General features: G+C 34.7%; 2 protein-coding genes and 1 non-coding gene across 5 annotated transcripts; all 3 read right to left on the reverse strand.

Annotated features, from left to right (window-relative positions):
• Positions 1-5,817: 5,817 nt before the first annotated feature.
• On the reverse strand, positions 5,818-8,852 carry LOC120092709 (Nuclear transport factor 2 (NTF2) family protein). 3 transcript variants are annotated; one of them, XM_039050861.2, is made up of 5 exons: positions 8,354-8,852; positions 7,430-7,584; positions 7,287-7,353; positions 6,261-6,312; positions 5,818-6,157 (listed from the first exon to the last, which is right to left on the reverse strand). In XM_039050861.2, the coding sequence occupies exons 1-5, from the start codon at positions 8,697-8,699 to the stop codon at positions 6,058-6,060; spliced, it is 720 nt and encodes a 239-aa protein (XP_038906789.1). In that variant the 5' UTR covers positions 8,700-8,852; the 3' UTR covers positions 5,818-6,057. The 3 variants fall into 3 exon arrangements, with proteins under 3 accessions (XP_038906789.1, XP_038906790.1, XP_090164810.1); XM_039050862.2 differs by having other exon boundaries at positions 7,287-7,372; positions 8,354-8,839; XM_090308684.1 differs by lacking the exon at positions 7,287-7,353 and having other exon boundaries at positions 8,354-8,839.
• A 15,601-nt stretch (positions 8,853-24,453) lies between these two features.
• On the reverse strand, positions 24,454-29,651 carry LCBK2 (Diacylglycerol kinase family protein). The gene is made up of 12 exons (XM_039020252.2): positions 29,191-29,651; positions 28,873-28,949; positions 27,473-27,526; positions 27,339-27,398; positions 26,651-26,728; positions 26,462-26,508; positions 26,319-26,359; positions 26,099-26,183; positions 25,892-26,006; positions 25,605-25,727; positions 25,410-25,510; positions 24,454-24,861 (listed from the first exon to the last, which is right to left on the reverse strand). Exons 1-12 carry the CDS (start codon positions 29,375-29,377, stop codon positions 24,732-24,734), a joined length of 1,098 nt encoding a protein of 365 aa, XP_038876180.1. The 5' UTR covers positions 29,378-29,651; the 3' UTR covers positions 24,454-24,731.
• Positions 29,652-40,537: 10,886 nt separating this feature from the next.
• LOC150032139 (small nucleolar RNA R71) lies at positions 40,538-40,641 on the reverse strand. Its single transcript, XR_016525649.1, has one exon. It is a non-coding gene; the product is annotated as a small nucleolar RNA R71 (small nucleolar RNA).
• Between the last annotated feature and the right edge of the window lie 31,448 nt (positions 40,642-72,089).

A 72,089-nucleotide genomic window follows, 5' to 3' on the forward strand; every position in this document is an offset into this window, starting at 1 on the left:
AGCCCACCCATGACCTAACCCAACCCAACCCAACAAAAATAGAAAAAATTTAATTCAACCCAACCTAAAAACAAAACTAATTGGGTTGGGTAGTTCAAGTAGTTCGGGTTGTCGGGTTATTTGAACACCCCTAATCTAGATTTTGTTTCTGAAAACTATTTTTGGATTATGTGATCCAAACATTATAAATTCTAAAGATAATATTTTTATGTTTTCATCGTATTCAGATTTTGAATTTTAAATTTTAAAATGCAGAATTATACTAAATAAAGATAAAAATATTTAAAAATACAATATGTCATGTCATAAACTGAATTCATTTTTTTAAAAAATATAATATATATTATGTAATATATTATAAATTAGGGTTGTTTTCAAATATTAGAAAAATGAACAAAAATATATACAAATATAATAAAATGTCATTGTTTATCAATGATAGACACTAATAGACTATTATCATCTATTACTGATATACAACTATCATCTATCACTGATTGACATTGATAGAAACTAATAAATGCCTATCAGTGTGTAAACCCCTAAACTTGTTTTACTAGCTAATTATGTTTAAGTCTTCTTAATTATGTAATTAAGCTATTGTCAGTAAGTACTTATGATGTTTGTGTTAGTAGAAGCATATGGAAAGCTAAATGTATGCATATGTATGATTGAATGAAGGAAAATATTCTAGTATTAGGAAGTCATACTCTCGGGTACTTAATGGATAGAAAAATATGCTACATGTCGAATGTCAAGATCTCGGATGAAGTAGAGAGAAGTTAACACTTAGGGGAAAGTAGAGGATTTTATGCGTTGGAGTTATGACACGCCATGCGGCCAGTTTTGTTGAACCATGCGGCCAGAAGTCCAAGAAAGGGACATTATGACTAAGTATAGCTATGTGGTATGTGGAAGGCTATGGAAGAAGTAAGATGGCTCTTGAATGAGGAGGAATTGCCAAGGTTGGTATAGGGGAAGTATGCAACCAACCTCATATGCAAATGGTGAGGGCTAAGTTAGCAAACGAGGTGGCTATGGACCAATGCGTGGAAGGTGTCGTTCAGAAGGTGTGACATTGAGTAGAAGTATGCAATGACCAGGAAAAGGCTTAAGTGGCCACAAGCCCATGCGACGAAGTTAAGCTAGAGAGTCCAGCTTAATTAATTAATAAGTGGGTTAGGTGGCAATCTTAGAAACGCTAATTAAAGGATCAGCATGCCAGGTGGCATTTAATTAAGTTGGATCCTCATGAAAGCCTAGGTATAAATAGGCCTTGTAAAGAAGGGAATCAGTTTGCCAAATTTCCTTGCATCTAAGGAAAGGAAGTATTGCTGTTATTTGAAGCTCAAAAGGTGTTGAAGACTCTCGGGCAAGAGTGAGAGGTTTAAGGATCACCAAACAATCCAAAAGAATTTGTTATTCAAATTCTAAGGTATGTGAGAGTTAAGATGTTTATGAGCAAATTCATTAAGGAAATCTCGTTAGCTAATGGCTGGAATTAGAACTATGGAATCTGGAAGATTAAAATCTGAAATGATATTGTGAATGAATAAGCAGGCAGCTGCATACGGAGAACAAGCAAGCAGCTGACTAGCCGATGATATGTGTTGATGCGTGTGAGCATTGACACAGTATTCACAGTCGAGGCACATTGGGTATGTCGTATAATGGATGCTCATCGCATAGGCTAAGAAGGTGTTCCAGTGCCTATCTGAGCACCATGAGAAAGGATTTCCATTTTTCAACCAAGTTATAAGGTAAAATGGCTAAGTATAGTTAAGGCGATGAGAGGGTTAGAATGCAATGAACTTAGTCATGATACGATAAATGCGATGAAAAATTTATGTGTTAAGCTCAAAAGGGAGCTAATTATATTGACCAAGGGACATTTTCTTATTTCAAGGCAGACGGAAATAGGAGAGGCTTACATACCTTTGAATAAGTAGTTTAAGACAATGAGTGACAAGTTTTAATAAATGTTTTCTAATGATCAGTTTTTCTATGATTTCCAACGCATAATTAATTCAACATGCAGTTTTATAAACATAATTTCTACAACGCATGCTTTACTCATCTGTAGGCTCATGTTTCTAAATAAATGAGATTTCATACGTGAATTTAGAATGCGATTTCAGTAAGTTTATACCTATGGTTTATACTTGATATTTACAAGGCACTATTCGATAATATGAAATTTATGAAGTATGGTTAACTCACATGAGTATTCTGTTATTATATTTATAATAATAAATGTTTTAATGCCTTGTATAAACCCTACTACAATATTGGTACCAAAGACATGGTAAGGTATCCAGATTTCAGTTACACTAGGGATCTTTGACACCGAAGGTATGGTAAGGTGGTCAAAACCTAATCCAACTCTATGTGCACGTATGACCTGTATTATCGATGTTGATGAGATTGAGCAACAGGGTTCTTTCTCAACTAAAGCTATTAGGGATTGAGCAAAAGAGCTCTCCTATATGTTCAGGCAGAGGAAAAGAGGTACTTTACAGGATAATAATGAGCTCACTTCAGAGTTTTCACATATGATAGGATTTCATGTTTTCAATTTTATCTTCCAACCCTGAAAATGATTATGTAAATGTTTTATGAGGAACCACATCTATATTATTTATCTTAAGGCATATTTTATTTTAAATAGTCACTCACTAGGTATTTTAAGCTCATTCTTTTAAATATTTTTTCTTCCAGGTAACGATCGACGTCCTGAACTCGAGTAGATCTGTAAGTCAGTCACTATCAAAATTCTCCAGTAACTTGAAGTTTAGGTGGTCCACTTGTCATGTTTTGAACCCTAATTTTGTTTGTTCTTATTCTAGGATTCCTGGGTGTAAATGTTTGTTATCTGAATATGACTGTAATATAATGGATGTGATTTTTTTTTTTTTTTTAACGGTAGCACCTGTGTAGTTAAGTGAAAGATGAGACGATGTATGTGATTACTGTAAGGTTCTTAACTGTTATCAGGTCAATAGGTGCTAAGGATACAAGTTCATTAGTACAGGTTGGACAATAGTTGTCATAAGAGGATTTTCAATTATTGTCTTCACATCCGTTCTCAGGTTAAGAGGGTAATCTGGGAGGGGGTGTAACACAGTATCTATCAATGTCTATCACTAATAGATTGTGACCTTTTGCTATATTTGAAAATATCTTCAGTAGTTTGACATTTATATACTATTACAAAATAATAATTATATAAATATTTTTAACACAAATCATATTCATAAATAAATTCATAATAGTTTATTGTCAACTAAATATTAGTGGGTAACTACAACTAGTTTTATGATTTACAAACATATAGAAACACATTTTAAATAATTATTTAAATTAAAAACTACTTTCTGAATCTACTACCAAATACATATATGAAAAAAATGAAATATAACTATGTTTTCATTGAATCCATTGTTTTCAAATTTATAGTTTCAAATTCTCTACCAAACAGACACTAAGGGCCAATTTGATGACGTTCCCGTTTCTTGTTTCCTACTTCTTAAGAACTAAAAACAGGAATATGTTTGATAACTATTCGTATTTTCTGTTTCTCGAAAAAAAAAAAAAGAAGAAATGGGAATAGAAACTTGTTTAATAACTATTTCTTGTTTCTTGTTTTTTTTTTTTTTTGTTTTGTAATAAAATAATATAAAAAAGATATGTCATATATTAAACATCGAAAAATAAATTATCAAAATTTTATATCATCTAATAGAAACAAGTCTCGATGCACTATATCCTTCAAATGTTGACTAAATTTGATTAAGAATGTTATTTTTCACTTCAGTTATTTGTAAATTATTTCGTTACAAATTGTCTAGCAAAGTCTGCATATCTTCATCGAACATTGATTCATTGCTAAAGTAATTGAAAAGATTATCTTGATGATCATACAATCTATTGTAATTGTGAATCGTGCAACATGCTATTAGTATAATGTTTGTGTGTTGAATGAGTAAAGATGCATTTGTTGATAATATTTGATCGAGTATGTGATAGAAAAATAAAAGTGAAGTTAAATGAATGTCTTAGTGAACAAAATTTATACATTATAAAATTTTAATCGGTTTCAACTTACTAAAAATAAAATTTATAATTTATAATAATATATAAACATGAATATTGAAAAATTCAAAATTCAGTATTAAACAAATATTTAAATATACATATTCAAAATTTTAAAATTGAAAATTAAAATAACATAAGTCTAAGTAATGAAAAAATCCAAAATTCAAAATTAAACTAACATATAGATGTAGAAAATTTAATAAAGAAAATAAAGAACTATAAAAGAAATAAAGAAAAATTAATATAGAAAAGAAATGAAAATAAAAGGAAATTAAAAAAAAAAAAACAAATTATTTGACTTACTCGTTACGAACTCATAACCAATCACGAAATTGAAGAAAGGAAAGCCGCCTTCGACCATTGGAGAAAGCTGCATTTTGAGATTTTTTTAATGAAATTGTTTTATATAAAATTGAAATAAAATAGGGAGAAACTTTTTTAGTTGTTTCTTAAATTTGACCCAATTTTTAGAAATGTTTCTTATAATCTAAAAACAAGAAAAAGGAACGATTATCAAACAAGTAAGGTTTTTAAAAAATAAGAAACGAAAACAGAAAACAGAAAACAGGAAACGGAAACGTTATCAATAGGATCCTAAGTTTCTCATTCTCATTCTTCAAATCATTCAATTTAATTTTCATTTCACATGATAAAGTCTCATTTTCAGAAAACTTAAATCGATCATTCAAAATATTTTTCTCATTTCAACAATCATCAACTTTATTATGCAACAATCATTATTAATATACTTTAAATATATAAAGTTACGGAGTGTAGGGTAGGTGCAATGCTCCCTAAAGGTTGAAACATTTTGAATCTCTTTTTCCTCTGTTATCTTTTTACAACATTTATTTCTCTTGGTGTGTTTTCCCCTTTTCGGTATACTTTACTTTTCTTTTTTTCTTTTTTTCAAATCGCACATCAAATCAAATAATTTTATATTGGTTACTTTTTAGTCACAGACTTTGAAGAGGTCTTCATTTCTTTAATTGAATTAGTATACTCTTATTCCACTGGATTCGATACTTGGACTCATCCCTCTTAAACTAGTTGGCAGTATATACTTGCACCTAGGGATAGTTTGTTCCAACCCCATTAGTTACCTCATCCTAAACAAATCCAAGACGAGCACTGTTGGAGAGTGGGTGAGACAATTAGATCATTCAACTCAAAAGACTCTCCTCGACCTTAGAGACCGAGACTAAGGCTAACCAACTCGACCCTTTTCTAGGGCTTGCCTTTTGAAAGCCTACAACTGGAGATAGTTGGGGCATATGGTCCAAAAGGTCTGCCTCAATCTCGAAGGTTAAGGGCAACCTACCATAGCTGGTTCCCTTTGCTTAAGCTTGATCTAGCCTTCCTAAATTATTTTCATAAAGGGATGAAACCCTAGGTTTAATCCTACTAGACACCTTTATATGTAAATTCATCTTCTTCTCTAAAATGTGTTTGTGCAAGCACTACATCGTGTTATCCTAATTGTTTTGCGTGACCTAATTCCTAAAATACAAAGTTACCATTGGTATCAGGTGAATTTCCTCACTCAAATTTTGCCATCAACAATCATCAATAAGAAGATGAGTACATTACTATGGATGACATTATGATCCAATGGATTTACGAGATTATATATATATATATTATTCACAGAAATTTATCGTTGGTTAAAAATCACTTTCCATTATTTACTTTTATAGAAGTAACGATTTAGCTTCTAGATTCTTAATTTAAAATCCTATTGAACTCAAGGCAGCTGTATAATATCTAATTCTTTCATGTTCTGTACAAATTTCTCTCTATTATAATACTCCCAAAAAAACAAACTATATTACCTATAATTTCCTCATATTACCCACACAAAATTATTTTCCAAATCAAACTATAAAATTTTAATGAAGCTGATTTCAGTCCATACTCCAAAAAGGGTTTTGTTCTAAGCTGTGTTCTTATCAGAATGAAATATCAGCCACCACCTGCTTTCTTAAACCACAACCACTCTCGAGTGGGTCTCAAGATTTGCTTCAATAAAGCCATTTTAGGAACATTCCAGTGTTCTACATGCCTGAAATTTTCCATCAAGAGTTGGAATGAAATGGAGATTTTAGCAAAGAAGATTAAGAAAGACAAAGGATTTACAGGTTCGCCTTTAAAGTGGGCATGTTTACCTGCATACTTTTCCAGATCTTGCATCAAAATAATACTCTGTATATCCAGTTGCTGCAATATTTTTGCCAGATTGTTTAGAATGCAAGCAAGAAGATGTTTGAACTTCACAATAGCTCTATAGAAACTTAACAAACTTATCTCAAACTCAAGTTTTCATGGCACTGATGAGTGGTGAGTATAGTATGATTTTTTAGAAGTGAAAAGTGCTTTGATCCATCAAACGCAATCTTAAATTTTCATATTAAAAAGTGATATTGAAATTTTTTTAAATACTTTAAAGTACTTGCACTTAAAAGTTAAAAATGAACATGAGATGGCTTTTGAATCAGTGTTTCTGATCGGTACTTATAGAATAAGTCACAGTTGGATGCTTCCTCTCTAAAAAGTTTTCATATTTGTTCTTAAAATTTTCTGAATTACTTTCAACAATGTAACTACGAGGATATTTTGAATAATTTTGAAATGGTTAAAATTATTTTTGTCATGTTCAGAATCAATCCAAAATATGTTTTTAATCATTCAAAATCAATGCATTTAAAAGTGTAAAATCAAACATTAAATTGATCATTGAGTGATTAAAGAGATGACATGCCTGGAGATAAATTTTGAAATTGTTAAAATCATTCCAAAACTTGTATTTACTTATTCAAAATCAATTCTAATGATATGAAAATGACACTTAATAGTGTCTAATCAAACATTAAATTGGTTTTGAAGTATTAAAAACATGTTCCAGAGTCATTTTAAATATGACAAAAGTAATTTTAATAATTTCAAAATCACTCTCAAACATAATCTTAAACAACATGAAAGTCTTGAAATGACCCTTTAACAAGTTCAAAGTAATTTTTACGACCATTTCAAAGCACTAAAACTTCGTAGAGGAAAAACTTAATTAGCGCTTTCATTCTTTTTTGAAATCCGTAAATGTCTGAACAACCCACCCGATTAAGTTTCACTTAAAAAAACACCATCAAAGAAATTATCCCAAACTCTCTCTAATGCATAATATAGATTACATGTACCAGATAGAATTGGTCTCCAAGGAAACGACAAGATACAACTGAACCTCCAATGTCCAATGCCCTTGTCCTGTACTCAGTCCAAACAACTAACAATTCAACACTAAGCACAGTAAACAAAAAACAGCACTCTAGAGTGAACTTACCTCAAAATCCTCCCATTTGGTAAGCTTCATGTTTGACTTATCCACAAGGGATCCAAAATTTGTACAGTTTCTTTTAAATCGACGAAGCCCTTTGAAAGAACCAGCTGGATCAGCAAATTCACACTGCTCTTCATAAGCTTCAAGAGTAAGGTTCCCTAATCATCACCAAATACACAAATAAACAAAAGTTTAAAAAATTATCACAAGTTCTACGATAAGACAGAAAAATAGACGTCTATTAGATACTTTTCAAAGTTAGGGACCAAATAGACACAATCATGAATGTCATTAGTCTTTAAACTTCCATAATGCCACCTAATGTCTACCTACTTTATTATTGACCAACTACATTGTTCCTTATATGCCTATATTAACATAAATATTTGAATTTAGGTGAAAGAGTACACATCAATTACCACGAAGCTATATTGCACTTAGGCAAAATATTTGAATTTGGTGTCTATTGTTTTAGAAGCTTCGACAGAGTTCCTATAATTTGAGTCCTAATGGCTTAGATTTAGTTTCAATTTAGTCCTTATGGTTTCAAAGTTTTTATTTGGTCTCTATAGTTTAGTAAAACATCAAAAATGGTTTCTATCATTATCAAATACCATATTGACAATATGACAACTTTTGAGATTTAATCCGACCAAAATGAAATTATAGCAACATTGTTAAGTGAAAATTAAAGAAGTTTAACGGTCACTCCAAATCTACATTAATGGTTTTCTCATTCCCAAACTTCAACAACTTCTCCATAGGAACAAACTCTTGAGTAATAATTGACTAAAAACAACTTGAATTGAACAAAACAATCTTCATCTCAAAAGAACCACAGAACCCAACAATTTCCAAACTTCCAGATTCCCAAAGAGAGAAAAAAAAAAAAAGGCAGAACAGCAAATAAACAAAAATTTCCCAAACCTGTGACGAAGTACGACCGCCCAAAATCCTCCTTAATCGTTTCCACGATAAGCGGGCGATGAATTGCACCGGACACATCTCTGGCGAGCTCCTGAGCCCTAAGGGGAGTTTCGACATCCGACGGCGGGCGGAGAAATGAAGCAGCGATCCCCAAGAGTTCGGAGCCATACCAAGCGACCTTCAGCACCGCATTCTCAGGCTTGGATTCTTGATTCTTCGGCGAATCGGTAGCTGGATTGTTCCCCTGGCACCGGATTCTGGAGATTCTGAGAGGGAGATTAGGACGAATGGGGTTGAGAGAGGTGCGGAGGGATGAATGTGATTGGATAGAGAAGATGGTCGCCATTGCAATTAAGAAACATGGAGTCGCCGAGAGAGATGGTTTGGCAGGTGATTGAATCAGAATGTTTTTGGAGCCTTGCCGCGCCAAAACGAGTGGCAGCCACGAGAACCAAAACAATATCTGATTCAGGCCCGTTTGTGGCGGAGTTATTAAGTCGGGGTTATTATTCCAAGGTTAAATTATAATATTTATATTTTTGAAATATGGCTTATGGTTAATAATTAAAATTTGGTATTTATGATTTGAAAAAAATATCATAATTAAAATTTAGGACTATCTAAAGTGAGTTTAGATCAACGGTAATGAACATGGCTTTCCTCCTTTGAAGTCGAAGGTTTGATCCCACACCTGTAGTTGATGTACTAAATAAATAAATGTTAGAACTCTTTACGAATGTTTTATCAATCCATAGAAACTCAATTCAAACTTTATCCAAACTATAGGGATCAAATTTATAATTTAACCTTATTTAAAAAATATTTTATATATTTTGAGTTCAATCAATCTTTGTGTAGCTCAATCGAGTATTCAATTACAAGTTCTCACATGAAAATTTTTCTTTTATAAAAAGGATTATATATATATATATATATATTTTCCTTTGTAGTTGGAGGAGATGTATGGAGATGGATGTAGTCTAGGTTGCACAAGTATTACTGATTTTCCTATAAAATTATCAAAAATATATATTTTTTTTTCATTTTATTTATTTAATTTAGATAACTAGAGGCATCTTTATTAAAGACATTTGTTCTAATAACCTAAAAAGTAAAAAATTAATTGCATACCAATGTCTCATGTTTAAAGTAAAAAATTACTGAGGAAAATTGTGTGTTCAAAATTCTAACTTCAACTTCATTGCATATCTATTGCCTAATTTATTGAAATTTAGCATTTTATGGTTAAACTTAGTATCATATTGCAAATGTAAACTCATCTTTTATGCATAGTTTGTTTATCTATAAAAAAATTCAAGTAAATTTTTTTAGGGCTATTTTTAAATATAACAAAACGAACCAAAATATTTGCATGATATATTAAAATTTTACTGTCTATCTGTGATATACTACAATAGATCACGATAGACAATTATATTTTTATATTTTTATACAAGAAAAATTAGGATATGGACAATTATATTTTTCCATTTTTTCTAATTTCTAAATTATTACTAAACTGTTATAAAATTGAGGAGCACAATAGGAACTCGGATACGGAGAAAATTAAAATAATAAAATATAATAGTTGTCTACAAATGTAAATTAAAAATATGGAAAATGGAAATTTGAAATGGATTTTCTCACAAATGTGTGTCTACAAAATCCACAAATGACCACTTTATTTATAGGGAGTTTAGCAAGTAAGATGTTGGATTTAGTATCCTAAATCTTGTGCATCTTGTAATTTGTAATTTATATAAATTATTTATTTAATAAAATAAGCGATATTTTATTTGACATTTAGAACGCATTAACTCAATCCAATACTAAGATTCATGGTTATTTTATGTAGCTTTAACAGTATGTGATAGACATACAAGTGGATCATATTCAAGTAATAACCTAAAAAGTCTGCAGTATATGTGGATAAGGTTGGTTGTCTTATCATTGTGACATTACAGGTATGACTCAATTTATAAATGTTACAAGAGTCGTAAGTGTTACAAACGATTTGATCTAAATCGTTCATGTGGAGACATGTGAGTGGAGGCATCCTGTACAAAGAGTTTGTATAAGACCGGACCATGAAATGTTTTGTTCTCTCTTTATAACACCATTAATTGAAGAGACTATTTCATAAGATGACCATAGGTAACTCGATCTCAATCTTGAATTGATTATGGACTCCTATTTATGAAGACAGTCCTTTGATTTGTATGGGTGAGAGTGATCCATGTCATCGACTTAATAAACCTATCATTGTGGGGATTTGTCGAAGTAGGGAGTTGGGAACATAACTCCAAAAGATGGAATTCACTTCTTGCTCTTTTAAGTATTGACTCCAGATCTTGAACAAGGGACCCCTCCCTCTCATTGGCCCAAAAGAGATCTGTTTATGATAGAACCATAAACAGAATTCATCAGAGGGTCAATAGGACTAAAGGAGAGATGTAATTACGTGGGTAAAATGGTAATTTGACCCAGTTGTAATTACGAGCAATTTGTGAAAGATCGACTTATTGATGATTGGTTATATCCATGGCACAAAAATATATCTACAATGCAAAGAGTGCAGCTATTGATCCCCGTTAATGAATGTTAATTAAGTTAATTAATACGTTTAATTGATTTAGTTTTGAATAATTGGAACTTCTAATTTGTAAGTCCATTAGGTTCCGCTGCTAGCACTATGGGTAAACACAAGGATCGATTTATTTTAGAATAATTTGAACTGTTCAAATTATTTTAGGAAATTTCATATTAATAAGGATTAATATAAAATATAACGTATAACATTATACATGATAGTATATAGTTAATTATAAATATGATTTATAATTATTATATAATATGAAAGAATGATATTTAAATAGGATTCAAATATTAAATTAATATGAATTGGATTCATATTAAAACTATAAAGTAAAATTTAATATGAATTGGATTTAGATTAAAACTATAGATTAAGAGAGATATATGCATTTTATATATTTAAATGTATGTTTAAACAAATATGTTATATTTATATTAAGTAATTAATAGTTAATTAATTAATTAGTTAATATTTATTTATTTAATTATTTATTATATATTAAATACGATTTAGTATATATATTTATTAATTAAAAAATTAATTGATTTTAAAATAAAAATAACTCCCCTATAGTTGTGCAGGGGAGTGGAAACTGAGGTGTGAGAGGGTTACTTCTCTTCACGTTAGTTTCTGTAAAAAGATAGAAACTAAAAAAAGAAAAAAAAGCACTCTCTTCTCTCTCAATTCCTCAAAGAAAAAGTTTTTCGTTCAAGATTTCTTTAGTTCCCTGCCAATTTGGATCCACCATCTGTGATCCTTCCAAAGGCATGGGGGGAAGCCCTTTTGGCACCATCGCTTAAGTTCTTAGATGTTTTAAGGTTTTTTTTTTTTTTTTTTTTTTTTTTGAAGAATTGGTCTTGAAAGGTAATTTTTCTTTCCGGTAGTTTTCTGAATGCTTAGCCTTTACTTTGCTGTAAATCAATTCAGTGATTTACCCAATCCCAAGTCAAAGACAAAAGTATTAAAACACTTCCACATTGGGGTTCAATCCCCACAATTGTGGTACACTTGGACACTAAACATGAGTTGTATGACACATCAACACATGGGGTAATGGAGAAGTGACACTTGGTATTTGAACACTAAACATGAACATCTAATTACACATATTTTATGATATTAGTTTGATACTACGTGCATCACACGTAATTTAAAAAGAGAACTTAATTATAAAATTTTTACAATACAACCTTAATTTATGAATAAGAGAGTTCTATTTTTTAAAATAAATCATGAAAAAATATTTATAAAAAATTTAGAAGTTGGGTGAGGAAAAGTAACATTTATTTTACTTGAATATAAAATGTATGACACATGATCAACACATGGGGTAATGGAGAAACGACACTTGATATTTGGCTACTAAACATGGACATCTAATTTACACATATTTTATGATACTAGTTTGATGCTGCGCGCATGCATAATTTAAAAAGATAATTTAATTATAAAATTTTTATAATACAAACTTAATTTATGAATAAGAGAGTTTTATTTTTTAAAATAAGTCATGAAAAAACATTTATAAAAATTCTAAAAGTTGGGTGAGGAAAAGTAACAATTATTTTAATTGAGTTTAAAATGTATTATGAAAGAATAAATAAATTAAACTTGTATAAAATAATATATAAATTAAAATCTTTTTACTATTTTTTTTAAAAAAAAATTGTAATAATTATCATTTTGGTGAAAAAATCTGTTTTATTTTAATCGGGATGATTTGATTATCTTCCTAATTTCGAACTTTAATATAAGCAAAATTACTACTATTATTATTTTTGGTCAGTTGGTTAAAAAATGTTATTTGATATTTGGATTTAAATTATTTGATTGTCCTCTTAATTTTCGTACTACTTTTTCTCAAGTTTTGTGATAATTATCTCTAAGCTAACTTTTTTATTTTAATTTTGATGATTTGATTATCTTCATAATTTCAAACTTTGATTTAAAGCAAGCTTTTTTAATTTCGTCATAATAATCTCTTTATTATTTCTTTTTTCAAAGGTTTATTTTTTGATGATTCGATTATCTTGTTAATTTCAATTTTTGGTTTAAACCAAGATTTTTTTTTTTTTAAAAAAACATCGTAATAATTTTTCTTATTTAATAAAAAACTTTTTTATTAGATGATTTGAATAGCCTCATAATTCTTAACTTTTAAATCAAACCAAAACGTTTTTCTATTTTTTAATTGATTTGGATGATGTGATTATTCTATTAGTTTCAAACTTCAATTAAAATAAAATATTATTATTTTCTATTTTTGTATAAAATTTTATAATATTTTTTCTTAGTTGAAAAAAAGATTATTTGATTTTCCTCCTAATTTAATTTTTTTTCATATTTTAATGTCAACAAAATTATAATTTTCTTCTTGATTTTTTTTAATGAATTGGAGTGTACTTACAACAAATTTGAAAAGAGAAAAAAACAAAAAAAAAAAAAGTAAAAAAATATTATAAATTCCCTAAATTCATTGGTGTGCATTTACAAAAATTAAAACATGAAAAAAAAAACTACAAAAGCATTAGAGGATATTAGAGGATAAAATGTGATTTTTTTAAAAAAAATCCCTTTATTTAAAGCGAAGTAGATATTATTAAAGATATCTTTAATAATATGATTTAAAAAGAAGTAGATAAAATGTGATTTTTTTACCTTAATTTAACTTGAAGTAGATATTAGAGATAAAATGCGATTTGAAAAAAAAATGTGAATAAGAGATTCGAGGATAAAATGTGATTTTTTTAAAAAAAAAATCCTTAATTAAAGAGAAGTGGATATTATTAAAGATAAAATGTGATCTTGTTTAAATATTTTTTGTCAATTAGAGATTAGAGAATAAATGTGATTTTTAATATATATTTTCTTTTTATTTAATCTTAAGTAGATATTAGAGATAAAATAAGATTTTTTAATGATTTAAATGAGAAATTATATAACATATCCCAATAGCCATCAATTAAAAGGGGCAAAAGGGAAAATCAAATGTTTCTCCCCCATAACCCTAGATTTGTAATATTTCCCCTCAGATGCTCATTATATATATGAAATATGCCTCACTAAAATCTTACTAAAAAAACCCGATGGGAAAAAACCTAGTGAAGAAAAAAAAAAGTACATATTTCATGTAATTTATACTCCAATATTTCATGTAATTTATACTTCTAAAAGAATACAATATATTTGTTCCATCTATCACTTAAGAACTCTGAGTCATCACATTATAATGTTGTGTACCAATTTTTCAAATTTTACGGTTGATAATGATTTTGTAAATAAGTCTCTCAGGTTATCCTTCGAAAAACTTGTTGTACAGTGATGTTGTCATTTCCTTCAAGATCATGATTGCAGAAAAGCTTGGCTAAAATATGTTTTGTTCTATCTCCTTTAATATATCTTCCTTTGATTTTGGTTATGCATGCTGTGTTGTCTTCGTATAGTATCATTGGAAGATTTTTACTAGAAGACAAGCCACATGTTCCACGAATGTGCAGAGTCATTTATCTTAGCCGTACACATTCTCTACTAGCTTCGTGAATTGCAAAAATTTCAACATGATTTGAGGAAGTGGCCTTTATGGTTTTTTTTTTTTAATTGCCATGATATAACAAATTCTCTACATGTGAACAGATAACCTGTTTGAGTCTAGCCTGATGTGGATAAGATAAATATCCATAATTTTCATAACCATCTAGATCGATTTATTTGAATAAAACAAACTCATATCCATCGTTTCTTGTAGATAACGGAGTATATGCTTAACAATGTATTTTTGTTAGAGAAAAACTATATCTAGCTAATAAATTTACTGAAATTGCAATATCTGGTCTTGTATTATTAGCAATATACGTAAGTGGATTAATTATACTAAGATATGATTCTTCAGAATTGATAGTTTTTTTCATTATTGTCTTAAGGTCGAAATATATCTTTTTTACGTTCAGTGAACGAACTTCCATTGGAATGTTTAATGGATATGCTTTGTTTATATAGTATTGGGATTGATGCCCTAGATCTCGTCGTCTTGTAGTTTATAATTGTATTGTACAAACTTTTTATTTATCTAATAAAATATGAGGTATTTTATGCGACATTTAGTTGCATTAACTCACAAAAATAAATAAACTAACAGCTAGGGTTATCTTTTGTAACTTAAACATGTATGTGGAGATCATATAGGTGTATTAAGTTTAAGTGATAACCTAAACGGTTTGTAGTGAATGGATAAGGTTGGGTACCTTATCTTGATGACACTATGAATACAGTATGTTTTGTAGTAATTGCAATTGTTGTAAAGTGCTACAAATGATCTGATCTTGATCATTCATGTGAAGACATGTGAGTAGGGGTATTCTATACAAATAATTTGTATAAGACCAGACCACAAAATGAATAGTCTATCTGTATATGTTGCTGGAAGAAACGTACATTTCATCAGGATGATCATAGGTGACCTGACCTGAATCTTGAATGAGTTGTGAACTCCTGCCTATGAAGGCGATCCTTTGATTTGTGTGGATGAGAGTGGTCAGTTTCGTCGACTTAATATGCCTACCATTTTGGGGATTCGTCTAATTGGAGATATGGGAATGCAGCTACACAAAAGAATTCACTCCTTCCCTACTGTTAGGATAAGTAGAGAAATTGCTCTCTTAAGGGTTGATTCTAGGGCTTGAACAATGTAGCATCATACTCTCTCCTGCCCAGAGAAGAGTTTGTTTATAGTTGGACTATAACTTGTTGTTCATTAGATGGATCAGTGGTACTTAATGAGCTAGACGTAACTACAGAGACAAACTGGTAAGTTTGGCCAAGCTGTACTTACGAGTAATTTGTGAAGGATCAACATACTGTTGAGTGGTTATATCTAATGGACATAGAAGTTTATCTATAGTGCGTAGAGTACAATTGTCGGTCTTTAGTGGAGTGACCGACCGTTAATGAAAGTTGATTAATTCAATGAAAGAGTTTAATTAATTTATCAAATATCATTGGAGCTTCAATCTATAGGTCCATAAGGTTCCCTCATTAACTCAATTGGGATTGAAGAGAATCGAATTAATTTGAATTAATTTGAATTGTTCAAATTAATAAATGGAATTAATTATATAAGTTATAATTAATATAAAATTATTTATATGAGATAAAATAATATAAAATTTTATTTGAGAGAAAATGAATATTTAAATATGGTTTAAATATTAAAATTAATATAAATTTGATTCATATTAAATATTATAAACTAAATGAGAGAATATTAAACTATAGGTTATGTGTTATATTAGATATAACATATGTTTCTTTTAATATATGATATTAAATTAGTTTATATATATATATATATATATTAACTAAAGGAAAGTTAGTTTTTGTTTAATTAAATAACTTAGTTATTAGGGAATGGAGTTATTTGATATCTTTTCCCCTTCCCCATTATTTTCTCATTAACTAACATACAGAAGTGGGATTGGTTGAATCTTTCATCTTTCCCTTCCATTCTAGCATAAATATAGGTGTGCATTGCTCTCGCAAGATATAGAATTTTATCTCATATAAATTGATCTTGAAGCCCACAAACTCTCATCGATTCTCTACCTTTCTCGGAACTTAGAGATACATTTTTGTATTTTTCTGGTTGTTCAAAGATCGAAGGGAATTCAAAGAGTATGGCACTTCAAGAAGAACATAAAGAGTTTGAGTCTTCAAAGGTGAGTGATCTTCCGATATCATCTTCCTTTTCATTTTTTAGGTGATGACATGCTGAATTATATCAAATGTTTATGTTTCCGTTTTTTTGTCTGATTATATGTTATGTAGAATAATTTTGGGATACTGATCCTTTCCGCATAGAGTGTCCTCCACTCTTTCATATAGAACCTTTTTAAAACTTTTCCTGTGTAAGTTGACTGATGAACAAATATCTCATCTGCTAAATGCTCAATTTGCAAGCGAAGGTAATTTTTTTTTTTCCTGAGATCTTTCATCTCAAATTATTTCTTAATATATTCTATTGCTTTTGAAAGCTCTTTAGGAGTTCCAATTATATTAAAGTCATCAACATATATAGTTATAATAGCAAATCCCGACTGTGATTTCTTTATTAAAACGCACGGACATATTGGATATTTTGATATCCTTCTTTCAACAGATATCTACCCAAGCGATTGTACCACATTCGTTTTGATTGTTTCAATCCAAATAGTGATCTTTGCAACTTTATTGAATACAATTCCTGGGAACTTGATTTATATGTTTCAGGTATCTTAAATCCTTCTGAGATTCTCATATAAATATCATTATTAAGAGATTCATATAAATATGTTGTGACAATATCTATAAGATATATGTCTAAACTTTTATACACAGTCAAACCAATTAAAAATCTTAGTGTAATTGCATTCACCGCTAGAGAATACGTCTCCTCATAATCAATACCATGTTTTTGTGGAAAAACTTTGTGAAACTAATATTGCTTCGTATCTTGTGGCCTCATTATTTTCATTTCTTTTTCTCACAAATACTCATTTGTATCACATAGGTTTGACACCTAGTGTTTGAACTACTGATCCAAAAACCTAACGTCTTGAAAGTAAGTTTAATCATGTCTTGATTGTTTCTTTCCACTTAAGTCAATCTTTTTTATGTCAACATTCTTCAACAAATTTTGATTCAGGAACCTCATTTTCAGATATAATATCAAGAGCAACATTATACACAAAAATGTTATCAATAACTATATTAGTTCGCTTCCTTCTTTTCGCTATCATGACATAGTTGATTGAATTTTCATTATTATTTTTAGGTATTTTACCTTCTTTAATAGTCATATCAAGGATTTCTTCCTAAGTATTTATATCCTCAACCAAGTCTTTTTTATTGTTGACTAATTTTCTTTTGCGAGGATTTTTATCTTTGGAATCTAATGGTCTACCACGCTTTTGGTGTGTTCCAGACTCGTTAGTGACAATTTGCTGTGTTGGGTTATCAATTTTTTATGGAACATTTGCAGTTGTGATATGTGATTTAGTTACTTTCTTTGCATCTATAATGCATATGGTAACTGATTTGCTACATTTTGCAAATGAATTATCTTTTGAACGTCAAGTTCACCCTGATCAGTACGAGGATCTAAATGAGACAATAATGTTGCATTCCATGTAATTTCTTTTTCCAACTTCTTAATTTCTCCCCCTAATATGGAAAATTTGTCTCATTAAAATGACAATCAATAAATTGTTCAGTAAATACATCATGCATCAAGGGTTCAAGATATTTAATAATTGATAGGGAATCATATCCAACATATATTCTTAACCTCCTTTGAGGACCCATCTTAGTATGTTGTGGTGGAGTATTTGGAACATAGACTTGTTGGGATCGGTATCCTAAATCTCTCTTGTATTTTCGTAGTTTGTAAACTTTTGTATAAACAAATTGTTATTAATAAAATAATTGTTATTGTATGAGCATACACTCAATCCAATAAACTAAAATCTTAGGTTATTTTATGTAATTTAAACATGTATGAAGAAACATACAGGTGGATCATATTTAAATGATAACTTAAACGGTCTGTAATTGATGGATAAGGCTGGGTACCTTATCTTGGTAACACTACGGATATGAGCCACTTTGTGGATGTTACAAGTTGTAAAAGTGTTATAAATGATCTGATCCTGATCATTCATTTGGAGACATGTGAGTAGGGGTATCCTATACATATAATAAGTTAGTTATTATATATATATAATTATTAATTAAATAAAATTAATTTTAATTTTAATTTAATCTTAAAATTAAAGGAAGAAGTGCTTAATTTTCTCTCCATCAATCGTGTGGAAGAAGTGAACGAAGAGTTCAATTTTTGGGGTTATCCATCGTCTTCTTCACGGTTGAGACTTTCTCTGTGATTTTCTCTGAAAAACCTCCCAAGAACACAAAGAAGAAAAAAAAGGGGTTTTCTTCTTTCTCCTTTCAATCTTCCCAAAATTCAGAGCTCATAACTCTTGGATTCTCATTCCCAAGAGAATACAGAGGTTGACTTCTTGGTGGTGGCCATTTGGGTTTTCATTTTTGGAGATCAACTTGTAAAAAATACAAGTTATCTTTGCTCTTAAGTTAGAACAATTAGGATTTTTAATGATAAATTCTCCTCATTTTTAATAGAAACGCATGGATTTACTTGAACAATAGCAAATTCATGTAAAAGAAGTTTTATCACTGATTATCACGGCGCTAATGCACTACTTTGCAGGATTTCAACGCAAGAACTAACAAAAATGCATTAGACAAGTACCAACGCATGAACCATGCGTCGGAGGGAATTCAACGCATAGAAGATTCGTTACTCTGGGCTGATTGTGTTACATTACCACTTGCAAGCATGGATACCTGCAACAGGCGGCATCTGAAAAGCTTCCAAAAAGTTAGGCGGCCAACCAGGACATGGAATTTAATGCTGTCCAGGGCATGGATTTAAATGCAGCACATCCTCCAAGTGGACGAGACCAACGCCTATAAATACTTGAAGACCCTCCAGAATTAAAAAAAGAAGAAAACAATTAGAAACTCTATACTCTCTGTAAATTTTTAGACTTAATTTTAGCTGTACAAGTTGTGCCGAGGTGTAAGACGATCGAAGGAACTGAGAACCATCACCACCGCCGGCCAAGGAGTGAAGAAAGTTATTCTTGAGAAAGATACTATGTCCTCGGCTCTTTAAAGTGATTGTACACAACAAGATTGAGCCAAAGAACTATAAGAGATTGTATTCTTTGGCTTGACTCATTCTCTCTCTTAATATCATTTTCATATCATTTTGATTGAATATAGTTCTTTGTAAAGACTCATTGATCCTTTGTTAAGTTCATATATTTGATCATCACTTTTGCTACTGTTTGTCTTCTATTTATGTTGAAAGCATTAGTACTTCATGCATAATTCTGTTTCAACGCCTAACCTAACTTGACAACTTGGTGAAAGCATCTTTAACTTAATTATTTGAAAGAATAGCTAAGTCGCATGAAGCAGAACACCTAGTACAGCTAGAGATAGACTTACTGGTGTTTCTTGCATTCTAAGTTAGACGCATATAACCTAGAGATAGACTTGTATGTCATTTGCATTGAGAAATGTTGAATGGAGTCTAACGCATGAACAGAAAGATGAGCAAACCATCCCATTTCATCTACACTACGTAAGTTGTGTACAAGTATCTTTAACCGGCGCGTCCACTTACAAAAAAAATCCATTCTCACATGAACCATCATTTTCCACTCAGCTCTTTTGTATCACACTGCACAGGCATAGCATGTTAGTATAAACAACACATCTTTTGTATTTATTTAGGAAAACCCCTATTGCGAGTACAACGCATTCTCTGTGTTTAGTGAACTGAATCACCGTGTTCGACCCTGGACTTGCCAGGAACTTGGATTAGATTTATACTTGGGTTTAATCTAGGAAAACTTGAACGCCATTTTAAGGAGTTGTGTGCCCTCTGTGTATAACTCTAACGCACCGACGCATTGCACATATTTGGACGCATCAAGGCACAATACAACACTCATACTTAGAATTTATTTTTTCAATCTGTTTTACTCTAAGCACTTCTAATGCACCACACGATAGAAAAGTGGAACAATCAAAGTGTTCGTGATCGGATCAAGAGATTACATGAAGAATTTTGGCATCAAGAATAAGTTGTTCTTCTCCCTAATTCCCTCCTGTAACTGTCTTATTATTATGCATAATTTGATTGTTCTATAATTTGGGATTCTGTAAAAAAAAAAAAAAAAAAAAAAAACTAATAATAATAAAATAAAAAATAAATAAAATTGGGAATGATCCCGCTTCCGCTGCGGAACTTCACCATTCCTTCAATACTACACATCAAAAAATTCTCAAATGGAAAATATTTGACTCATGACCATAGGTTAATTGTAATGGCGAATACTTATGAAAAGCTACTGGCCTAATACGTACATGTGACGCAACATGCATAACATGACCCCATATAGATGTAGGAAGCTTAGCTCTCATAAGTAATGGTCTAGCAATTAATTGCAAATATTTTAAGAATGATTATGCTAAACCATTTTGTATATGAACATGAGCTACAAGATGTTCAACACTTATCCCAATTGACATACAATAATTATCAAAAGCTTGAAATGTAAATTCACCAACATTATCAAGACGAATTATTTTAATTGTATAATCAGGAAATTGTATTCTTAACTTAATTATTTGAGCAAGTAATCTTACACATGCAAAAATTTGACTTGATAATAGGCACACATGTGACCATTTACTAGATGCATCTATTAATACTATAAAATATTTAAATGGTCTAGTTGGTGGGTTAATAGATCCACATATGTCACCATGAATTCGTTCTAAAAATGTAGGTGATGCAATTTTCACTTTAGTTGGTGATGGTCTAATTATTAATTTGTTTTGAGAGCAAGCATCACATGATAATTTATTAGATTGAAGAATCTTTTGGCTCTTCAATGGATGTCCATGTGAATTCTCAATAATTCTTCTCATCATTATAGACCCTAGATGACTTGATTGGTCATACTAAATTGTAGATATGTTTGGATTCATGAACTTTAGGTTCATTGTTGTATATGTTTCAATTACTCGTATATGAGTATAATATAATCCAAAAGATAAGGTAGACAACTTCTTCATTATACATTTTTCAAGTGAAACAATAAATATGATATAAAGATATTTTGTCTCATTTTTATATCAGTCTCAATATGATAACCAATGCAATGTAAATATTTTAAACTTAGTAGATTTCTCTTTGATTGACTAGAGAACAATGCATTGTTAATTGTAAATTTTGTTCCTCTAGGCAAAATAATATTTTCTTTTTCGAATGTTTAAATCAGGTTTGCAGAACTTGATATTGTATTAACTTTTGCTTCTAGCATTGTTAGTTTGGAGAAAAAATTTCTACCTGTAAGTATTATATGTGTAGTTGCACAATTTGCCAGACATAGATCTTCATTCTTTATTTTTGAATCACTCAATATATGAAAATAGTCCACGATTCTTCATTAAACAAGAGAATTACAATAAGTTATACAAAACTTGAAATACAAAAATTTAACCTAAAGATATGAAAGATAATAATAATAATAATAAACATTAATTCTAGATATTCTCAAAATCTAAAGAAGATCTTGTTGTTCCATCGATGACGTTAATTTTCTCTTCAAGAGATTCAAATAAGTTGGCCACGTCTAAATTTTTCATATGAGATGGGTCAAATATATCATTATCCTGGTATGCGAATTTGCTTCCACATTTTTCCTTTCTTCCTTCAGGGAAGCTTCATATAGAACAACTAGATCTTTTGATGTACAAAAATACTTGACCAATGCCCACTCATACCACATCAAAATCATTTTTGTTCATCACCTTTTGAATTCTTATGGAGTTTTTCTTTTATGATCATCATTTCAAACGGTTCTTTTGAAATTTGGATGATTAGAACAACCACTAGAAAAACAACAATTATTTCTTCCTCTACCACGGTCACAACCTTAACCACGACCCCGACCCCAACCCCGACCACGATTATTAAAATTTATAGCATTCACTCCAGAGAATGGTGTTGTTCCAGTTGGTCGAGATTTGTGGTTCTTCATCAATAACTCATTATTTTGTTTGGCCACAAGAAGACATGAGATGAGTTCATAATATTTTTTTAAAACTTTCTCTCGATATTGTTGTTGAAGGAGCATATTCGAGATATGAAAAGTAGAAAATGTCTTTTCTAACATATCCACATCAGTAATTTTTCTCCGCATAACAACAATTTTGAATTGATTATGCGGAGTTGTAGTCACTTACTGATTTTAAATCTTGAGACCTTAAATGCATCCATTCATAACAAGTTTTAGGAAGAGTAACTGACTTCTAGTGATCATATCTTTCTTTCAAATTATTCCACAAGAGACGAGGATCTTTTACTGTTAGATATTTCATTTTCAATCTCTCGTGGAGAAGACGACAAAGGAAGATCATGACTTTTGTCTTTTCTTGACTAGATGCCGTATTATCTTGTTTAATTGTTTCCCTAAAGTTCATTACATCCAGGTGTATTTCGACATCAAGCACTCACAACAAATAACTATTACCATGAATGTCAAGAGCGACAATTTCTAGTTTTGTAAAATTTGGTATGGTAACACTGTCACAAAACATTGTATTTATATTAGAAATTGAAAACATACAAAATATTTAATTTATTAATTGTAGTAAAGAGAGGGAAAACAACATATCTTTAAGGTCTACCTTTAGCAAGAGAAATGATAGGAAATTGTGAAACACAATGGAAACTCGAATATAGAAAAATATAATGTATAATAATAAATAAATAAAATATCAAAATATAAGAAATTATGTAAATAAAAAATATGGAAAATGAAAATTTGAAGTATGTGTCTACAAAATCCACATATGATCATTTATTTATAGGGATTTTGACAAGTAGGATGTAGCACACTATGAGTTGTTATATGACACATAGAGTAATGGATAAGTGACACTTGGTATTTGGATACTAAGCATGAACATCTAATTTACATATATTTCGTGATATTTGTAATATAAACACAAATTATAACAACTTTTTTTAATAAAGGAAAACAAGAACGATTATATATGTAAAAATAAACATTTGAAACAAAGTGGAGAATTTTTCTAAAATGTTCAGGTTGGATGAAAATTTGAGAGTCAGATCCAGCAATTAGAGGGGAACTGGAAATCTCCAATAGCTTCCAAACCAATCTTAATCGCCATTATTTTCAGAAAAAGGACTGGCTATTGAGATCCAACACATCAATGCTCTCCACGATGTACCAACTCGTTCGAAGCGATCTTTAAGCTTCCACACATTTTTATGTTTGAGAGTAATTTTGAAATATTTAAAATCATTTGTCATTTTTAAAACCACTTCGAAAACACTAACCATTCAAAATAAATTTTAATAGTATAAAAATTGTATTCAAAAGTGTAAAATTAAACAACAAATTGATTATAAGTGAGTACATGTGTGTTTCGAAACATGGTCAAAATTATTTTAACAATTTCAAAATCACTACTAAACATGTATGAAATTGAAAGCTTAAGATACCTAGTATCAAACCCCAAGTTGACACGATTCTCTAGCTCAATCACAAGTTTTAACCTAATTGACAAATATCCATCCTGAAACAGTCAATAATGAAACACACCGTTATCATTTTTATAGTTAAACTTCATCCGTGTATATTGTAGCCTCATCTGTTTTTGGTCCAATTGTGTAACAATGTTGAGTGATTTCAAATTCTAATAACAAGATGATGTTTTGAAAGTTTAGATTCTCAAGCCCAATATTATTTAGGATATAATTACAAAAAAAAAAAAAAATTTGAAACCTCACTAAAGACCAAACCTCAAAAAGAGAGGATATGAGGTTTTGAAAGGTAACAAAATTATATGAATCCAATTGAAACTTGTACAGAAGGTTTTTCATTAGATGTAAAATCTTTTTTAAAAAAGTGGAATGAAATGCAAAATGCCAGTTACATTTACAACAGCAACAAAACAAGAAAATGGATTTGGTACAAAAAGGAACTGTAGCTAATAGATCAAAAGCAAAACTACAACCTACTTTGTCCACTCAAATTTGAGAGAGCAATCCACCTGAGAAAAAGGCTGCAATGGCTATGAAGCTTTTGCTTATTGTTTCCTCTCTCTGCGAAAGGAAGCTCATATTCAGCAGATCATTTCAATGGCAGCTGGTAGAATATGGAATTTCCTTGGAAGAAACCCCAAGTGTTCTCCATCAGATTGAACATAAATGCTGCCGCTGCTCGAAACTTCTTCCACTTCAATTGAACGGACGCTGCTTGAACAACAAAATGATGAAATGATGATAGTTGCAGACAAACAAATCCAGAAGCAGCAGTAGGAAGTTTTTATTGAGAAAAGAACACCATTGCCAATCATGTATGAATTTCAATGACGTGGAGCTGAAATCTGAAATCATGCTCAATCATGTATGCAACCATGGATGAGTACATTGCTATCGATCAAAATTTTGGAACCGACTTCATCAAAGCAAACAAAGATAGTAACAAGGAAAAAATGATAACCATCAACCATGTAAGCTTTCTAATTTTGGTGGAGGATACATCAGAATGCCAGAAAGTTTTCCAATATTACTTTTCTAATGGCTTCTCTGCTAGGTGAAAAAAGCATCTCCAATTAAGTTTGAATGTAAGTTTTTCTCAAGCAAAAACTTGACCGAAATGAACACCATAAATTCTCCATGCAATTCCAGTTCAGTTATAGTTTTTCAGAAGTCTCCAGCATAAAACAGATGTTGGAGAGAGAACTGAAATGCAAAATGGAAAGTCTAGACACATTGTAATTCTTAAAGAGATAACAAACCTTCTTGATGTTACGTTTTTCACTGTCAAATGTGTCCCATTGTAGATTTTATGTAAATTCAGAATAAAGTCGTACCACTTGAAATCCTGAAGAATTACTACCTGCAAAGAAAGCAGAGGGCAAGTATCACACAAGTTCAGGAGACAATGAAGGAAATAGTGAAATCAGATAAAATTCCACCGAAATGAATTCTACCTCTAGATTCCCGTTGCAAGGATCGGCATTCGGCACAATTTTCATACCACCGCCGAAGTATTTAGCATTTCCAATGCATAGGGCAGTTACTTGTGGATACAGCTCCCATTCACCGTCATCCACCTGTAAATTATAGCATTCTACATAGATGAAAATAAATCAAGATGGTAAAAATGCTCTCTCCCACCCTCCAAAATGGTCTACATTTTGAAACCACCTTAAGGAACCGCACCACAATTATTGCATAAAACAAATTAAAAAGCCTAGAGTTTTTTTTATATGCTGACCTTAATCTTAAAATCTCTATTTTGGTGTCCCATAAAGCCTTGCAAAGCACCAATCACATAGCATAAGTTTCCAAATTTCTTGTATCTTGAAGCATAAAAACCAGCCTTGGCACTCCTGCACAAAGATCCATGCAATATAATAATTAGATGTCCTGAATTACCATAGTTTGTCGGTTATCATCAATGATAATTTTAGATTAACCTTACAAATGAATGTCTGCAACATTTGCAAAGTAATGATACCCTCCATTTTCTTCATTGACAACTCCAACATCAATTCGGGACCTCAACCCTGCAGAATATCTAACATGAACTACCAATGCTAAAGCAATGTTTGTGTGAACAAACAGAGCCATTTAAAGCACTTCATCGAAGTGATCAACAGAAACATAAGAGAGGAAGATGAAAAAAAGTGAAACAAGGGTACCTTTAGCTATACGGTCCACAGCTTCAAAAGGATTGTTATTCCTAATTAAAAGAATGTTGACCGAGTTTGCTTAACCCCATGGAGGAAGTGCTAATTTAAAGTCTCACATCGTACAAAAACACAATGCAGTAACATGCACTTACCAACCAAATGTTCTTGCAAAATCTGAACCTGTCCCTAAGGGAATAATCTGCAAGTAGACACAGTAATATATGTAGTCCGACAATTTTTCAGGAAAATAATCTGAACGAGTCACAGAAAGATAAGCTAGTAGTTATGGTAGATAACGGAAATAGACAGCTTAAGATTGTAACTATGCAGGAATCTCTTACACCGAGTGCTGTTGATTTACGAGCTTCTCCATCATTATTTACAATGGGTTTTCCAGCCCAAAAGAAGCCATTAACCACCTGTCAATCATAAGGCAGGTTAATCCCCTGATCCATCGAGACAAACGTATACAACCATCTTCAATCCTAGAAACTTTCACTGAAAGCCTGTAAAATGCCTGCTTATATCTAATGGACTTGGACATCTAATGGACAATACAAGAGGGTTGCTAGAATCAACAATTGCTGGGTTGGGGGGAATTGAACCTCCAACCTCTTGAATCGGAGCACATGCCAATGCAAGAGGGTTGCTAGAATCAAAACCAAGTTAATAGGTTATTTTTATAGCAAATGGACCTTGATAGCTGATCATTATTAAGTGCTAAGTAGTAGGAGAAGAAGACATACTCAAGCAACACTAATGGTTAGATGTTACCACTGAAATCTCAGGGTTCAAAAACTATGGATATACAAATAATATCTTCAAAAAGTTTGGAGGAGCCCAAGAGAGACAAAAGGAAACACTGGTCATACACCAACCAGGCAATCACATCATTCAACTTAGTTGTGCAAGCAGTTTGGCTTGGTTTTCTGGCTTAACTGAAACCAAAACCGACAAAAAGAAAAGATAATTTGGAAAACCGAGCCTCAGCCAAGAATTAAAAACTGAACTAATGGAAATGAGTTGTACCTCATGAAAAGTTCCATCTCCTCCTACAGCAATCACGGCATCAGCACCTTCCCGAATTGCCTATAAGTCATCAAGTCAGTAAAAAGGTTGATATTCACTATTTGAAGTCCCACGAAGAAAGAATACAGACAGACCTCCCTCGTTATATCAATAGCATGGCAAGGACCTGACGTCAAAGATTCACATATCTGTCCACAAAAGTGAATTGTTTAGTTGAAAGATAAATTTCAACCTACACAAATTAGTGCACATGGAACCATTCGCTTATACACTCCATTATAACATGATAAGGAGCTATTACGATTTTTTAGGCTCCTCAATGAAATTTGGAAAAATAAATCAAAATAACAAAAAGAATCCATGAAGATACAGATCATTAACCAGTTTGAAATCTCAATAAAAGCAAATAATAGGTCCTTTAAAGAAATAAAAAGTCAGATCAGAGGAAAATGTAAAAATGAGATACAGATATGCCGATGATAATATAAGGAACTTTCTTTTTATTATCCATATATTATTTATTTAAAATGAGAAATGTTCTAACATTTCATTGATGAGATAAAATATAAAGGGAAGCAGCAAACCCGGGCCTTAGGAGGCTACAAAAAGGACCAATTGGCCAAAAGAGGATAGACTGTAGCCATGAAAATAAGAAAAAAATTTACACCAAGAGAGAACCTATGTTTAGGTTTTCCTTTGTTATTGACAATGCTATCCATGTAGATCAAAACAATAGTAAACTGGCTGGTTTGATTAGAATCACATGGTTATTCAACTAAAATGGTTGTTGGACAATCTTTGTGCGAGTTGTATGTAAAGAATGGAATACTTGATCAATACTAAAACTAGATTTCTCAGTCCAAGTCCAAGCAAGCACATATTTGTGATCCTTTTAAAAATTTAGCAATACTCTCCTTTCAACGATGCCAAGGCTAGTTGTCCTGACATTTGAAGGGAGAACAATGATACGCATCCTCAATTTACTTAAAAATTCTCTAGTGAGAACATACAACCTACCAAGTATGACCAAGGTACAATCATAACCAACAAAGGAAGTTATAACTTCCCAACACACCAAATTCAAATATAATAACTACTAACAATCCTAATAATAAAAACTACTACTTATCCTTGCTGCTTGAGACAAGATTACCTTTTTTCTCCCTTCTAGCATAAACATTCACAACTGGAGGTTTAACAAACAAATTCAACTTTCTAAGAAACAGGCCAATAAATAGAAAGAAAAACATAGAAAACGACTCCTAAAAAACTGATATCCAAATTCCAAACATGTTTAACTAAACTTTGATTGTCATAAAACGAAAAAACTATGTCAGAAAATGGTTCCCCCCAAACTCTTTTTAAATTTAGCGTTCATTTTGCAAATCATTTTCTCCAGTAAGCTCCTTAAACATAACCAATAAAGCTAGATAACTTCAACGGAGATAGTGAAGCTGAGACCCAGAAACACCATTGGAATTTGGACTCATAGTATTCCCTACAGATGCCAAGAGGGAGGGAAAAAAAATCTCACATTATACTGTTCACCAAGGCGAGTGCGTAGATATGGAACGAGCTTCTTCCATTCCTTCACCGTCTTGCCATTTGCACCTGCATAGAAGCTAAAATATGAGCAAATCCATAACTAGAAATCACCCAGTGGCCAATAGCACAAGAACATGAAAAAAAAACTCAAAAAATTACAATCTCTAGTGAAGTTCCAATAAACTCAAGGGATTACAATCTTCAATTACCACATAAATGCAACAAACCCACATCCTAAATTTCCCATTTCTCAACTGAATTCCTCTCCCTACCAAGGAAACTGAAAATCAAGAGACGAGAAACGAACCGCGGGGATTAACAACGAAAACAAGATCGCGACGGCCAGAAGAGGAAGAGAAAGAAGACGACCCACGATGGAAAATTGACCGATCAGCATAAAAATCGGGAGCCATGGGCTGCTCGGCCCTGGTGATAAAGGGTTTTGTAGCCATGGAAGGTCCCAATGCTAAGTGATAGCAAAAGGAAACAACCATCTTCTTAATGCGAAGTGGAGATCGGAAATGACATTGACATTAACGCAGTTGCTTAATGAAAAGATTCTCGAACAGCACGGACTCCTTCAAGATTTGCGGCGATTCATGTCCATTTGATCTTACTAAATCAGAATTTCATTGATGGGTGCCGTTTGATTCACAGATAATTTTGAAGAAAAAAAAGGTGTGGATTTGGATAATGTTATTCTGATCTGTGTCTTTACAAAATCATATTTTAGAGCTTAACACAATGGTGAGAGTAGAGATCCAAATTTTGTGTTGGTTCGAAGATATTGCTTTTTAAAATCTTCAAAAACTATTGTTGGAGAATCTTAATGGTTTGTTTTTTTTTAGGGTGGCCTAGGCCCAGATAAAAAATGGTCTCATATAAAGAAAGTAATAGGATGTGGCATTCTGCTTATGTCATAAGTATGTGATTTTACCATTTCACTTTTGAGATATCCTTCACGCTTGTCAATACGAATTTACTCGATTCTTAATGTACGATCACTTGATACTCAGCTTCAGGTCACCTGATACGGCTGCAATTGACACGTATATTCGATCATATCAACGTCATATTCGATGCTCGATTACTTTATACTCGATTATTTTGAATTATCCATGTCACTCGATACAGAACCTGCTCTATAGTTAATACATTTTTTTTTTAAAGAAGAAAAATTATAAGAGATCGGGAAGTCTTAATACAAAGCAATGAAAAGCCATATTGAAAAGGGAAAAATGTTATGCTTGATTAAAAATTTTAAATATTACTTTGATCTCTATACTTCAAATTCAGATTTATTTTGGTCTTTGTGTTTGCAAAATATTTATTTTGGTCCATGTAATTTAACTTAGGTTCATTTTAGTCTTTGCATTTTTAAAATGTTTATTTTGATCTATGTACTCTTAATGGTGGTTTATTTGGTTTGGGATATATAGGAACTAGACAAAACCAAACTAAATTTGGTTTGGTTCGGTTCTATTCTAATTCAAAAGGTGATACCCCCAGTTATCCTCTCTCTTCTTCTTCTTTGAGCTTAGAGAAGTCTCTCCCCTAGAAGCCAGAACGAAGAAGAATCGAAAAACAAGGAAGACGAGTCCCTCTCAAAATCTCAAATCAATGATGAAAACTGAAGTTCACTCGACCCGTCCTGCTTCAAGCCTGAAACATAATGGGTCGGGTCGGGTCTTGTCTATACAAGGCCAATTTGGGTCATGTTGGGTCAGTTATAAAAGAAAATCGACCCGACCCGACCCAACCCACTTACACTTTTACTTGTATGTTTTAAAAGTAACAATTGTGGTCCTTTAACAATGAAATAAGAATGAGAATGAATAGATAAAAATAGTCACTTTTTAAAAGTACAAGAACCAAAATGAATTAAAGTTGAAAGCTTAAGGATCCAAATGAATATTTTGAAACTATAAAGACAAAAATGAACTAAAATTTAAGTACACACACCATACTAATATTTACATGAAAGAAAAGTAAAAATGACATTACAATTTAGAGAAAGTCGTGGATGGCATAAAAATTGAGTCCAAAATGAAATATTCGAAATTTCTAAAATTTCTTCCCACCAAAATTGTACTTTCTTTTTATTTTCCTACATTTAATGATTGTTATTTCCGGTCACAAATTAGTGGTATGAAAAACTGTTATAAATTTAAAAAATCCGAAAAACTCTGTTTGTTCTTGCCAAAAACGTGTGATTTTGACTTTAATGATCGTTTTTCTCCCTTCTTCCTATTTTTGTCACTGCTCATGTGTCAAGAACCAATTTCTTGTAGACGCCCTATCTTTTAAAACTTCACTTTTTTATTTTATTTTATTTTTTTATACATTTTGCATGTCATATCATGTTGAATTTATCAAAATGGATCATCTTACACGTTGATTAGGATCTCTCGCTTCTTTGAGTTTAGGTTTTTCAGCTCATCGCTCTTTCTATTTTCTCTCACTTCTCTCATTCATGATTTTTCTTCATCATCATCTCTACGAGGAATTGAAGATGAAATATTTAATAGTAAAATATCCACTTTTTCTTGTGGAAGAACTTAAAAGAAAGATATGATCATGAGAAATAACTATTCTTTCTAAAGCTCATTATGAATGGATGCATTTGAGGCTCTAAGATTTCTTGGTAAGTGATTACAACTTCGCATTATTTAAAATTAGTTCAAAATTGTTGTTAGTAGAGAAAAAATTACTTATGCAGAAATGTTAGATAAGATATTTTCTACTTTTCATGTCTCGAATATACTTCTGCACTAGCAATATTAAGAAAAATGTTTTAAAAAGTATTATGAACTAAATTTATGCATGGTTGAACAAAATAATGAGTTATTGATGAAAAATCATGAATCTCGACTAACTGGAACAACATCATTCCCTAAAGTGAATGTTGTGAATGCTAATAATCGTGGTCGTGATTGGGGCCGTGATTGTGGTGGAGGAAGAAATAATTATTTTATTCGTGGTGGTCCTTATAATCATCCAAATTTTAAAAGAACCATACGAAATGATGATTATAAAGGAAAAATTTCACAAGATAAGAGTTCAAAAAGTATTGTTAAACAAAAAGGCTTACGATGCAAAATGACTGGGCATTGGACTTGTATCTGACGTACGTCAAGACACTTAGTTGATCTCTATCAAGCTTCCCTGAAGGAAACAGGAAAAAAATGTGAAAGGAAATTTTGATTACCACGATAATGTTATATTTGACCCATTCAATATGACAATTTTTTATGTGACAAAATTCTTTAAATCTCCTAAAGAGAAAATTGGCATAATTGATGGAGTATCAAATCTTATTTTGATTTTGAGAATATTTAGAATTAATGTTGTTTGGTTTTTTTTAATCTATCTTTCATATTTTTTAAGGTTGAACTTTATACTTCAAGTTTTGTTTCTCTTATTTTAATTATTTTGGTTAGTGAAGAAGCATGAATAGTTTTCATATATTGAGTGACATAAAAATGAGCAATGAAGATCTATGTCTGGCAGGCTGTGCAACTATACATACAATACTTACAAGCAGAAGTTATTTTTCCAAACCGACACTGCTTGAAGAAAAGTTAATACAATATCAGGTTCTGCTAATTTAATTGAAGGTTTTGAAAAAGAAAATATTATTTTGCCGAAAGGAACAAAATTTACAATCTACAATGCATCGTTCTCTAGTCAATCGAAGAGAAATCTACTAATTTTAAAAAATATACGTTGCAATGGTTATCATATTGAGACTGATAGAAAAATAAGATAGAGTATCTTTATATTATATCTATTGTCTCACATGAAAAATGTATACTAGAAATGTTGTCTACTTTTTCAGTGTATTAGATTATATTCATATATGAGTAATTGAAACATATGCAACAATGAACTTGAAGTTCATGAATCCAAATATATTTGCTATTTGGCATGATAGATTAGGTCATCCAAGGTCTATAATGATAGAAAAATTATTGAGGATTCACATGGACATCCATTGAAAAGCTGATTCTTCAATCTAATGAATTATCATGTGATGTTTGCTCTCAAGGCAAATGAATCATTAGACCATCACCAGCCAAAGTGGGAACTGAATCACCCACATTTTAAAAACGAATTCATGGTGAAATATGTGGAGCTATTAACCCACCAAGTGGACCGTTTAAATATTTTATGGTATTAATAGATGCATCTGATAGATGGTCACATGTGTGCTTATTATCCACAAAACCTTACATATGCAAGATCACTTGCTCAAGTCATTAAGTTAAAAGCACAATTTCCTGACTATACAATTAAATTCATTCGTCTTGATAATGCTGGTGAATTTACATACCAAGAATAATTATTGTATGTCAACTAGAATAAATATTGAACATCTTGTAGCTCATGTTCATACACAAAATGGTTGAGTAGAATTGTTTTAAAACCTAGACTATTGCTTATTAGAGCTAATTTTCTACATCTGTATGGGATCCCGCTATTATGCAGTTATTAGACCATTACTTGATAATTTCGTACAAATTAGGCCAGTAGCTTATCATAAGTACTCCCCCATTACAATTGGTTTAGGCCATGAGCAAAATATTTCCCATCTATGAATTTTTGGATGTGAAGCATATGTTCAAATTGCTCCACCACAATGTACTAAAATGGATCCTCAAAGGAGGTTAGAAATATATGTTGGATTTGATTTCTCATCAGTTATTAAATATCTTGAACCTCTAACAAGTGATGTATTTGAAAGAAATCGTTTTAAAATGAGAACCTTGAGTAGAAGCAGATCGTCCAAATTCCATTTTTATTGAAAACTAAATTTACAGTAAACATACAAGATATGCATTCTATATAAATTACAATATGCTTAAAGGAAGAAAAGGATTCAATAGATATTACCTTTGAAGAACCTTTCTTCTTGTAAATCCCTCGAACGTTCACGAACTCGAACACAACAACTTCTTGAAGACCTTCTTCAAGAACTTCACGAACTAGAAAGAGACACTACTACAGTAAACCTTTGGTATTCTTAGGATGAGAGTCTAGGAGTGGTGGACTCTGACTATTTTGGTTTTGAGAGTTTGTTTGAGTTTGGAGGAAGATGAAGATTGAAGAAGACTGAACAATTCTGTGAAAATTCTATCGTATGGTAAAAGCTTCAACCATGTAACCACTGTCTGGAAGAAGAGAAAATAATTTCTTTTATTCTTTTTATCATAAAACCAATTAACCACCCACTAAGGTGGTTGGAGAGAAAATAAGTATTTATTATTCAAAATAAAAAAATAATATAAATAAATATGATAACTAACTTATCATATCTTATTTATATTAAACTATATGTTATATCAAATATAACACATAACCTATAGTTTTAATATTGTATCATATACAATATAAACTATAATTTATTTTCTCTATTTTCTGGCATTTAATATAAATCATATTTATATTTAATTTAACAACTATGAATCTCATTCATTCAAAATATATTTGAATCCTATTCAAATATTTATTTCCTCCAAATAAATTATAGTGTATCAAATACATTATAACAATTATATCATATATAATTGAATCAATTTAATTATATCATATATAACTAAATTCCCTCTTATTAATTTGAACAATTCAAATTAACCCAAAAATTAATTTTCAACTAAATCCTTTTGAGCTACCAAGGGGACCTTATGGACTTATAACTTAAAGCTCCAACGGTACGTGAATAATTAATTAAACTCTTTAATTACTTTATCCACCATCTGTTAACTGTAGGGCACTCCACTAAAGACCGACAACTGCACTCTTCACACTACAGATATGTTTTTGTGTCTATTAGATATAACCAATCTATAGTACGATGACCCTTCACAAATTGCTCGTAAGTACAGTTGGGCCAATTTACCGTTTTGCCCATGTAGTTACATCTAACTCCTTAAGTATCACTGTTTCCTCTAATGAGTAATAGATCGTAGTCTTACTATGACTAAACCTCTCTCGGGCCAGGAGAGGGTGTGGCGCCACATTGTTCAAGACCTAAAATCAGCTCTTAAGAGAGAAATTTATCTACTTACCCCTACTTCGGGGAAGAAATGAATTCCATCTTGTCTAGTTGTATTCCCAGCTCCCCAATAAGATGAATCCCCAAAATGGTAGGCTTGTTGAGTAGGTGATTTGACCACTTTTACCCATACAAATCAAAGGATGACCCTCATAAGCAGGAGTTCACAACTCACTCAGGATTCAGGTCATGTTACCTATGGCCATCCTGGTGAAATGAAAGTCTCTATTATGAATGATGTTATCTAATGAGACTCAACACTTCATGGTTCGGTTTTATACAAATTATTTTGTATAGAATATCCCTGCTTGCATGTCTAATACATGAATGATCAGGATCATATCATTTGTAGCACTTTACAACACTTGTAGCACCTACAAAGCAGGCCATACTCGTAGTGTCACCAGGATAAGGTACCCAGCCTTATCCATCTACTACAGACCATTTAGGTTATCACTTAAACATGATCCACCTTTATATCTCCACATACATGTTTAAGTTACAATGATAACCTTGGATGTTAGTTTATTGGTTTGTGGTTAATGCAACTAAAATATCACATATTTTATAGACAAAGTGAATATTCATACAATGTTTACAAACTTTAGGACCTACGAGATTTAAGACATCAAACCCAATGGTATGTACTACACAATTTATTGATTGTCATTTTAATGAGACATTTTTTTCCAACATTAGGGGGAATTAAGAAATTGGAAAAAAAAATTACGTGGAATGCATCGTTATTATCTCATTTAAATTCCCGAATAGGTTAATACGAACTTGAAGTTCAGAAAAATAATTCATTTGCAAAATTTATCTAATCAAATACAAGATGCATTTATAGATGATAAGAAAGTAACTAAGTCACATATACCAGTTGCAAATGTTCGATTGAAAATTGATATCCCCACATAACAAGTTGTTACTAATGAGTCTGGATCACGCCAGAAGCATGGTAGTCTAGTGGGTTCTAAAGATAAAAATCCTATAAAAAAGAAACATAGTCAATAGTAAAAAAGACTTGGTGGAGGATGTAAACACCGATGAAGAAATACTTGACATGTCTAGTGAGGAAGGTCAAATACCTAAAGATAACAGTGAGATTTCAATAAACTATGTCATGATAGCAAAAAGATGGAAACAAACTAATGACAACATTTTTGCATATAATATTGCTCTTGATGTTATTGTTGAGGGTGTTGCCTAAATCTCATGGGTCCTGTAGTTTGTAATTGTAATGACAAACGATTTATTTATTTAATAAAATATGAGGCCTTTTATTCGACGTTTAGTAGCATTAACCCACAAAACCAATAAACTAACATCTAAGGTAATTTAAACAGCAAAAAATTGGACTGATTTTGACACCCTAATGCAAAATTAATTAATTAAATTAATATAATTATTTTATCAATTTAATTAATTAATATTAATTTAAAAAACAAAGCATAATTAGGTAAAAAGAGGACTTCAGCAGCTGCCTTCTCTCGCACGTGCGCCACCAAGACTCTATCAAACTTCTGAGTGTTGCAACGCTACGAATCCGATGCGTTATGCCTTGTCTTTCAGCGTTGCAATGCTACGATAGCAACATCGCGACGCTGAATAGTAGAATGCTTTTGTTCTGCTCATTTTCGTCTCCAAACTTGCCCCGAACACCTCTGTTTCTTCTGATCCCTTCAGCAACGGTTGCTCGTTCGATTGACACGGACTTACAAACTCAAAGCAAGAATTAAATTTCCTAAAAAATAAAATGGGCCCTTACATTTTAATCATATTAAAAGTAATTTAAGTGCTAAAATAAAAAATATCCAATCTTGCAAACCTTTATTCAAAATGTAGATTTAATAACCCACCTCAAAACTAATTTTTAATTCGAAAAATAAGAAGAACGAAGATGCAAAAAATTGGCTCTGATATTGGGATTAGATCCCGTAGCGAAAGCGTTGTGAATACCTTGCATCCCGAAAATCGATTTTTATATAAACAAAAACAGTAAACTAAAACAAAATAAATGTAGAATAAACATGTAAATAGCATGCTGTAGGGAAATGTTAGAACCATTCTCACCTTTGTAGATTCCCAAGCTCCAAGAACGATTATCTTGAAGTTCCAATGAACGAACCCTCCAACGATCTTGAACACAAACATTTCCTCGAACAATCTTGAACACCACCACGAGAGTAACCTTGTTATTCTCAAAGAATCTAATAGAATGATAGGTAGTATCCATCCATTGGAAGAGGGTGAGGAGGAAAAACTTTTGGGAGAGTAGAGAGGATTTCTTTTGTGGCTTACGAAAAAATTACGCAATGAATGCTTGCAATTCCACTATGTTCTGTGTGTCCCCAAAAGGGTCATAAGGAAGACTTTATATAGAGAAAGGTCACCCCCTTCTCCTAGCCTTTTTCCAATTTTTCCTTGTGCACAATTAATTAAATAATACTTATTTAATTAATTAGCACATTAGTTAAATAACTATTTATACATTAAATCCAATTTAACATATATATATATATATATATATTTAATTATCATAAACATCATATGTATATGTGCAACACCTCTCTTTTAGTTAATTCTTTGTGAATCTAATTCACTTGAATTAATTATTTGAATCTCATTTAAATGTTTATTTCTAACTTAATTTGAATTATAAATCACATCCTTAATCAATTACATATTAATTATATTAATATACAATTTCCTCAAATTGATTTGAACAATTCAAATCATTCCTCTTATATCCTTTAGTGAGCTGACAAAGGGACTTGGTGGACCTTAGATCAGAAGCTCCAACGTTATGCCATTAATTGACTAAACTCATTAACCAAATTAATCAATATTCGTTAACTGCGGATACAATCCACTAAAGACCCATAGCTGCACACTTCTCACTACAGATATATTTCTTTGTCCATGTCTACATATCTCTGACTTCTTAAGTATCAATACTCCTCCAATGAACAACCTATTTATGGTCCAACCAATAAACATAAACCCTTCTCAGGCCAATGAGAGGGTAGGGACCTTTATTCAAGTCCCAAAGACACCACTTAAAGGAACACTCTTCCATTTACCCTGAAGACGGGAAAATTTGAATCTTGAATATTGATCCTTATATGTCTCCACATACAGTTCAAGACTCATAAGGAAACTTTGGATGTTAACTTATTGGATTTAGGGTTATTAAGACAAAAATAGAAGACAACACAATAACATTTATTGAATTAACATCTATAACTTTTTATTCATGATGGTCAATTAATAACACTTACTATCTACGAGTTTCAGGGCAAAAAACCCAACAATATTTTTGTGTCCATTGGATATAACCAGTCAACAATGTGATGGCCTTCACAAATTGTTCGTAAGTACCGTTGAGCCAAAATTACCATTTTACGCTTGTAGTTACATCTATCTTCTTAAGTAACACTGGTCCCTCTAATGAACAATAAGTCATAGTCCAACTATGACCAAACCTCTCTCGAGCCAAGAGAGAGTGTGGTGCCACATTGTTCAAGCCCCAGAATCAGCCCTTAAGGGAGCAATTTATCCACTTATCCCGTCATTAAGGAATAAGTGAATCCCGTCTTGTGTAGCTATGTTTCTAGCTCCCCAATCAGACTAATCCTTAAAATGGTAGGCATATTGTGTCGGCAAATTGGCCATTCTCACCCATGCAAATCAAAGGACTGCCTTTATAGGCAGGAGTTCACAACTCACGCAAGATTCATGTCATGTCATCTGATAACTTGTAGAAATACAAGTTATTGTCTCTCAAAAGTTGGAACAATTAGGATTTTTAATGATAAAAATCTCATCATTCTTAGAGAAAATGGATGGAATTACTCAAACACTACTAAACTTGTACAAAAGAATGTTTATTGCTAAAAGTTGCATCACTAATGCATATTATCACAGGATTTCAACAAAGATCTTAAGTGTCGCAAGTGAAGCTAATGAATGGACATGCGTCAGAGGGATTTCAATGCAGCAAAGGTTCATTGACTTAGGCTGTTTATGTCAAATCACCACTTGTAAGCATGGGCAACTGACTGGCGGCATCTGAAAAGTGTTTAAATATCAGGTGGCTGACCAGGGTATGAAATTTAATGTTGCCTCATCATTAAGCTAGTGAAGAGCAACACCTATAAATAGATGAAATCCCACCTATGTTAGATGGATTTATGACATCATGCAAGTTCAAATTCTAAATGCTTAAGCCAACGTAATTACTTGGTAAAAGTTACTTTAGCTTGAAGTATTTGAGAGAATAAGCGAGCAATCATTAAGTCAAAACGCTTGGTACATCTAGAGATAAAGGTACTAGTGTTTCATTGCTTTCTGTTATTGACGCATGCATCCTAGAGATAGGAATTTATGTGGCATTCGCATTGAGAAGTGTTAAATAAAAGTTAAGCAAAAACCTAACGCATCTACACATACTTGGATTGTAAGCAAGAAAAGTTCATTTCCAACCACACCACATTCTCGCACGTGTACTTCTCACTTAGATCAACGCATACCACTTTCACTAAACACCATTTTTACATGAACCAGCCTTCCACTTGACCTTTTGCATCTTCTTGTATGCACACAACAAACTTAGTATAGATAAAACTCATTCAACATTTACTTAAGATCCTTCTATATTAGCTACAATGCAAACCCTGCGTTAGCTCTGATTTAAATCTCTGAGTTCAACCCTGGACTTACCAGGAACCTGAATTAGATTTTTACTTAGATCCGATTCAGGAAAATTTGAATGCATAAGGAGGAGTGTCATGCATCCCTGCACGCATCATTCATACTCTCACTTGCACCCTATTTTTCCACTTTACTCACACAATACATACCTAGTTCGCATCACGAGGAACACAAATAAGTTTTTTGCGCCGTTGCCAGAGATTTAGCAACAAGACTAACCAGAAATTTTACTTGTATCTTTTGTAGGAAACTTGCAGCCGAGGGAGTATTACAAGCTAAACCGAAGCTTGTAGACATTTTATGAGTAGGGAAAACACTCCTGAGCTCGTATACAACCCCAAAGTTGAAAGGACCTTCAGACGAAGAAACGATCTAGTCATTGTTGAAGGTTAAGGCAACAAAAACTCAGATAGCAACTCGAACAACAACAAATGACGGACGAGCAATTAAACCATAACTTAACTTAACAACTAGCCAACACTGCTCAAAATCCAATCATAATGGCGAACAGTAGTACGCGTCCTATGCGAGAGTATGTGTCTCCTGTGTTGTATGATTTCTCACTAGGGATTATATATCCAACACTGGTGGGACAAGATTTGAGATGAAATCTATAATGCTACAAATGGTTCAAACAACTGGTCAATTTGGAGGCGCTTGTAGAGAAGACCCTCACACCCACATGAAACGCTTTCTAGAGACGTGCAATTCATTTGTGATTCCTGGAATCACCCTAGAAGCTATCAAGCTATCCTTATTCCCATGCTCTCTGCGTGATGACGTAAAGCAATGAGCGAGTACTTTGGAGCTTGGAGAGATAACGACTTGGGAAAAGTTGGTGGAAAAATTCATGTAAAAATATTTTACACCCACCACTAACGCAAGGAGGCGAAGAGAAATAATGAATTTTGAGCAAGAAGAATTTGAAACTTTAAGTGCCGCGTGGGAGCGGTTCAAAGGAATGGTCAAGAACTGTCTTAATCACGGATTAGCTTTAACTGTCTAGATGGAAACCTTTTATAAGGATTGAACAGAGCATCTCAAATGACAGCCGACGCAACCGCAGCTGGTGGTATCATGGATAAATCTTACAACGAAGCTAAGGAAATACTAGACCACATCGCCAAGTATAATATGGAATGGGTAGATGATACTTATGACGTAAGAGCAGATAGGAGGAGAGATGCTCTCAGAATGTAAACTCTATTGATTCTAACGCAATAGCCACGCTTTCTGCATAAGTGGCTACCATGACAAACCTTTTGTAGAATATATCACTGGGAAACACATCATACACACGAAAGGTAAATTAGGTGGACACATTCGTACAACCCATGGTTAGTTGTGTGAACTATGGAAAACCTCATTCCTACACTGATTACCCACAGAATCTGCAGACAACCTACTTTATTAAAAACAACCCATTCTCGAACACTTATAATCCCGAATGGAGAAACCATCCAAATTTTTCTTGGGGAGGTCATCAATAGAAGCAACACCAGCCAGGGGTAAACCAGCAGCAGAGGCAGGGACCGTCGCCTGGATACCAGCCATCTCAGTAGCCTCACCAAATATCCTTCAAAGAGGTGGCCATGTGTCGAGTTCAGCTTCTCCACTTGAAAACCTCTTAAAGGAATATATCGCCTAGAATGATGCATTGTTAAAAAGCCAAGCGTCATCTATTAGAAATCTAGAGATACAAGTGGGGAAAATAGTTAGTGAGCTGAAGAATTAGCCATCAGAAGTCCTGCCCAGCAATATAAAAACCCTGGGAAATAGTAACGGAGAAGAGCAATGTCATGTGGTGAATTGCGAATTGGCAAACCTCTTGTGGAAAGAACAATGAACCTAAGAAACAACAATCCTTGAACTAAGCACATAACACACCTAAAGGCATTTGAAGATCAAGAAGAATGAACGCTTGAATCCATAAGTCATTCCAACCCGAGCACGTCTAACGCAAGAGCACCAGCGGTGCAGCTGAAAGCACCATTTCCCAGACGCTTGCTAAAGAAGAATGATGAGCAGCAGTTCATGCGTTTTTTTGAACTTCTAAGGCAACTGCACATTAACATCCCACTTATAGAAGCCTTAGAAAAAAATGCCCAAGTATGTAAAATTTCTTAAGAATATTCTGACGAAGAAGAGAAAAGTCAGTGAGATAATTGTTCTAACGCAGGAATGCAATGCGTTAGTCAGCAACAACTTACCCAAGAAACAGAAGGATCTATGAAGCTTCACAGTCTCGTGCTCAATCGGAAGGTTAGATGTGGGACATGCATTGTGTGATCTGGGAGCCAGCATCAACCTCATGCCCCTCCTAATTTTCAAGAAATTAAGAATTGGTAAAGCGCAACCCACTTTTGTAACGCTTCAACTCGTTGATAGAACAATCATAAATCCGGAAGGAAAGATTAAAAATGTTTTGGTGAAAGTCGATCATTTCATATTCCCAGTAGATTTCATTATCCTTGATTATGAAGCAAACAGGGATGTGCCAATCATTCTCAAACGCCCCTTTCTTGCCACTGGGAAAGTGCTCATAGACGTGCATAAGGGAGAACTAACCATGTGTGTAGATAACCAAGAAATGAATTTTAATGTGTTAAGGGCATTAAAATTTCCAGATGATGAACAATGTCAACTTAGCAACTCAATAGAATTTCCTGATGAGGAAGAAGCAAACCAAGTTTGCAAGGTCCTTGCGTTAGGAGAAACCATGAAAAAATTTGAGTCGCTAAGTCGGAGTGAGTGACAAACTCTGTCAACACGTCCATCATTGGAGGAACCACCAGAACTAGAATTGAAACCTTTACTTGACCATCTTAAATATGCTTTTCTTGGATTAAATAACACTTTACCTGTAATTATTTCACCTAATCTTTTTTAGCCTAATTAATGTTCTCTTTTGCAGATGTTACAAAGACACATGCGGGCAATAGGATGGACGTTGGCTGACATCCGTGGCATTAGCCCATCGTACTACATGTATAAGATTAGGCTAGAAGAGGGGAAAACTGGATTGATTGAGCCTCAACATAGGCTAAATCCCATAATGAAAGAAGTGGTGAAGAAATAGATTATTAAGTGGCTAGACGCAGGAGTAATATATCCTATCTTCGATAGCAGCTAGGTGAGACAGTCCAATGCGTACCTAAAAAGGGAGGCACTACAGTGATAGTTAATAACAATAACGAATTCATTCCTTTAAGAACTATCACAGGCTGGCACATTTGCATGGATTATAGGAATCTCAATGCGGAAACCAAGAAGGACCATTTCCCTCTCCCCTTCATTGACCAGATGCTTGACCGATTAGTCGAAAAGGACTTCTACTATTTTCTAGACGAATACTCTAGATACAATCAAATTCTCATCGACCTTGAAGATTAAGAGAAAACGACATTCACATGCCTATTTAACATTTTCATTCAGACGCATGCCTTTCGGATTGTGCAACGCACCGAGAACGTTCTAAAGATGCATGATGACAATTTTTTCAGACTTCCTTAAAGGTCATCTTTGCACAATGCGAGGAAACAAATCTAGTGCTAAATTGAGAAAAATGTCACTTCATGGTGACTGAAGGTGTTGTTTTAGGTCACAAGGTGTCTAAGGTCGGACTGGAAGTCAATGATGCAAAAATTGATGTCATAACCAAACTTCCTCTGCCTGCAAATGTTAAAGCATTACGAAGTTTCTTAGGCCATGCAGGCTTCTACAGAAGGTTCATAAAAGGATTTTCTCAGATTGCGCGTTCTCTAAGCGCACTATTAGAAGTGAACTGGCCCTACATATTTGATAACGATTGCCTCGATGCATTTGAAACATTGAAGTATATGTTAACTACAGCTCCGATACTAATAGCACCGGACTGGATGCATCCCTTCATTCTGATGTGCAACGCGAGCGATGTTGCAGTTGGAACCATGTTGAGGCAAAAGAAAGGAAACTTGATACACCACATCTCAACTCTTAGAAGCATTACAAACTACTGAAAAGGAAATGTTGGTAGTAATGTTTTGAATTAAGAAATTCAGATCTTATCTAGTTGGTGCGTCAGTAACCATTTACACAGACCACTCTACCATTAATTTCCTGATGAGTAAGAAGGACGCAAAACCTAGGTTAATTAGGTGGGTGCTACTCTTGCAAGAATTTGACATTGACATCAAGACAGAAAAAGGATTGAAAATCAAGTGGCTGATCACCTGTCGTGGTTAGAAAATCAAGAGATATAGGACAAACAAGGTGAAATCAGGGATGCATTCCTTGATGAATGTTTATTCAAAGTTGAAGATAGGAAACCATGGTACGCAGATATTGTTAATTACTTAACCACCAAAAAATTCCCTGAGCACTTCAACACTCAGCAAAAGAAACAACTTGTACATGATAGCAAATTCTATTTTCATGATGAACCGTTTCTTTACAAACAAGGTCCCGACTCCATGGTGCGTCGGTGCATTCCAGAAGGAGAAACAAAATGCATCCTAGCTGAGTGCCATGACTCTTCTTACAGAGGTCATTTTGGAGGACAAAGAATTGCTGCAAAAGTTCTCCAAAGTTTTTTTCCCACCCTCTTCAAGGACGTAAGGGAGTATATTCTCAAGTGTGACCCTTGTCAACGCACTGAGAATATATCCTCAAAGGATGTAATGCCTCTGAATAATATACTTGAAGTTGAATTATTTGATGTATGGGGTATCGATTTCATGGGACCTTTCCTTATGTCCTGCGGTCAACAATACATCTTGCTAGCAGTAGACTATATATCAAAGTAGGTTGAAGCTGTGGCTTGTGCCAAGAACGATGGGCCAATTGTTTTAAAGTTTCTCACCAAGAATATTTTCACACATTTTGGAACACCGAGGGCGTTGGTAAGTGACGAAGGTACGCATTTTATTAACCGTATCATTTCTAAATTACTTGCTAAATACAATGCCAGGCATAGAATTGCTACTGCATATCACCTTCAAACCAATTGTCAAGCAGAAGTATCCAATCGGGAAATAAAGGTGATATTGGAAAAGGTAGTCAATGCATCATGGAAAGATTGGGCACAAAGGTTAGACGAAGGACTTTGGGTCTACAGAACTGCCTACAAAACTCCAATAGATATGTCTCCATACTCTTTGGTATTTGGAAAAACCTGTCACTTACCCTTGGAGTTGGAGTACAAAGCTTTTTTGGTAGTAAAAAAGCTAAACTTGGACCTGGAAGCCACGGGCAAACAACGCAAGCTTCAGCTTAATGAGCTTGATGAATGGCGGCTGAACGCAATACGAAAATAGCAAAATCTACAAGGAAAAGACTAAATGTTGGCATGACCAATGCATCAATAAGAAAGAATTTGCTATTGGACAAAAAGTCTTGTTATTCAACTCACATTTGCGTTTGTTTCCAGGAAAGTTGAAATCTAGGTGGTCAAGACCTTTTATCATTAAAACAATCTTTCCACATGGAGTTGTTGAACTAACACGAGAAGATGGCGCTAATGTGTTCAAAGTGAATGGGCAAAGGGTGAAACCCTACTTTGAAAGAAGTATAGAACAACAAAAGTCATCTCTCGAGTTGCACGAAGCCAACTAAGGCTTGCGTCGGAACCTCCCTGCGTTTAAACAGACACATATTCCAAGGATTCTTCCTCTATACTAACTCTTTTGCATTCTGTATTCTCGGTTTGCTTTGTTTGCGTTAGTTTTTAATTTGTGTTATTCTTTACTTTAATTTATGCTGTCATTTGCTGAGTTTTATGCGTTAGAAAAGTTTTGAATGAGTGTTAAATCAACTTGAAAATTTTAAGGGTAAAAAAAAAAGAGGGAGAGGGGGGATAGGATTCTGATACGGTAGACTTAAGCCAACGCATAAGCCAACCATCAGAAGAAAGGGCATCCCTCGATGACATAAAACACTCGATTTCTTGGAAACCCTAGGCGCGCCCTTTCATCTGCACCATTAATGATGATATCAGGCATCGCCTGACGTCGTTTCACCTTCTCTCAACAGCCTATAAAAGGCAACCTTCAACGCTTTTCTTCTTTCTTTTCTCTCATTCCTTCTTCCTAAATCCCTTCCTATTGCTCAAGCTCCCGAAGCCTTTGTCGTCCATCCAAACTAGAAATTTTAGTTAGCACTTCAATCGTCTCTAAAACCTTCCAAAAACCCAAAACCTTCATCAAACCAAAAACTAAAACCCCTACCAAACCGATGAAGCAGGCTACAACTAGGCATTATTTAACCTCTGCGTCTACCACCAAATCCTACAAACAGCCCGCACCACCACCAGTTATCTCAAACATCAGCGCCAGGGTTGCGACGCATGACCCTACCCCTAGCACACCTTCACACTGCTCCATCACCTGTCGTGCATCCCATTTCCTATCTTTCCATTCAAGCCTTCGCCACAATTTTTCCCATAGAAATGGAGCCATTCAACCAACCCATTCAGCCAACCTCAACCATTGTCATATCATCCCCTAGGTCGTCGCATACCTTATCTGGCACCCCACCGACCACACCACCTAAACCAACTTCCAACCCACAAAGCTCTGACAGTGCTATAGGATTGTATCAACAACAATGGAAGTACAAGGATCATCTAAGCATTCAAATTCATTAATTTTGGTAAAAATAAAGCATACTTTTGCAGAAAAAGTGACTTTCAAGACATACCTCTTGTAGAACTTCTTCAAAGCTCCTTTACCAGCTGCAATCTTCTCCAAATCTTGTTGTCGACCACCTCAAGATCTTCCCCACTATTCTCTTGGTGCTCTAGATTGAGTTGTGGATCTCAAAACAAGCTTGAATCAAGGGATGAAGGAGAAAGCTCACTACTGTAACCTTGTTGAAGAACCTTTCTTCAACCCAATTTTTCTCTAAAAAACTCTATAAATTGCATGCCCGATTTTCACTTCAATCTCTTCATTATATTGCAGATCAACATACAAAGAGAAGAGTTGCATGAGTTGTAGCTCATGCTTGGAGAAGACAAGGCCAAGACATTGCTTCATGTGTGAGCTGCTTAGGTGATGGATAATGCAAAAATCCTTTTTTTCCATTTTGTGTGTTTTGTTTTTCAATTTTTTCAATTTTATCTAAAAATCAAAATTTGATTTTATAAATCTATTTTGATTTTAAAAAATGAAAATTTAATTAATTTCATAAATTAATTATTAAATAAAACTTATTTAATTTAATTTCAAATATTAAATTAATTTTAACACATATCCATCTTTATATATTTAAATCATATTTAAATATATAAATTCTCCTATTCTGTTTAATTCTAAAATTAAACATATTACTATATCTCATATAATTACTAGTTCCTTTAATTCTAATTTGAACGTTTCAAATTAACTTATCACGCTATTCTAGAGCTAGTCCATTATGAGCTAGTAGGGGGACCTCGCGGACCTACAGATCATAGACTCCAACGATCTGAGATTAATTGGCTAAACTCATTAGACCAAATTAATCCCCATTCATTAACTAATGGGTCATTCCACTAAAGCCCATAGTTGCATTCCCCTCATTGTAGATATATTATGTCCAGATGATTTAACCATAATCAACAAGTCGACCCTTCACAGGTTGTTCGTAATAACGGTTGAGTCAAATATCTGTTTTACCCCTGAGATTACGTCTTATTCCTCAAGTTCCTACTAATCCTCTAATGAACAACTGGTTTGTGATCCAATCACTAAACCAAACTCTCTCAGCCCAGTGAGAGGGTGGGGCTCGTTGTTCAAGACCTGGATTCAATACTTGAGAGAACAACCTTTCTCCTATCCCTAAATTGAGTAGGTGTGAACTTCTTCTTGCACCCTATGTCCCCAACTATCTATCGGTCGTACCCCTGAAATGGAAGTCTTATTGAGCCGGCGCTATTGAGCTAACCCTCAACTATGCAAATCTAAGGGCAACCCCGAATAAATAGGAGTTCATAGTTATCTCAGGATTAAGATCGAGTTACCTAGGTCATCTAGGTGAAATAGTCAGTCTTAAACAGTAAACAGCATTATAAAGTAAGAATGACTTATTTCTTGGTCCTGATCTTATGCAAACTCATTACATAAGACACCCCCACTCCTCATGTCATAACATGTACGAATTAGGATCGCATTGTATGTAGCATTTTACAACTCTTTGTAACAACTACAGAGTAGGCCGCATCCAATGGTGTTACTAGAATAAGGTACCTAACCTCATTCATGTACCATAGATCATTTTGACTATTTACTCGAACCCGATCTAGTCTTATGTCTCCACATAAAGTTCAAGTACTCATACAATAGTTTATTGTATGAGTTCTTGAACTTAGTTTATTGGATTTAGACTTTTATACAATTTATGAGATCAATAACAAGTATATTGATAATAGAAAATGTTTATCATTTTACAAACTGCGAGTTTTTAGGACATAAAGCCCAAAAAGTCCTACGTCAGAGCACGATATTACTGATCCTGTGGAGTTGGCTCAAAGAGACGAGCATGAATTCTTTGGGGAAATTTTAGCAAGCCTAAACCAAGGACAATTTGGTGTGGATCAAGTGATGCATTCTGACCCAACCAATGCATCACTCGAAGTTGAAGATGAGGCTGAGCGATACGCAATGATGCTCATAGCTGAGTTAGAAGAAGAAGAAGAAAACGAAGAGAGAGAAAGGGCTGTCAAGAAGAAAAAAAAGTTTATCTTGGAGGATGATGAAGATGAGTGTCCTGCACCTGGACCTGAAGGTGCAACGCATAAGGCCAGCTCTGACTAAAAAACCATTGAAAGGGAATTGGAGAGATATAGGCTAGCGCGCTAAAGGTAAAGGAAGTCCGCCCTTCAAAGAGAGTTAGAAAACGAGCTAAGAGAGCTCGTGCGAGAAGCAAGGGTGCATAAAGTGGGGAAATGCAAGTTGACAGCTGTGTCACCTAAGAGGAATAAGGGGAGGAAGCATCAGTTCGTTGATATCCTTATAGAGAAAGGCTTCTTCCCTGAACGCAGCCCATTACTTGCTTATATAACAGATACTATGAATGCAATGGGTTGGCGTCAACTTTGTGTTGGGGCCACAAAGATTTGGCCTAACTTTGTCTGCCGCTTCTACAGTAGTGAGTTTGATGAAAAGAAAAATGCAGCGCTTGTGGGTGATATCCTGGTGCGCTTCCCTACAAGCAAAATCAACAAAGTGTTCAACATAGAGAGCAATCCGAACGCAGAAGGGAACAACATCTTGGAGCAACCGACTCCTAGTCACTTAGAAGATGTGTTAAGAGTGGTGGCCAAATCTGGAAGCACTTGGCAAATTTCAAGAAATGAAGTAATGATTTTAGCTTCCAGGAACCTCACACTGGGCGTAAACTTATGGTTATATCTAATTAAGAACCATATCATGCCAACAACGCATGATGAAATGGTTTTAAGAGAATGTGTCCTGCCATCTATTGCGTCATGCAGCGCATCCCCTGGACATAAGGAAGATAATTGTGGATCAGATCAAAGTCGTCAAAACAAAACCACGCGGCCAACTCTACTTTCCTTGGCTGATCTGTGCATTGTGTGAACACGGGGGCATCCCTCTGGGGATGATTATGAGGAGATTGATGGTCCCATGGACATCAAGTTAATCAGGCGTCTACTTCGTGGTTCGCTAAATCAGCCTGCCTTACCTCCTAAACCTACGGCAGCAAGACTACGCTCCTCCCAACACACCCCCAAAAGAAGACGCGTCCATATTTTTGAACACAGCAATCATGCTTCTTAAAATGAACAAGGATCTGAAGTGGAGCATGCGTTGGCAGAAGAAGAAGTGAGGCCAGATTTGAACCTGCCTCTTTCAAACTCACCCTTGGCCTCTCAAGATGATGAGATTCTTGATCTAACGAATCATGATGACACCAACTTAGATCAAGAAATCCTTAGTCCTTTTCCTTCCCCTTTACCATCTTCAATTCCAACCTTCATTCCTCCTCCAACGATCTTTGAACCAACTGGGTTGGTCACAAGTAACGCAAGGAACTCAGAAGACCCAGTTGGAAAAACTGAAGAACCAAACCCACCTCCAGGAAGTGCCAACCTTGATGAGTTGAAGGCGTTCGTTAGTGATCAACTCAAACCGTTGGCTGCATCCATAGAAATACTCTAGCGTCAGAATATGGTTCTAAGGGACTACATGCGGCAACAAACAAGAAGAATGCAAGACCAGTTCATCTTTACAACGCAATACATCAATCAAGTCCTACTAGGGATGTTTACCCTGCCACCTCTGCCTGTCCATCTGAAGAACCCTCTGCGCTTCATGGATGAAGACCCTACAGATGAATGCAGGGATGACGCACCAGGATAGTGGAAATATGGGGGTGTTGGTTATTTTGTTTTGTCAATTGATCTTTTGTAATAGTTTGTTTTGTTTTTGTTATTTCATGGCTGGCCTATCAAAGAAATGAATGAAATTTCTATTAGTTTTCATCCTTGCATTTGTCTTAAGCATACCTCTTCTTATTCTTGGGCTATTTTCTTGTCTTGTGCTCTGATTTACCTCAATGATATTACTAATATGCAAAATTTATAAGTAGAGTAGGAGTTAAGAAAATCAATCAAAATTGAACTTCTCTAAAAAATCAAGTACATGCTTTCTTTTTGATGCATGCAAGCCCAACTCAAACCTCCTTTTGAAATTCTCAAATCCTTTTTGAAATTTTGTTTCTCTTTTAGCAATGAAGATTTAACTGATCTCCAAAATTTAGGGGTGAGGGAAGTCCGAGTTAAGACGTGTTAGTCAAATAACTTCAACGAACGAAAATATTAAAAAGAAGAAACAAAATAGAAGGATGTAATACGCAAACTCCTCTACCAATACTTTATAAAAGAAAACCTCAAGTTGGCAAGAGTTAGATTGGAACAGGCACTTAGCCGTAGTTGGATGCTCGAATGACACCCGTAGGGCAAGCCAAAACGAAGTTAAGTCTCCTAGACCGACTATTGCAAACTCCGCTATCTATTTTGCAATGATGCCCCAACGAGGCAGGACAAACGTCATCGGTGGGGTGATCAGATGCCTCTTCACTGGGATGAGACACTCTTAACCATTAAGTAGAAACAACTCTTGTAACTAACCCTAACAGTCATAATTTTTTTGGTCCAAAACTGTTAACCTTTAACTCAGTGACCATGGGCTCATGCTTCTTGGCCAAGACATCTATTTTGCAATGATGCCTCATTGAGGCAGGACAAAAGTCACCGGTGGAGTGATCAGGTGCCCCTTCACTGGGATGAGACATTTTCAACCATTAGACAGAAACAATTCTTGTAACTGACTCTAACAGTCACCATTTTTTAGTCCAAAATATGTTAACCTTTAAGAATTTTGTTAAGTGTAACCTCTCATTTTAGGCCCTAGAGTCCCGCCCTAATGCGTCCGAGGATAAGAGACTAAAGAAGCCTTATCCTTTTCAGGAGATCGGATAAAGAGTTGTGTAAAACTGCCATCCTTTAGGAGGGCACTCCCAGGGTGCCTCGAGGTGATACACAAAACGCTATCCAACCTAATGAGAGAGACCGTGGGATATGTTGTCATACGTTTCGCTCCTACTTACTATAAACATTCTCTCCGTTCACCTTGATATTGACCTACCCAAACACCATCCTTTGAAGGGGCACTCCCAGGGTGCCACGAGGTCGAGGATAGATCTCACGGTGTGAACTTTAGGGAGAAACGTGTAGAGGTTTAAGTGAAGTATCATATACCCCAAGTACCTCCTATTGAATGTTCTACCTAGGGATTCATTAACTTAGACAATCTAGCTACTGATTTTATCTAAGTGTGAGTTTAATTTGCTAAAAAATAACTATTACTTTTGATAATTAAACAAGTTCGAATCAAGTCCCATTAAACACTTTAACAGACTATAATCGAATTTGCATGCATGCATCAAATCTACCTAATTTTCAGGTAGGTTCCCAGGTAGGGGTGTTCCGTTTCTGTCACCTTAAACACCCCAGCCTAGACAGATCCCGCCTTAGACAAAAGGTCCCTTATAGATAGATTTGGTACATATTTAATTTTTCATTAGTCAATTTAATCCTATTAAACCGATTAAAAGATTAAACTTACATTTCTAATCTCATCAGAACCGTGATATTAGGTCTATCTCAATCAAATTTTAAAACTCTTTTAAAACATGATTAAACCTAAGTTTGCATGCATGTCTTTCTTATTGATTTTAGTTCTAATTTCTATTATAACTCTTATAAACAAAAACAACTAAAATCATTCACATTGCTAAGCTAGACTAGGCATTTATAACTTTTATAAATTAACCTATGTGTCATGCTTCATGCAATGTTAGTTTATTACTACATATAACACTTATATAAATTGTAATGAATCACGATATCCACCATCCGTTAACTGTCGGACATTCCATTAAAGACTGACAGCTGCACTCTTCGCGCTACAGATATATTTTGTGTCCATTGGATATAACCAACCAACAGTACGATGACCCTTCACAAATCACTCGTAAGTACAATCGAGCCAATTTGCTGTTTTTCCCTTGTAATTACATCTAACTCCTTAAGTACCATTGATTCCTCTAATGAACAATACATCATAGTCTTACTATGATTAAATCCTTCTCGGGTCAAGAGAAAGTGTGGCGCCACATTGTTCAAGTCCTAGAGTCAACCCTTAAGGGAGCAATTTATCTATTTACCCCTGCTTTGGGAAGGAGTGAATTCCATCTTGTGTAGTTGTGTTTCTAGCTCCCCAATTAGACGAATCCCCAAAGTGGTAGATTTGAGTCGGCGATCTGGCCACTCACACCCATACAAATCAAAGGACTGCTCTCATAGGTAGGAGTTCGCAACTCACTCAGAATTAAGGTCATGTTACCTGTGGTTATCCTTTTGAAATGAAAGTCTCGATCATGAACGGCGTTATATAATGAGACTAAACATTTCGTGGTCCGATTTTATACAAACTCTTTTATATGGAGCATCCCTGTTGGCATATCTGATACATGAATGGTTAGGATCAGGCCATTTATAGCACTTTACAACACTTTAACATCTACAAAGCGGGCCACACTCGTAGCATCAATATGATAAGGTTTCCTTCATTTATCCATATACTCCAGACCATTTAGGTTATCACTTAAAGCACGATCCACTTGTATGTCACACATACATGCTTAAGTTACAACGATAACCAGGGATCTTAGTTTATTGTTTGTGGTTTATCCATATACTACAGTCTTTGGACCCTACAAGATTTAGGGCATCAACCCCAACAATATACTTTTCTTTTAAATATTTTTAATACTCATTTGATATGTGAACTCACTACGTATAAATATTGTATTTAATGTAGACAAAATAATATTTTGTATATAATCAACAACTCTACATCATACTTTAATAGTAATTAGTCTTATAGTAGTCGGAAGTGGTTGTCAAAGTTGATTATCGAAGATGATTTTTGCTGGAGTTTGTAGTCGGAGGTAGTTTCCGGAGCTTGAAGCTAGTCGCATGTATTGGAGTTGGTTGTCGAAGTTTTTCATTGGAGGTGATTTTAAAATCCCAGAGTTGATCGGGTGAAAATGGTCGTCGAAGTTGATCATCGAAGATGATTTTCGTTGGAGATTGTAGTCGGAGATGATTCTTGGAGCCCGAAGTTAGTCGCATGAAAGTGGTATTAAAGTTGGTTGTTGGAGTTTGTCGTCGAAGGTGGTTGTCAAAGCCTCAAGTTGGTTGTAGGACTTACTCGCTCAAAGGTGATTTTCATCAAAGTTTGTAGTTGGAGGTGGTTGTCGGAGTTAGTCATTGGAGTTTGTTGTTGGAGCCAATTGGTCATCGAAGTTGGTAGCGCGAAGATGGTCGTCGGAGTTGGATCACTGGAGGAGGTTGTCGGAGGCTAAAGTTTATTGCCGGAGTTGGTCGCGCGAAGATTGTTGGAATTCGGAGTTGGTCGTCAGAACTGTCATCAGAGGTGGTTGTCGGAGTCCGGATTTTTGTCGTCGGAATTATCATCGAAGGTGGTTGTCGAAGCCTAGAGTTTGTCACCAGAGTTGTCATCGAAGGTGATTGTCGGAGCCTGGAGTTAGTTTTCAGAGTGTGACAGTCGACGATGGGTGAAGCCATTGAAAACATGGGAAGAAGGGATAGTTGGGATGAGTTAGGGTGAGTTGGTAAAATATGCCTATTCAACTCCACCAAAGTTTAAAGTTGGTGGGCCAAACAATGAGTTGGTATATTATACCAACTCAATTCAACTCATGTTGGTGAGCCAAATACCCCCTTAGAGATTTAAATTTGGGTTTTCTACATATAAGGTCTTCATAGTAAGACCAAATTTCATAAAAGTTTTAAACTTCCAATTATTTTTAGAAATGACTTAATCGACTTGTTTTTTTCTTATAGTATTATGGTTCATTTACTAACAATCCTTGATCCACATTTTTTAAAACAAAAATAGGAAAAAAAATCAATAAAGTAAAGCACCTACCCTCTTCCATCCAATGAAGAAATACTTTCCACCTATTGAGAATGCCAGATGAAGGAAACTCATTACGAATTTTGAACAAGACATGGACGAATCGCTCAGTGATGCCTGGGCGAGGTTTAAAATGTTGGTAAGGGATTGTCCACACAACAGGTTGCCAAACTACCTTGAGATGGAAATTTTTTTATCATGGTTTGAATCCCGCTTCGCAGCTGCTGCCAATGCGGTAGCCAGTGGTGGTCTGCTTGATAAAACGTATGACGAGGTGAAGAATATCTTGGATCGCATCTTCAAAAACCATGAAGATTGGAGAGAGAGTGACCAGAGATTGAGAATCAAAGATAATGACACAAGTAATGGTGCTATTGCTTCACTACAAAATCAGATGACCGCAATGATAAACTTAATTAAGGGAATTGCGATCAGCAGCCCAACACCGCAAAATGAGCAATTCAATGCAATCGGTCAAAACACCGCAAGGTGTGCGACTTATGGTGATTGGCATGCCATGGAAGATTGTCCGCGAAATCCACAGTCCGTTTACTTTATGAAAAATAATCCCTTTTCGAATACCTACAACCCGGGGTGGAGAAACCACCCCAATTTTGCTTGGAAGAATCAGCAACAGAATTTCCAACCCCTGGCACAGAAAGAAGGGCCACCAGGATTCATCCCACGCAACAACGGTCAGACAAACAATCAAGCAAGTAGCTCACAACCACCGCAATCCTCTTCCTTGGAAAGCCTATTGAAGCAATACATAGAGAAAAACGAAACTATGCTTCAAAGTCAGGCTACGTTCATCCGCAATCTAGAATTACAGATGGGTCAGATTGTGAGTGAGCTAAAGAGTAGACCGCAAGGGACTCTGTCGAGTTCAATAGAACTCCCACGTAACCCGAGGGGATTAGGTAAAAAGCAATGCCAGGTTATGACATTGCGAAGTGAGAAGACTGTGGAGGGAGAAAAGAAGGAGCTTAGTCAGACAGCTCCCATTGCAGCTGAACCCGAAATTGCGGTGACGCAAGAAGAAGAAGGAGAAAAAGAAGCAGTAGAACCAGAGGTTGCGTCGAACTCAAAGTCAATTGAGACGGGGAACGTGAAAGTGCAGTTACCCCCTTTCCTGTAGAGACTAAGGAAGAAAAAGAATGAAGAGGTACAGTACCAACGTTTCCTGTCTATGTTTAAGCAATTACATATTAATATTCCTTTCAGTGAAGTGATTGAGGAGATGCCTGCCTACGCAAAGTTTCTGAAGGATATGATAACTAAGAAGAGGGGAGCTAGTAAGTTTGCCACGGGGGCGTTAACACAAAGTTCAAAATCAATCATTCCACCGAAGATTAGCGATGCTGGGAGCTTTACTATTCCTTGCTCCATAAGAGGATTGTACATCGGGCAAGCCTTATGTGACCTGGGAGCTAGCATAAATTTGATGCCTCTGTCGATCTTTAAGCAGCTAAATGTGGGGCAACTTGTGCCCACAATCGTGACTCTCCAACTGGCCGATAGATCTCTGGTGCATCCAGAGGGAAAGGTGAAGGACGTGCTGATAACCATTGACAAATTTATCCTAGCAGCCGACTTTATCATTTTGGACTACGAGGCCGACAAAGATGTGCCCATCATTATGGGACGACCATTTCTATCAAGAGGTCATGCTCAGATTGATGTGCATAAAGGGGAAATCACTTTGAGCATCAACGGACAGAAGCTCAAGTTTAACATAATTCGTGCCATGAAGTTTCTGGATGAAGAAGACCTGCATGACTCAGATGATGACTAGAATGTGATTGAAGAAGAAAATGAAGAAGAGGATGCTAGCGCATCCGTTGCTGGCTGTAATGCGATCACAACAAAAACAAGCAAGGAAGAAGAAATGATCGCAAACCAAGAAGAAGAGCTAACAGAAAAAGAAGAAAGAAAAATAACGCAACCATCCCTAGTAGAACCACCAACACTGGAATTAAAGACCCTACCGAATCATTTAAAGTACACATTTTTGGGGCAGAATGAGAAGTTGCCTGTTATTATTTCCTCTGACCTCAACAAATACCAGGAGAATGCATTGATGAGCATTCTAAGGAAACATGTGCGAGCGAGTGGCTGGACGCTCGCCGACATTAGAGGAATTAGCCCAGCGTACTATATGCACCGCATTCGTCTTGAAGAGAACCACAAAGCAACGACCGAACATCAACGCAGACTCAACCCTACGATGAAAGAGGTCGTCAAGAAGGATATCATTAAATGGCTAGATGCAGGCATTATCTATCCTATAGCAGATAGCATGTGGGTCAGCCCTGTGCAGTGTGTGCCGAAAAAGGGCGGCATGACGGTAGTCCCGAATGAAAACAATGAATTAATACCACAAAGGACCATCACTGGGTGGCGCATTTGCATGGACTACCGCAAGCTGAATGTGGCCACAAAGAAAGATCATTTTCCTCTGCCATTCATTGACCAAATGCTAGACCGGCTAGCTGGAAATGACTTTTATTGCTTTCTGGATGGTTATGCCGAGTACAACCAGATTATGATAGCTCTAGAAGACCAAGACAAGACCACATTCACCTACCCATATGGGATCTTTGCTTTTCGTCGCATGCCATTCGACCTCTGCAATGCGCCAAACACGTTCCAAAGGTTCATGATGGCTATCTTTTCGGACTATCTTGAGGACTCTGTCGCAATCTTTATGGACAACTTCTCTGTTTATGGGAACACTTATGAAGTCTGTCTAGCCAACTTGGAGAAGATACTGAAGAGATGCGAAGAGACGAATCTGGTGTTTAATTGGGAAAAATGCCATTTCATGGTGAAGAAGGGCATAGTGTTGGGAAACAAGGTTTCCCGGGATAGGTTGGAGGTGGACAAAGCAAAAATCGAAGCAATTGAAAAACTTTCACCTCCAACAAGGGTGAAGGTTGTACGAAGCTTCTTGGGGCACACTGGATTCTAAGACGCTTTGTCAAAGATTTTTCGAAAATAGTACGACCATTGAGTGCGTTGTTAGAGGTTGACAGAAAATTTGATTTTGATAACAACTGCCTCATCGCATTTCTAGTTTTGAAGAATGCGCTGATTACCGCACCCATACTAATTGCACCTGATTGGACACTTCCCTTTGAAATAATGTGCGATGCAAGCAGGTATGCGATGGGAGCAGCTTTGGCACAGAAGAGAAAAACAATCTTGCATCCCATCGCATATGCGAGTAAAACATTAAACCCTGCTCAGAAAAATTATACCACCACAGAGAAAGTGCTTTTGGCGTAATTTTTGCATTGGAAAAATTTCGAGCATATCTGTTGGGGACAAAGGTACTCATCCCTACTGATCATTTGGCAATAAAGTACTTAATGACAAAGAAGGACACAAAGCCAAGGTTGATCAGATGGGTTCTCCTCCTTCAAGAATTTGACATAGAAATAATTGATCGGAAAGGGACAAAGAACCAAGTTATGGATCACTTGTCTAGACTAGAAAATCCAGAGGTTAACCGCAAGGAGTCTGAGGTGAGTGCGGTGTTCCCGGATGAGTAGCTGCTCTATATTGAAGAATTGCCCTGGTATGCAGACATAGTCAATTATCTGGTTTGCGAGCAATTTCCTGAAGATTACACTTACCACCAACAGAGGAAGCTCAAACATGAATGCAGACATTATTATTGGGATGAGCCGAATCTGTATAAAAGAGAGGCATACCAGATTTTGCGATTATGCGTACAAATGCTGCTCAACAACACATATTATCGCAATGTCATGACTCACCATATGGTGGGCACTTTGGAGGACAGCGCACCGCCACTAAAGTTTTACAGAGTGGATCTTTTGGCCTACATTGTTTGAGGATGCAACTGACTACGTAATGAAGTGTGATCGGTGCCAATACACAGGTAACATTTCATGGAAACATGCCAATGAACACCATCTTGGAGCTTGAATTCTTTGATGTATGAGGAATTGATTTCATGGGACCATTCCCTCCCTCGAATGGTAAACATTATATTTTATTAGCCGTTGATTATGTATCCAAGTGGGTAGAGGCAATAGCATGCGCCGCAAGCGATGCGGCGGTCGTCTCCCAATTCTTGAAGAAACATATTTTCACTCGTTTTAGCACTCCCCGTGCCATCATAAGTGATGAAGGGTCCCATTTTGTCAACCATAATATCAAGGAGCTACTGCGCAAATACAACATTCTCCACAAAATGGCCACCACATACTATCCGTAGACGAATGGTCAGGCTGAGGTGTCCAATCGAGAAATTAAGCTGATACTTGAGAAGGTAGTAAGGCCTTCACGAAAAGATTGGTCAACAAAGCTCGACGATGCGTTGTGGACATATCGGACTGCATTTAAAACACCCATAGGTATGTCCCCATATGCGTTGGTATTTGGTAAGACGTGTCATTTGCCTCTGGAGTTGGAATATAAGGAATTGCGGGTGGTAAAGAAGCTAAACTTTGATTTAAAGAAAGTAGGAGAAGCGCGAATAATGCAATTGATCGAGCTAGAAGAATGGAGGATTAATGCATATGAGAATGCTAAGATTTACAAGGAGCGCACCAAGCGCTAGCACGACAAATGCATATGCGATAAGAACCTCCAAGTCGGGCAAAAGGTCTTGCTCTTTAATTGGAGGCTACGGCTCTTCCCTGGCAAGTTAAAATCACGCTGGTCCGGACCATTCATCATTAAAGAAATTTTCCAACATGGTGCGGTGGAGCTGATTATCGAGGATGGAAGCCGTACATTTAAGGTTAATGGACAGTAAGTTAAGGCATATTGCGGAGGTGATTTCTAGCCATAAAAGGCCTCTGTGAATCTGAAAAACTCGGAATACTCTTTGTTTGGTTCTTAAATCTCATTCCTTCGTCACTTTAATCATCTTTTATCTATCTGCATCTTACTCATCATTACTTCTATAAAAAAAAACTTGTTGTTTTGTTTAAAATCATTTGACCCTCTCTTTGTTTGTTTACAATGATTAAGGCACAGGATTGCGAAGATGTTACATGAAGCAGCAAATTATCTCACTCCATCACCGCAATCGAAAGAAGAGATATGTCCGCAAAGATGGATGTGTCAATACACACTGTGGGCGATAACGAAAATTTGGGGGTGTATTCTTCCTTATCTCTATTTCAAATTTTGCACTATCGCATCACATTCTAGTTTTAAAAGATTTATCACTGCATCCTCTTTGATTACTGCAATCATTTGCCATGGATAAATTTAGTACGTTACCACATAATGTTTCTTTGCCAAATATGATTTCAATGATGAAAAACATACTTCTATTTCTTTCGTAAATACTAGAGTCAACTTAACTTTAAGATAGCCACCTCATGAAATATTTCTAGAAGTTAGGGGTTTGCTAGCTTTCTTTCAAACTCTTTTTACGAAGCTTTCTAAAAACATCGCATGACTCATTTCAATCTTTTGGCAATGAGGACATTGCTGCATTTTAAATTTGGGGGTGAGGTATTTATTTTCGATATTGCTATTTTGAAAAAAAAATATTTTGGGAATAACAACTCCACTGTCAATGTAATGGGAAACCCATGTTGATAAGAGTTAAGTTGTGAAAGGCACTTACCCATAGTTGGATGTTCGCATGACACACGTGGGGGCAAGCCAAAACGAAAGTAAGTCACCAGGATCAACACATAAATAAATGACTGTATCTTCACTGGCAAGTAGGTATGAGTTTAGTCTGAGGAAGAGCGCATTGCTCGTAGTTGGATGTCCGCATGACACACGTGGGGGCAAGCCAAAACGAAGGCAAGGCACTCGGATCAGCGCAAGGTCAGTAAAAAAAATGAAAAATAACAATGAAAAAAAATATGCAAGGGTAAAATCATTTGACACCCTGGTGAAAAAATTTTTTCGCTTTGAAATAAATCATGCGATGTTCCGGAAGTTAGTAAAGTCTTTTTGAAGGTTAAGCTTGTGGTCCCTAAGTCTTAGAAATATTTTGAGAGGAGACTTGAACAAAACTTAAGGAAACTTTGGTATATAGGATTTGAATGAAGTATCCTTGAGAAATCTAGGAAAAGAATATTGCGGTTGACTTGCTAAAGAAAATCTTTAGCTTATGCTTAAGGATAAGCATTGTTTAAATTTGGGGGTGTGATAATGGGCATAAATGCACGTTATCATAGTGCTAAGTTCTTAAACAATGTTGGCTTGCGTTGATAAAATATGTTAAATTGCGTCCAAAAAACATTAATATATTGCAGCCGCATGCGTTCATCGCATAGGAACAGTTGATTTTTGTGTTTTTATGCAGAATATGTGTTGACGTAAGGCGAAAATTGCGATCATAGGAAATCATTGGTCGAACGCAGCATTACCGTAAGGCTTTGCGGTGATCGTGTTCGCAAACATTCGCCCGAGAAGGATTACTGCAACTTGGTCGGCGCAACATGGTGGGCGCATCTGAGTGAAAGGCTAATTAATGCGATGGGATAGAAAGCCGATGATAGTCGAATCCAAATTAAGTTGACAGCCGCTAACGATAATAAATACATTTAGCTTTTCGGTGACAAATATTTGGCGCATCAATCAGGGGAATTAAAGCCGTCCGATCTGTGCAATCATGAGAGAGAAGCTGCCGTTCACCTTGGATGTTCTATAAATACCAAAGGCAACCTTTAGGAAAGGGGTTCAGCAGTTCGAAATTTCATACGTTCGGTTCGAACGTCCTTGTTCATAGTTTCCTTTCGTTTTAAGGTGAATGTGAGAGAGGAGGTTGTGCCGACAGATCGTTCTAGTAAGCTTGAGAGAGCACCAGAAGCTTCAAGGACAGAGAGAGGGCTGATGCCTGCGGAGTAGGAACATCTTTGGAACTAAATAGAGATTTACAGTGTAAAAGCCTCGGTCAGCAAGGAATTGCTACCAAGCTCTCTATCTTTAACTTCCATTGTTATTTTGTACTCCACTCATTTATCGAAATGGAATCTACTTCTCTATATCTGTTCACTCTCTGCTATTTACGCATGAGTAGCTAAATTAGTTGAATGAGTTGAGAAGCATTTAGCTAGCACAACTAAGGAATCTTCACTCTATGCGATTATCTTGTATTATATATGCTTCATTCGTTCACTCTCTGCTATTTACGCATGAGTAGCTAAATTAGTTGAATGAGTTGAGAAGCATTTAGCTAGCACAACTAAGGAATCTTCACTCTATGCGATTATCTTGTATTATATATGCTTCATTCGTCCATTGGAGATACTCGGGAGGGTAGTCTAAGGACAGGATCTAGGCTTGGGAAGGTCAGGTTAGAATCTAGGCTAGGAAAAGTCAGATTAGAACACATAATCAAAAGATAGGAGCTTAGGAATAAGCACTATTTGCTATTAACACATCGCATGCATCCTAAAGATAGAATATGATTGTATGCGGTCACCTTGCCTTTATGCATTTTGCATCATCACATAGGAAAAGAGTAGAGATTTAGGAATAAGCTCTATGGACACTTTTGCATTCAACACATACATCCTAGACTTAGGAGCATCGCATTTGTATTGGGAAATGACTTGCTGTGCATGGTTGTAGCAAGATTGCATAGTCTGACGTATTCCTAAGTAATGCTAGCTAAAGACCTTCTCACCCGTTCATCCGCTTACTCAGTGCATCTATCACACAACTGACTTTTCTCAAATCCGCCGCATTTGTTATTTTTCATTAACTCAATCAACAACAAACCAACAATTTATTTATTTGGTTACCAAAAAGTTTTCCTAAAAATTACCAACGCAACCTGTTTTCACAAGTCCCTGAGTTCGACCCTGGACTTACTAGGAAACTCAGTGGAGTTTACACTTGGATTCCGCTGAGGAAACTTGAGTGCTCAACGCAACTTCACCATCGCATATCATCCATAATCCACTTCATAAAATAAAGCATCGCCTTGCACTCAAGCTTCTCTTGCTCTCTTAGCTCTCGATCACACAAGCTCAACGCATGAGTGACTTGGGCAATGCCTCTTGCCAATGCCTCGACCAATTATGCATCTAACCTTACAAATGCATGGTTGCCTTTCTCTTAAACCTCTAATCATCTTATGCATTAATATTTCCTAACACCCAATGCATGGTACCTTTTGGCTTCACACTTAGCCAAATTTTCACTAGTTTAACTTCAAACTTTTTAAGGGAAATTTGTTCAACACTTAGAATTTCTTCCTTTTTGGGCATAGGATTTCATACTTAGTTAATTTCTCTTAATTATTAGCTTAAGTAGGGAAATCGAAATTCAGGTTTCACATAAGACCAGATAGATGGCTGGGGATATAGCCCTGCGAGATGGAATTCACTCCTACCCGTTTTAAGGTTAGCAGATAGGTTATTTTCTTAAGTGCTAATTCTAGGTCTTGAACAATCGGGGCCTTGCTTTCTCATGATAGAGAGGGACATGATTCATAAATAGTATTATGAATCAATTGTTCATTAGAGGATCAGTGGGAACTTAAAGAACAAGATGTATTTTTAGGGATAAGACGGTAATTTTGACCCAATTGTAAATACGAACGACTTATGAAGAATCTACTTACTAATTATGGTTTAAATGGACAGAAATACATCTACAGTGAGGAGAGTGCAACTATCAAGCTATAGTCGTGTGCCTTGATAGTTAACGAATAATAATTAGTTCAGTTTAAAGTGTTTAACAAATTAACTACAAATTGTTAGAGCTCATGATCTATAGGTCTATTAGGTCCCTCTACTGGCTCATAAATTGGAATAACAAATTGAGTATTGATGGATGAAATTAGGGTTATGAATTTGAAATGTTCAAATTCAATTTTAGGTTTTCAATTGATTGTATATGATATAATTAAAAACATTTAATTTAGTTGAAATTAAACAAAATTGGAGAATCAATTAATATTTAAATTATGATTTAAATATGAAATTGAATCATATTGATGAAATTGGTGTTTTTTAATTTAAGATATTAAATTAATTTTCTATTAATTAAAAGGTATAATTAAAATAAAATTAGTTTTATATAAATTAATTTTATAAAAAAATTTAAATAAAATAGTTTATTTAAAATAGAAATCAATCTTAGGAAAATTGATTGTAAAACTAAATTAAAGAGTTAGTGGATTTTTCCATGGAAAAATCCACTATCTCTTTAAGTGGTAAATCACCAAATTCCATCAAATGTTTCATTAATACTCTAAGTCGAACCTGCCTTCCGTGCAGCCCTACTATCTTGCATGATTTCAGTGTATATATAAAAGTTTCATGCAGAAAGATTGGATGTAATTCAGAGTTTACTTAGTGAAGTGCTAGAAAATTGAAAACCCTAAAAAATCCACCTAAGTTCATCCTCAATTTAGCTTGATTTGAGTGTTTCCACCACTCATTCCTTTTTTAGCATAGTGGAGAAGATCTTGATGGTGGTCTTCTTGAAGAATCAAGCTCAATCTTGGTGAAATTCTACTAAATTCGTGGAAGAGATCTTCAAAGCTAATGTTTGTTTCAAACCCTCTTATGAATGTCATATGAATAGCATGTTTAAAACTCAAATGAAATAAATTTAAGTGCTTATTGATTCTGAATTCTTCCGTTGCATGTTATATTACTCCTTCACTTCAGACTTATAATATGTTCCTTCATGTTACTTGACCATTGGAATTGACTAGAACCTTGACCTCACTCTAGTCCACTTCGTCGAAGACCTTCCTCCTGTTGTGCTATCTTTCTCGAGTTACACATAACTTTATGATATTCTTTTCTTTTTGTGGAACTCATACCAAGAATTTCAACATTGTCAAATGATCCACTACTATCATCTTCTCTATAACCTTTCAGATTAGATCGCAAATCTTTCTATATTTCCTTCATTTTCTGGGCTTTTTTCTTCCCTTTCATTTTCATTACATTCAAGATTTTCTTGTTTCACCTCTGGTGGCACATTGAGGCAAAGTCTGGTATTCTTCTTTGGATTGTTCCCAGATAAATGCTATTTAAATCTTTTGATACCGCTACTTTTGATCACAAACTGGTAGAAATTACATAAATTGCCAATTTTATTCCGTCCAATGGACTACAGTAAGCCCACGCTAGATCTAAGCACCCCTTCCACCTATAAAATAGTACAAATAATAATTGATCAAATAGTACAAGTAATAAACAAAGTTAGCAATACTACATAATTAAAAGTATGTCATGCATGAGTATCAACGTTAACCTTAATGATACCAATATAAAGGATATTTTGAATCCAACCATGTTCCATCTAAATGAGAATGTGTTAGTTTCCTCCTTCCCTACACTCAGTAAAACCCAACACAAAATAGATAGAATCAAGAGGACCAAGGTCACTATTACAAGTCTTAAGAAGGGAACAACAACCAAAATATCATGACAGTTAAGCAAGATAAAAAAAAAAAAAAAAAGAAAAGAGGACAAGAGAATGAAAAAAAAAATAGCAAAATTAGCACATTCGAGAGAGCTGGTGGTCCTCTCCTCTAAAAGCCTCTATCAGCCTTTACCAAAAACAACTAGCCTACACTGATTCTCGCACTTTCAATTTTAATATCTTTTTGTGGTCCCTCAATGATTCTTCTCCTCCCCAATGTCTTTTGCAGCCATTGTCTTCCGTGTAGTTCCTTTCTTGCCCCTTTGTTTATATGTGTTGAAAATTAGGGGGGGGGAGTGGTTAACAAGACTGCCCCTCTTGAATTGCACATTGTCCTCAAGGTAGAAGTGAGGAAATTGTTGATTCATGAAATATATTGACTCCCATGTAGCTTCACTGCTTGGAAGGCCCTTCCATTTGACTAACCATTCACTAGCTGCCAATTCCCCCTCCCGATGCACGTCCAAAATCGTTTTTGAGACCACTTGTCACTCATATTCCTTAGTCAAAGTCGGTGGTTGGTACTGAGTCTGATGAGATTGGCTCAGTTTCATCTTAAGCTGAGAAATGTGGAATACATTATGAATTGATGCCTCTGATGGAAGAGCCAATTTATATGCTACTTCTCCAATTCGTTCAATGATTTGATATGGACCATAGAACTTCGAGGACAACTTTTCACACTTCTTTCTTGCCAACGATCGTTGCCTATATGTCTTGAGATTCAGATATACCTCATTACCCATTTTGAATTGCAATTCTCTTTAATACAAGTGAGCTTGTTTCTTCATACGTCTTTGAGCAACCACCAAATTTCTTTCAAAACATTAATAGTTAAATCTCTCTCCTTTAGCCGTTGTTCATCCTTATTGTTGGTTGTTTTTCTTTCGCCATAAGAAATCAGAGGTGGTGGAGGTCTACCAAAAATGACTTAAAATGGGGTGGTTCTAATGAATGCATGAAAAGTAGTATTATACCACAGTTTTGCCCACGCAATCAACTTGTTCCACTTTGTCGGTTAATCATTACAAAAAACATCCGAAATATGTTTCAAGACAACGGTTGACCCTCTCAGTTTGACCATCTATTTGAGGGTGAAAAGTTGTGCTTTTCTTCAAAACAGTTCTCGTTGATATAAACATTTCTTTCCAAAAGTTGCTCAAAAAACTCTCATCTCGGTCAGTTATAATGGATTTTTGAACCTATTGATCAACCTAATATATAAGTGGTAGAAATAAAGATACACAAGGTCTAAGTGCAAGCATACACTGTCGAAGAAGTAATAACCTAGGAATATTCCGAGTATCGAACCCACCGGACTAGCAGTAGTTTTAATTTAATCAAGACTGTAAATTTAATGCAACTGAAGGGAACTAGAATGAATTGTGTTGTGAATGAACAAGAATTTAAGTTTAAAATAGTAACAATGGTTCAACCTTTCGGACTCTATGTCAAAAGTGATGCGATCGCATCACACCGAGACAGTGAAATATGCATGGGCAAAAATCTATACCTATTCGGTCTTGTGTCAAGTTCCTATAGGAGTCCTAAGTAGCTACTACCTAATGTTCCCATGAATAGCTGAATCTTAGATTAACTAGAGTCTAGTTTGTTTACCCTATGGTGCCCTTTACTCCTAAGTGTTGGATCGAGACCAGCAGCGGGAGAGTACAGGATCCATAAGCACTCTAATTGATTAATTTTGGCATAAAAGAAACATGATAAATAGAGTTTAATGAGTTTCAAGAACATACCTTGGCCGAACCATTGAAATCTTTATTTCCAGCTGCTAAATCCTCCAAATCCTTTGTAGACCACCACAAGATCTTCCCTACTATCCTCTTGGTACTCTAGATTGAGTTGTGGGACTCAAAATAAGCTGAAATCAAAGGGAATATGGAGAAAGCTCACTGAACCAACCCATTGAAGAACACTTTCTTCATCCAAATTTTTCAGCAAAAATTCAGTCGGTCCATCACTCTTTCTTCACTCCAATCTCTACAATATATTGCAGACTATCATGCAAAGAGATGTGTTGCATAGGATACAACTCATGTTTGGAGTAAACAAAGGAGAATGTGGGTTCCTTATAAGCTAGTTGAAGATGAAAAATTCATTTTCAATTTTGTGTAATTTTTCAATTTCCAAAAACTATTTTGATTTTAAAATCATATTTTATTTCTAAAATCAAAATTTATTAATTTTTTAAATTAATTTTATAATTAATAAATAATTATTTAAACAATTTAAATCATTCTAATTAATTTAATATCCAATATTAAATTATTTTTTACACAAATTCATCTTCATATATTTAAATCATATTTAAATATATTTTCTCCGATTTCGTTAGATTCTAATTTGAACGTTTCAAATTAACTTATCACGCTACTCTAGAGCTAATCCATTTTCGAGCTATTAGGGGGACCTCATGGACCTATAGATCATGGGCTCCAACGATCCGAGATTAATCGACTAAACTCATTAGACCGACCTAACCCTCATTCATTAACTATTGGGTCACTCCACTAAAGCCCATAGTTGAACTCTCCTCACTGTAGATATATTATATCCATTCGATATAACCATGATTAGTAAGTTAACCCTTCATAGGTTGTTCGTAATAACGACTGGATCAAATATCTATTTTACCCCCAAAATTACCTCTTGTTCCTTAAGTCCCCATTGATCCTCTAATGAACAATTGTTTTGTGATCCAATCACAAAACCAAGTCTCTTTCATGCCAAATGAGAGGGCGGGATCCCTTGTTCAAGCCCCAGAATCAGCACTTAAGGGAGCAACCTCTCTACTATCCCTAAAGCGGGTAGGAGTGAATTCCCTCTTGCACCCTATGTCCCCAGCTATTTATCCAGTCTTACCCCTGAAATGGCAGTCTTATTGAGCCGGCACTATTGAGCCAACCCTCACCTATGAAAATCTAAGGGCAATCCCAAATAAACAGGAGTTCATAGTTAGCTCAGGATTAAGGTCAAGTTACCTAGGTCATCGCTTTGGAATATTTAGTCTTAAACAGTAAACAACGTTATAAAGTAAGAGTGACTATTTCGTGATCCGTTCTTATACAAACTCTTTTCCACACGGACACCCCCAGTCCTCATGTCCAAGATGAACGAATTAGGATCACTTTGTTTGTAGCACTTTACAACTCCTTGTAACAACTACAGAGTAGGCCGCATCCAATAGTGTTACCAGAACAAGGTACCCAACCTTATCCATATACTATAGATCATTTTGACTATTTACTCGAACCTGATCTACCTTTATGTCTCCACATAAAGTTCAAGTACTTATCCAATAGTCAAGGGACTTTTTGGTTTATTGGATTTGTATTCAAGCAATAGATCTACTCAATAACACATTTGTTAAATTTTTAGAATAAGTTCCATTGTTTACATACCACGAGTTTTAGGACATAAAACCCAATACTAAGGTGGTGTAACCCTCCTATTCTTAGGCTACTGGTCCCATATCCCTTCGTATTATTCATTTATACTATAGCCTTTTCATCACTAACGCTTCACTGGATTGTTAAATTACGTGGTCAATTTAATTTACCCATACTAATTTTAGATTCAATAGAGAGAATGTATAAATCAAATTAATGTGAATTGTAACATTACTTAAACCATAAAGACCTTAAGGCATCCACATTGTTGAACCTCTAAAGGAATTTAGCTCATGATAAATGATAAAATTGTTGGGTTTGATGTCCTAAATCTTGTGGGTCCTGTAGTTTGTAATTATAATGTACAAACTGTTTATTTATTTAATAAAATCTGAGGTATTTTATTCAACATTTAATAGCATTAACCCACAAAACTAATAAACAAACATCCAAGGTTATCTTCTGTAGCTTAAACATGTATGTAGAGACATACAGGTAGATTGTGTTTAAGTGATAACTTGAACGGTCTGTAGTAGATGGATAAGGCTGGGTACCTTATTCTGGTGACACTACAAATATGACCCACTTTGTAGATGTTATACTTATAGTAAAGCTCTACAAATGATTCGATCCTGATTATTCATGTAAAGACATGTGAGTGGGGGTGTTCTATACAAAAGAGTTTGTATAAGACCGAACAACGAAATGGATAGTCTCATTATATAACACTTTCAATAGTAGAGACTTACATTTCACCAAGATGACCATAGGTGACATGACTTAAATCCTGAGTGAGTTGTGAACTCCTGCCTATGAAAGCGATCTTTTGATTTGCATGGATGAGAGTGGCCAGTTCGCCGGCTCAATATGTCTACCATTTTGGGGATTTGTCTGATTGGGAGTTGGGAACATAGCTACACAAGATGGAATTCACTTCTTCCCTAATGTTGGGTTAAGTAAATAAATTGCTCTCTTAAGGGCTGATTCCGGGGCTTGAACAATGTAGCACCACACTCTCTCTTGGCCTGAGAGGGTTTGGTCATAGTTGGACTATAACTTATTGTTCATTAAAGGGATCAATGGTACTTAAGGAGTTAGATGTAACTATAAGGGCAAAACGGTAATTTTGGCCCAGTTGTACTTACAAGCAATTTGTGAAAGGTCATTTCACTGTTGACTGGTTATATCTAATGGACATAGAAATATATTTGTAGTACGAAGAGTGCAACTATCGTTCTTTAGTGGAGTGATCGGTAGTTAATGGAAGTTGATTAATTTAATTAAAGGAGTTTAATTAATTGATCAAGTACCATTAGAGCTTCAAACTATAGGTCTATAAAGATCCCTCTGTAGCTCATCTGGGATAATTGAGAAAAAAAATTAATTTTGGATTAATTTGAATTGTTCAAATTAATTGAGGGAATTAATTATATATTATATAATTAATTTAATTTAATTATATATGATATAGTTAGTATAATGATTTGATACATTATAAAATAAAGTTTATTTTGAGAGGAAATAAATATTTGAACATGATTCAAATATTAATTATATGGATTAGATTCATATAATTAAATTTAATATAAATTTGAATTATAATAACTATCGTAAATGATTAAGAGAATTCAAACTATAAGTTATATTGTATTTGATGCAATATAAAAACTATAGGTTATGTGTTATATTCAATATAACATATAGTTTAATATATACTATATGATAAGGTGGTTATCATATATATATATATATAAAATAATTTATTAAATCAATTTTGAATTTAATTAAGGAGGCCCTTGTTTCTCTCTTATCAGGGACGTGGGAGTTTGGGAGGTTATGATGATGATCGTCTTTCTTCTTCCTCCCAAAAAGACAGAGTGTCTGAAAAGTTTTGTCTCTCCCAAGAACGATCTTTAGAATAATTTGCTCTCAAAATCCTTCCTCTCCCTCACTACCAAAACTAATACATAGAGCCCACAAACTCCTGTGATTCTCAACCCTAAGGAGAATACAAAAGGATCTTTTGTGGTGGTGTTCACAATGGGTATTACCATTTTCTTGTTCGTTGAGATTGAGTTTCAAGAGAAGAGTCTTTGATCATTGGAGAGGATTTCGGGAAGGCTTTGTGACTTCAAGGGTCAGTAAATTTAAATCCTACTTTCTCTTCTCTGTTTTGTTTTAAGCATGCTGTAAAATTCTGTTAGAATGCATATTTTTTGTTTTTGAATTTTAATTCACGGTGAAATTGTAAATTGGGACCGATCCTTGCTTCTGCATCGGACCTCACAGTCCTTCAAAAATAAACATATTTATTAAATCAAGAATCATCGCTATAATGTAGTTCAATTGGTGGAAAGATGGAAAAAAATAATTACAAGAATTAAATGGAACATAAAGTTGGAAAATTACAAATCAAAAGAACTTGGGTAAATCCTCAAGTTCCAAGTCTTTCCCTAGGATGATTCTGTTAGGGTTGATACCCTAAATCTCGTAGGGTTCTGTAGTTTGTAAACACCTGTATGAAAAAACTCTATGTGATGTAATAATATGAGATATTTTATTCACTATTGTTTAAGAAATATGAGATATTTTAATTGTATTAACCATAAACCAATAAACTAAGATCCCTGGTTGTCGAAGTAACTTAAACATGTATGTGGAGACATACAAGTAGATTGTGCTTTAAGTGACAACCTAAATAATCTGTAGTATAGGGATAAAGGAGGGAAACCTTATCCTGGTGACGCTATGAGTGTGGCCCGCTTTGTAGATGCTGCTGATGCATTATTTTATTAAGTGTGGAAAATATGGATGATATGTGTTGATGGATAGCATTGTGCACTCAAGTTTCCCCAGCGGAATCTAAGTGTAAATTCCCCTGAGTTTCCTGGTAAGTCCAGGGTCGATCTTAGGGACTTGTGAAAATAGTTTGCGTTGATAATTTTCTTATGAAAACTTTGCGGTAACGGGTAAAATAAATAAGGTGGTTGGTTTGTTGTTGTGTTAATGAAAATAATAATAAATGCAGCAGAGTTCGAAAAGAGTTGGCAATGGGAAATACGATGAATATGCATTGAACGGGTTAAGAAGGGTTCATGCCTTGCGATCATACAACATGCATACAATAGTAAACCACCTCTCGGCGTGAATGCCACGGCTTCTAAGGCTAGAACACATGTGATAAATATGCGATAAGTCTACAGGGTTTACACATAAACCTCTATTTCTATTTATGCAATGACAACATGACATTCACATAAATATGCGACCGTATAATATCATTCCTATTCCTAGGATGCATGCGATGCAAGTTGACAAACAGAGCTTATCTCTAAGTCCTTATTTTTTGTTTATGCAGGCCTAATCTTGCTCTTTCAAGTTAGATTCTAACCTAGCTCTCTCGAGACATTAGGTTCTTTCTTTAGATTCTCTCTCGAGCAACTCTAAAGGGATGTTTCACACAGCATAAAACAAGACAATCGCAAGCAATGAACTTCCTAGATCATGTTAGCTTAGTTCCTCTCAACCCATTCAACTAGTTTAGTTACTCATGCGTATTAAAAGAGTGAGCAGATGTAGAAATATAACTTCTATTGAATATATAAAAGATGAAGTACAGAATAACAATGCAGGTATAGTAAAGAGCCTGGAGCAATTTCTTGCCACCAGGTGTTACACTGTTCTACTTGTGCTCTAAAGATATTCTCGCTTTTGCGAGAGTCAACCCGCTCTCTGCTCTTATGCCCCAAGGTTCTCTCTCGAGCCGCCTTGGACGATCTCCGGCGTCACCATTCTTCTCTAGCTCCACCGTGAAATGAAATGGAAAAGAAAACTATGAATAGAAGTGTGAACTTGTAAAGTGATGAAGTAATCGACTGCTTAACCCCTTCTCTGAAGAATGCACTTGGTATTTATAGGGCATCAAAGGTGAAAGGCAGCTTCTTTCTCCTGTTTGTACAAATGGGACAGCTTTAATTCTTGACTGATGCGTCGGATAGTTGTCACCGATAAAGCTGGATGTACTTTGTGACTGTTATCGGCTGTCAACTTAATTTGGATCCGACTGCTATCAGCGTTTTGTCCCATCAATCTTAATTTTCCTTTCGTTCGGATGTGCCCACCATGTTGCGGTGATTCTTCTTGGGTGGAT

The sequence above is a fragment of the Benincasa hispida genome, chromosome 12 (genome assembly GCF_027475165.1).
Source record: "Benincasa hispida cultivar pf3 chromosome 12, pf3_genome.v1.1, whole genome shotgun sequence".
Lineage (NCBI taxonomy): Eukaryota > Viridiplantae > Streptophyta > Magnoliopsida > Cucurbitales > Cucurbitaceae > Benincasa > Benincasa hispida.

Coding starts and splice junctions, on each gene's coding strand:
- LOC120092709 (XM_039050861.2), bottom strand. CDS start 8,699: ATGGCGACCATCTTCTCTATCCAATCACATTCATCCCTCCGCACCTCT. Junction 7,585..8,353: donor GCGGTCGTACTTCGTCACAG/GTTTGGGAAATT, acceptor GGTGATGATTAG/GGAACCTTACTCTTGAAGCT. Junction 6,158..6,260: donor AGATCTGGAAAAGTATGCAG/GTAAACATGCCC, acceptor GGAAAATTTCAG/GCATGTAGAACACTGGAATG.
- LCBK2 (XM_039020252.2), bottom strand. CDS start 29,377: ATGGTTGTTTCCTTTTGCTATCACTTAGCATTGGGACCTTCCATGGCT. Junction 27,399..27,472: donor CTATTGATATAACGAGGGAG/GTCTGTCTGTAT, acceptor GATGACTTATAG/GCAATTCGGGAAGGTGCTGA. Junction 25,728..25,891: donor ATAGAGATTTTAAGATTAAG/GTCAGCATATAA, acceptor TATAATTTACAG/GTGGATGACGGTGAATGGGA.